The 68079-nt window shown below is 34.6% G+C and overlaps 4 protein-coding genes across 4 annotated transcripts; 3 read left to right on the top strand and 1 right to left on the bottom strand.

Annotated features, from left to right (window-relative positions):
* The first annotated feature begins 16049 nt into the window (after positions 1-16049).
* LOC110901505 lies at positions 16050-22095 on the top strand. Its single transcript, XM_022148329.2, has 9 exons — positions 16050-16116; positions 16207-16266; positions 16413-16451; positions 16568-16759; positions 16916-17068; positions 17156-17296; positions 17516-17954; positions 18055-20285; positions 20435-22095. The coding sequence occupies exons 1-9, from the start codon at positions 16050-16052 to the stop codon at positions 22093-22095; spliced, it is 4983 nt and encodes a 1660-aa protein (XP_022004021.2).
* Positions 22096-28529: 6434 nt separating this feature from the next.
* LOC110899004 (heat shock cognate protein 80) lies at positions 28530-31782 on the top strand. The gene is made up of 3 exons (XM_022145866.2): positions 28530-28817; positions 29570-29711; positions 29790-31782. Exons 1-3 carry the CDS (start codon positions 28695-28697, stop codon positions 31622-31624), a joined length of 2100 nt encoding a protein of 699 aa, XP_022001558.1. The 5' UTR covers positions 28530-28694; the 3' UTR covers positions 31625-31782.
* Positions 31783-31933: 151 nt separating this feature from the next.
* On the bottom strand, positions 31934-35647 carry LOC110899005 (calcineurin B-like protein 3). Its single transcript, XM_022145867.2, has 9 exons — positions 35491-35647; positions 33659-33712; positions 33216-33370; positions 32963-33108; positions 32761-32869; positions 32630-32682; positions 32450-32530; positions 32244-32356; positions 31934-32157 (listed from the first exon to the last, which is right to left on the bottom strand). The coding sequence occupies exons 3-9, from the start codon at positions 33337-33339 to the stop codon at positions 32100-32102; spliced, it is 684 nt and encodes a 227-aa protein (XP_022001559.1). The 5' UTR covers positions 33340-33370; positions 33659-33712; positions 35491-35647; the 3' UTR covers positions 31934-32099.
* Positions 35648-59176: 23529 nt separating this feature from the next.
* Positions 59177-65033, top strand: LOC110901506 (proline-rich extensin-like protein EPR1). The gene is made up of 3 exons (XM_022148330.1): positions 59177-59366; positions 63698-64491; positions 64629-65033. Exons 1-3 carry the CDS (start codon positions 59177-59179, stop codon positions 65031-65033), a joined length of 1389 nt encoding a protein of 462 aa, XP_022004022.1.
* The last annotated feature ends 3046 nt before the right edge of the window (positions 65034-68079 follow it).

Here is a 68079-nt window from a genome sequence, read left to right as displayed (position 1 = left end):
GGTGGCCCAGTATCGTGTGCGGTTCCTAAACCTAACACTTAACAAGATCCAACCATGCCAAGTTACAATCAAATAGATCCACATTCACCAAATTAATCATAGCAAGAAGTTATCAAGTTTAACATAACGAAAGCGTGGAAGGAGATAATTATGAACAGTTAAAATCATAAGAGCAATAGTACAAACTTGAAAGTTCGGGTTGTCACAATATATGTTCTACAAGTAGTATTTGGTTTAGGGTTTATATAATTAAGATAGGTAGCTTTTGATTGAAGATCTCAAGAATAGGGTTTTTATAATTAAGAGAGATCTGTGATTGAAACTTAAAAAAGGTAAAGACCGGTAAATAGGCGGATCAAGGTGATGGCAAAACGGGTAGCTAGGTACCGGTAAAAAAAGGTGAGTCAAGTCGGTTGACTCGACAACATTTTTTTAATTTGCTACTAAAATAAGTAGTTCATATGTTAAATATTAATAATTTTTTTTTTAATTTGGTGCTTTCATAAGTAGTTAATATGTTAATATGAATACACCGACTACTATAAAAAACTGTACTTTATTTATAGTTTCTCACAACTTTTTGTAGGTCTATGGAGATATTCATATCCATGTTTCAAATGTGGGGTTTGTCAAAGTCGCCGAAACCTACGGGGGTAGTGGTGACTGATTATTACTTTTGTAGTGGTGGTTTTATAAACTATAGTTCCATGTCGAATGAGGCATTTTTACTTGGTTAATTGAAAAGATTACTTTTTACGTAACGAATTGTTTCTTTCATTTCAAAGTTTATGTCAGTACTGTTAAATTACTAATATTAGACAAAGACAGCAAACTTATTAATAAAACAACAAATGTGGTGTATAAAGAAATTTTTAACGACTTGTGGTTTTTTTTCGTATTCATTTTTTTCAGTTCATGGTAATTTAATGTTTGCACAAGTAATAAAACGTTTCTTTCATTTCAAAGTTATGTCAACATTGTTAAATAACATAATTTACTTTTCATAACCCGTGTAACAGACGGGTACTTAAACTTAGAGGTGCCAATCACTTTCTAGGGTTGGTTTGTACCTGAAACAACCGGTTTTCACTCATGGTGAGTTGTATGTCGTGTTATCTAGAGTTAAAACAAGAGATAGTGTTAAACTGCTAATATTAGACAAAGATGAGAAGCCTATAGATAAAGCATGTCGTATGTGTGGTAACAGTTTTGGAACAATTATTACTATATATGTTTTGTTATCTTAATCTCAATTCAGACTCTTTTGTTTTTGTTTTTACTTTTTTCCTTAAAATTGCTTTCTACTAAATATTAATCATATCATGCATAGCATTAACGCATTTCGTTTACAACTTTTATCACACAATGTTCGTTAGTACCTTTACGTAGATGAATTACTTTGTATTATGTATTACTCTACCTTCATTTCTTAATGTATTTTGACAAAAGGCATGAAAACATTATAATGAAGGTTTCATATACAAAAAGTTAATGTGTAACGAACATCATGTAGATGTACTATTGGGACATGCTCAAATCTCTCAAAATATTAGGCTTAACAAATCACACTTTAACGCTTCTATGTTTAAATTATTTTATGTGTTTAGTTGGTGTTTAGCCACCCGCGAAGCTCGCGGGGTCTTAGGCTAGTCTAACTTATATATTAACTCATTTGTAACAGTTAGCAAGCGAAGGCAATTTTCCGAGTGAGCTGAGGGCATTGATAAACAGGAGGTTTGCGTTTAAGATAGCCATATGTTCGTTTAATATAAATAAGAAATTAGATGGCTACTCTGTTTCGAAGTTGACCGAAAATCCTTCTATCATCAAAGATCTTGATGCTCATTTTGATGTTTACCAGGTTCTATATGTACCCTACACGTTAACTTAAATTTTTTGTTATAGAAATCTTTTGTACCACTTATGAATAAGTATTTTTGTTTATGAATGCATACAGGCTGCTGATGATGAACCTTTAGGTCCTCATGCTTCTGATCCAACTCCAATTGTTAACGTTAACATCCAGGTTTGTTAAGCAACTTTTTTATTTCATTAAACCTGTATTATTTTTTTGTATTCAACATTTATGTCCATTTATATATTTTACCTTTTTAATTTTGTTGTACAGGATTCTGTTTCCCGTGTCGTTGATGAAGATACTCCAATGTCCAATTTGAACAACAGCATATTTACTACACCATCTGGAGCTCATATTAGTTGTTCTTCAAAGATGCTGGACAATGAGCTGAAGCGCAATTTGGAGGCGGTTTATGATGTGGATCTTTGTTCTTCTCAGTCTTCAACTCAAACCGCGTCAGGGTGATTGTGAGAACAATGAAGGTTTGAAGATGAAAGCAAAGCTGGAAGATTAGTAATAACATTTATCAGTCCATTTCAGTTTTTTTGAACAATTTGAGATGTTTTATTTTGGTTTGTTTATTTCGTAACATTTATTTCAGTACTTGATGTTTGGTTCTTATGGATATTTCGTTTATTATCGTGGTATTAAAAGATGATTTGATTGCTTTAATTTTTTTTTAACTTGCGTATTCTTTATTGCATCAATTCAAACATTTTTTATTTTGTTACATGTATATTGAATAGTTTCATGATTAAATTATTTTACATAACGAGAATAATTAATTTACTTTGTTACATAACATTTAATTTTACACAATTAGTTTTTTAAAACTATTTAATATAATTTACAAGAAACATTTTGAGATCAACGAATTTGACTAACATCATTTTTTTGTCTAAAATTCCGAAATCACATTTTATTGGTCTTAATATTCGATCATCTATTCCAACCGAGTGTAAAATAAAAGTCACCCGTTTCTATTTTATGTTACATGCATTGTATAAACTTATATTTATATACTTTTTTAAAGAGTTAATGAAATCATAAACTGCAAATGTTATTTGATGTTATTATTGACATATTTTTAATCTACATCTACATTGGATAGTTATGATATTAACTTTTCAATGTATTTGAACTGTAATATACTTTTACAAAAATTAAAAAAGATTATTTCCTTCCCTCCCTTTTTTTTTAATTTTTTTTTTTAAGAATAATCTTTTACAATTTATAATACACATATTGTAACAAATATTAAACTTTGTTTCTAAAAGAACATGTTACTTGAAATGTAATAGTGATGAAATAATATTTATCCCTTATTTGATTAATGTAATTGATTAAATAACAAAAAATATTTAAAAATATATGTTCTTTTAAATTTCGAAACACTAATTAATCATAAGTCTAGATGATCTAAATAAATCTTCCATAAGTTTTGCATTATTTGCTGAAATCATATATTAAAAATTAAGGTTTCCAAAATTGATATCCACTATATGATGAAAGTCCTATAAATACCCATATTTCGTGTACTTCTTGCTCATTCAGAAATTCGTATACATAACACCTCCACTCACACGGTTAGTTACTTTTAACTGTAATATAATTGTTTAATCTTCCATTATTAATTATCAATTTTTTATACAATAACTTTTTATACTGTCATTTTTTTTAGTTGTTCTTTCAGATTATTGGTTCTCATGGATCATATTGGGGATGACATGATATTTGAAGAGATCTTAACGAGACTACCCGCAAAGGCAGTTTGTCGTTTCAAATGTGTTTCTAAACACTGGTGTTATGAATTATCCACACCAAAGTTTGTTTTCATCCATACTCTGCGAGTTGGAAAGTCAACAAAAAATAAGCTGCTTTCCTTGAAAGAAAATTCCATAGTCGTTGACGACATAGTGTCTGGCGACTTAGGCGACGATACTATCAAAACCGTAAATTTCCCTTTGGAAGTTCATCCATCCTCTTAAGTATTATATGTTCGTTTAATGGTCTGATTTTAGTTTCCATTAAAAGGATTCACAATGAAAGTAATGACCTGGTCCTTTGGAATCCAACGACGCGACGTTTAAGTTAATATCGGACGACTACTTTATTCGTTATTTTGGTCGACATAACGATACGGGTGGAATGTACTTAGACGAGGACAACGACCTAAAAGTGCTTCATATTAATTGTTACTGGGACGTAGTTACTGCTCGTGTATATTCACCACGTCATGACTCATGGAGAAAATTAAACTTCTTGAACGGAACTCAATTTGCTTCAAACTTTTATTCATGGTCTTCTGGAGTGTATTCCGGGGAAAACAATATATTTCATTGTTTACAATTACTGGATTCCACCTGGTGAAAGGAACATAGTTGCTTTCGATGTTATCTCTGAATCTTTCAGTTTACTTCGTTTTCCGGAGCGTATTGAAGTCAATCCTTGCCAAGTACATTTTCTAACAATTTCGAACAAGCTCCATGTCATTGTCGTTCAATATGCTGGTGAACTAATTGCAGATTTGTTCAAATTTGAAGATGATGATTGGATCAAGGTATTTTCTTTCAATAAGGCTCGCATAGTTCAACATTTGGTCCCTCAGCAAAGGACAAATGTAATTCAAGACAACAAGTGGTTGATAACCAGTATTTGTGGAGATACTGTTGAGGTTCTACTTTGCAATGATTCTTTTAACTACATCCAAAATGTTGACAGCTACAACGGACCGAAAGGCGCATTATTTTTGGAGACAATTGTTTCCCCTTCCGATTAAAAATTAGGAATTTATTTGGTACTGTTTCATCTTTTGTTACTCCAACTATCTAATTTGTTTCAAGTATCCCAAATTTTATCATTTCGTTAATTTAATAATAAAAGAGTTTTATTATGTTTCACATTTTATTATATCCAATGAACGTGTACTTTAAATTACGTATTTTAACATTCATTGTCGTGACGGTATTCCTTATTAACAAATACCATCGTCGATTAAGATCCATCCTAATAAAATTACAAATCTTATAATAAAAAAAATTATATCTTTTTGAAGTTTATTAATATAGATAATAGATTGTAATAAAATGTTAAGCATAAACAATAAATATGGAAAATTTTTTTAAAACAATTCGTATAAAATTGATTATACAAATTAGATATATATTTCAATACAAAATATGCTTTGAATATGGAAATTATTATATTAATGTTTTGAATCTAATTATAGAAAAATGTAATTTTGTATATAAACATTCTAACGAATTTTTATTTAATTTTCGAAATAATAATTTAAAGTCCGTTTCTTTATTTAGTCACTGTTTCTACAATTATGTTGATGTTATATTCGAAAAATTATTTGCTTACTATATTTTCAGTTATTGTTCCAATAATCTTTTCAACTTCACTCCAATCATATTCCAATAAAACACTCGGTTTCCATATAACAATTCATTACTCCAATGGAGCTACATATATACATAGTTTTACATTCCTAACCGTGTTCATCTACATTTTCTTTTTTTTCAATGAGTTCTGGATTTCACATATCGATCTAAAAATCTGTAAGTTGCTAAGAGTTCTTAATTTTTTTGTCTTCATAATATGTTGTTGTTAAATTATATGTCGTATATGCAAATCCCTAAATCCGATAACCGTTCATATATTATTTTTTATTTTTATTTTCTTTTGTAATTTTTATTTATTGACTGTAATTTTTATGAAAATATTAATCCGTTTGTCATAAATATATTTATTAAGTTTTTTACAATTGATGTAATATAATTCTTAATTAAAATCGTATTGTCATTTAATTTTGATCAAACGGCATATGTATTTCATAACCGTATACCATTATTGTATATTTTAAAGAGTCGTAAAATTTGTTAACTGGTTTTGTAAATAAATTGGTTTGATTAATTTTTTTCGAAGTATTATAATGTTATATCATATGTTTCCTTTTTTTTTTTCAATTATGTTATAAACATGACGTATCATGAAGAACTATTACATATCTATTTTATATTATAAAGATGATGTTGACATATTATTTATGTTGTTAGTAATATCTTTTTAAACGACTCAATAAGATACGTTTTGTTTATGTACGTACTTTTGTAGGTATTTCTTATGGCTGAAGGGTCATCAAGGTATTTATTTGAATTTGTTACTTTATGTAACATGTAATTGTATTATCTTTGTATGTTTTTTCAAATTTGTTTATTTTTCTCACACTAACATTTACTTATTACTCTTTTTTAATGTTGTAATTTTAAAATCAGTTTCATAGGATACTGCTTCTGTAGGCTAATGATGTAGCTGACGAAGTTATTTTGGTATTTTGATAACTTACTTTATAATTTATATTTTATTTTGTTTTTATCATTATTAGATACACTTTAATATTATTGTATTGCTTATATATTCTTAATATACTAATAATTAATTTTGTATTTGTTTGTTTTTTTAGTCTATTCCGGACGACGCCGCGTGCAAACTATGGGGTGTAGACCAAGGCCCTACAAATGTCACGATACAAACTGAAGATGGCCGGTTATTTAATGTTTCTTTTAAGCGCTGCTAAAAGAAAGTTATTCTTTTTTCACGGTTGGTCCAAAGTTGTAGAACATCTACGCCTAACCAGAGGTTGTTTGGTAGTATTTAATCCTGTAGAACCTACTACCTTTAAATTAACATATTTCGTTGATGGGGTTAGTCGTGGCTGTTTCTGGACTTATATGCTTCCTCCATCATCTCATTTTTACGTAAGATAAAGTATTTTTTTTTTTGATATATATTGATGTATTACGTCACTATTATTAAATACAATTTTTTTTTCCTTTTTTATCATTCCCACAGGCTATTCCTGAATGTATCTTGCCAAAGTTTATGATTATTCTTCAAATGATGTAATATCTACGGTAATAGTAGACAACAAAACTTATGACGTTGCCATTGAAACGTCTGATGGTAAAGTCGGGTTTACAGTTGGCTTTGATGTAATTGTTAGTCAGTTACAGTTGACGGACGACTGTCTTTTGTTATTTTACGAAAGGGTTTGGTAATTTATTCTATTTAAAAATATTTGGGAAAAACTGTGTTGAGATGAAGTTTCCTGATGTAGATGTCGACGAAGTAAGTTACTTTTTATTACTTAATTGCATGCTTTATATATGTTAATGTAATACATTTTATAATATTTAATTTAAGGGTGATGTTGTACCTATCAATGCTGAAAATGAAGTCAATGAACAATACATGGGGTGGTTCGTCGTTTTATTCGTATGGCTGGTGATCGTTATTTTGTAAGTTCTAATATTATTTTGTTAAACTGCTAAATACATTTCTTACTGTTTGTGTTTATTAATAAACATTGTTGGTTTAGGTTCATATGTATTAATAATGTTATTTTTACGACAATACAGAGGATTCCTGATCCTGTTTCACGGATGGCTAGACTTGATGAAGGTTTAAAAGATATCACCGTTAGGCTTATGCATTTGGATCCGCCACATGAAATTACCAACGGTACCAGACGTGAAAGAAAATCCGACGGAGGTTGGCGATACGCATTTACCAGTTGGAAGAAGTTTATGAAAGCTGCTAGAATTAATGTCCGTGACAGGGTTCACTATTCTTTGATGAAACGAAGCAGGTGTCGAGTGTTGATCTGGTTGTACCCTTCGTTAGGCGTACTCACTAGATAATAAAAGCTGTTACAGTTTTTGACATAAACTTCAAGTTATATGCCTTTCATATGCTAGATATTAAATTTTTACATCCGGTATTGATTACACATTTGTTTGCTGTTTATTTACGTTATTAATTTCATCGAAAAGGCATTGTAAACACAATTTTTATCGCAATCGTTTAAACTTTTAACATGATTTAAAAAAAAGGTCTGTAATTATAATAGTTGTTATTTTAGTAGTTAATAACTAATAAACTTTTATTATATATAGTTTCATAAATTGTTAATTTTATTGTTTTTTAAATTAATTGTCCGAATTCATTAATTAGCACAACTTACCTTTCGTATATTCGTTTGTTTTATTATAATTGTTACGTTTCCATATTACTTAAAATATGTTGATAAAAAATAATGTTATATATCATTCCAGTTATAATTCTATTTCAAGTAATACACTATCTTAATATACTAACTACTATCACGATATTTTTGTTAAAATATAAAAGAGATATACAATTCTATGTTTATTTTTTTTTTAATTTACGGAAAGTTTCTTAAATTAAATCTATAAATTTATATCGAATACGCACAAACACATAGTATTAGTTACAATGATTTTTTCTGATTATGTAATAATAAAGTTACAATTAGCCATTTTAAAAATAAACATTTAATTATTGAAATATACACTGAAAGTATAGTTAGAGATAATATGGGTAAATGTATTAATTTATGATTATTGGTTACATTTACAAAAGTATTCGATTACAATAATATAAACCCAATCAGTTTTACCAAAAATTGATTTAAATTTACCTTAATAACATAACTTTCTATTTATAAATCATTCTATATGAATATAAATTACAACATACATATGTATTATATATGCAGTTTTAAGCTATTCATTTGTTTCTTCAACCAGGTATTATCCAAAATTTGTAATTTATACAAAATATTTTTCATGTGGAATATGCAAACTAATGTAATATATGTTTTATTATACGTTTTTTTTTTTTCTAGGTATTCCATATAATGGAACAAATTCCGTTTGATGTTGTCATGATGGAAATTTTTGTTAGGCTTTCCTATGAAATCAATATGTCGGTTTAGAAGCGTATGCAAAAAATGTATGAAGATCTTTCAAGTTTTGAGTTTTTACAGAGACACACCAATCGCGTTAGTAGTAGAGTGGTAAGATAATAAATTTGTTATATAATTTCAATGATTACAATATTAGTTATTCGTTAACATTGTTCATAATTATTGTTAAATTTATTTATCATATATGTTTTAGGATGAACTATTGGAACAAGGCATGTTTCCAGATCCTTTTGACATTTGAGAACCTGCCATGGGTGTACGTTGTCTTTATATGTTTTGAATATTTCTATTATTGATCATTTTTAAGGATTAATGAATAATTTATCAATCGTAATATTTGTTTCATATATTCAAGCACAATGTTTATTTTATTTTTTTTGTTTTGCAATCTTATTTATTCTTATTATATATATTTTGTATTAGTTGTATGTATTATTATCAATCAAACCCATTGACTTGCATACCGCAATTTTATTTTTAATCCATTCAAAATTAGAACTAATAATATTATTCAAACATAGGAAACACTTATTATAACAAACAAAAAAGCCAGAACGCTAATGTTCGAAAATACTAATTCTTTTTTCCCCAAGTCGTTTTATCTCTTCAATTGCCTCATATTCTTCTATTTTTCTTGCGTTCGATTCAGAAGTAAAAAAATCTTTATAATGTTCTCCATTTAACGATAGGCAATCCTCCCAAAACTTTCCTGTGTGTATAATTGGCAAATAAATTTCAATTAAAAATCCAACAATTTTTCATACATTTAATTTAAATTTTGAAAATTAGAAAAAAACAACTATAATATAATACCAGACATTCGTTAGCGTAGTTTGACGTGTAACCATTCAAACGCCATGATGTTAGCCCTTCATTCCACTGTTTGCACACACATTTGTTTTGACAAATGTATCTTACATTGAGCCTAATCAAGATTTCAAAGAGTATAATATCGAAAGGAATATAAACCATTGTTTATAAACTTCAAAACATATGACTGAATATGCAAGTATATCCTTTATATAATTGTTTATGTTTTGCATTATAAAAAAAAATTTCGATTTGTATTTAAAAAAGCAAGTTCGATCTCTGTAAATCACAAATTTGAATATGTTAATGTTTTTAATTATAATTCAAATTTATTTATACATCTATCTAAGTCAAGTTCATTATTTTTGGCGTATTTTTTATTTGTAATTAACAACCATATTTATTTAAGTAAACCTAAACATTAACTTTAGAAATGTAAATTAGATTTTATTTTTACTAATTCATTTGTTAGGGTAATGATGTTTTAGCCAATAAAACCATTAATATTTATATACATAGTTTGTAATTTATAACATACAAAGATAAAAACATGTTGTTGTAAGTTAAATAGAAATCCATTATTAATGTAATTTTAAAAAGTTTGTGGGTTGATTGTGTAAAATATTAAATGACGGTTGCTTGAAGAGAATAGTCCATCATTACATAGCAACCTATACCATCATAGCATGTCATAATTCTCATGACCAGTCACTTCACCGGCGACGGAAACTAGGGCTCCGATACTCTCCATTTTCACCGATCTTAAGCTTTCCGTCGGAGTTGTCTTAGATGGATTCCTCATCTAAAGGTAATAACATTCCACTTCACCGCGATTTTTCTTTTATTTTGTTACTTAATCGTTTGAATCGTTGATTGATGATATATAATTTTAGATATTTTATATCTAAACCGGTTGTAGTGTTGTTTTTTTAGGATTGAATCTTTAATTGTTTGGGATTTATTGTTCGTAGTTGTGATTTGTTATGATTTCTTCATTATATACATTCACTTATAATTTCATAGATACAGTTATTAGAACATTAGATTTCAAAATCATGATAGTTTTGTCTTTGTAAGATTCAGTCTTTATTTGTCCGAAATTAAGTGTTTGTAGTTATCTTTTGTTCAAATTTTGTTTACATACCAACCGTAATTTAGACATTATTTACATTGATTATTTGATTTGTATTCATTCAGTTAGAATCTCATAGAACCTTTATTAGGAACAATAGATTTCTGATTCTTACAAATTAGTTATCGGATTTAATGTAATAAGAAAGAAAATGTATGTTTTGTTAACCTGATACATTTTGTTTTTTTCATGAATTCAACTTTATATGTTAAGATGTAACAAAAAATATATATATCTTCAAAATTCAGGTGAATTCATGAATGTTTCGTTTGTCAAGATCCTAGAAGATCCAAACTCTTTAAAGCTGGTATGATTAATTACATTTTAATGAATAGTATGATGTTTTGTACCCAAATTCATATAATATTTATTGAAGTTCATTATATATACTTAATAGTATTATCTTTGTGATCAGGAGTTACCTCTCAGTTATGTTTATAAACATTGGGGTCGTCCATGGCCACGTATTCATCTCAAAATCGTTCATGAATCTGGTAAGTCTTGGACCGTAATTATGAAAACATTAGACTCTAGACCGGCTTTGGCTGATGGTTGGGCAGCAGTTGTTAAAGGCCTTCAATTGCAAAAGGATTCACTCTTGGTTTTCAAGTCGATCCTACATGATGTTTTTTGAACTGAAGTTTTTTATTGACGGTGTATGCGGTCAATCGTATTTCACATATCAGCGATACATACAATTGGGCTTCACTGTATGTATCTTTATTTACTTTTGCACATTATTAATCTAACTGTATACATGTTATTTAGTATATATTTATGTTACATTATATTATTAGTTATGTTTATTATAATGAATCAACATTCGCGGGAAGTTATTTATTTTAGTTTCATTTAATACAGGTAATTCCAGATGCTTTTATTAAAAAGTTTTTTCAAAAAGAAAATCTAAACGGCACTTATGAAATACTAGCTGCTGGTAATCGATGGTCTGTGGAATCTGCTAAAATACATAACCGCTATGTATTCACGGACGGATGGCCTACTCTTTGCGAAAGGCTTAAAATCGTTGATGAAGATTTATTGATTTTTAATAAGATTGATAATGTTTCCTTTCAATTATCAGTTTATCGTGATTGTATTCCTGTTGGTTTGGTTGACGAAGTTGATTCAGTTGATGATGATGAGGTTGTTGAAATAAGTCATGGTCAATTTGTTGATGAGTTAGACAAGGTATTTATTTAATTTTTTTTTGTTATATACACCTGACTTTATTAAATAATATTTCTGAAGTTACAACGATGTTTTTGTTATAGGCATATGGTACACATTCTGGCGACATCATCCGACATGAACTAAAAACAGATAACAAGGTAATGTTGTATTTGATATTAGTATTTATAATGTTTACACTTCATAATGAAATTAAGGATGTTATATAATAAAGTTATATATTTATAATAATTTTTTTTATTGTTTGATGATTGATATGTGTATCGACGAAGCTACCTGACATTCATAAAGGAAAAGGTATCATGATTAAGAAAGAACTTTTCAAACCAACGAAAACGAGAGAAGATGTTGTTCATTGCACTTTCAAGGTATGTATCCGTGTTAAGTACGACCGTGTATTTGAAAACGCTCATTTTGTGTATGATACTGTTTTAATTTTTTTACGATAATAACTATTTAGTATACTTTTTTTAACATCTATCAGGATAAAAAGATCAAACAAGTGAAGAAGTCTAGCCCGCCGAAGAAGGTACAAACAAGGAATGTTAACACGGACTCGGAATTTTTCGACTTTACTCGGAAAGGAGAATATAGGCTGGTATGATTTGTAGTATATTAAAATCTGATATACATTTTGGCAGTTAATAATTAATTTTAAATATTGTTTATTTTTAACGTATGTTGATAAGCAATGTCTGTTGTTAATGCAGCGTCTACCCGTCGAAGTTGCTAATCGAGCTGGGTTCAAGAAGAAGAGACATTCATTGAATGTTCAGAATTTGGAAGGTGAGGTTGTTGTTTACACTGCCAAGATTGAAAAAAACGGAACTGCGAAGCGTTATTCTGTTGAAAACTGGCAAAAATTCATGGATGACAACAACTTGATTGATGGTATGATGCTTGATTTCACCTTTGTTACTTCGAAAAACACCATAATACTGAAAACCGTCCGATCCGGTTAGTAAAACTTTTGATATTTGTATTTCCAAGTTAAGTGGAAGTTGACATGAACTAAACTTTTGTTGGTTTGTTAACTTTTGTGTATTTGAACCAGTACTTTAGCATTATCGTTTTTGTTTGTATGTTACTCTTTGATCTTTTAAATCTAATTGTCAAGAACTTGATTAAACCATTTTGTTTGTATGTAGCGTTATTGGGTTTTCTTATGCAAGTAATAATGTATAGTATTAACATGAATGTTACTTATCAACGTAAACATTAACTTGCAATAATCATAGGAATCCATGTTTGTTAAACTTATTAATTAATGTCAATCGATTTTTTAAATGAATTTAATATATCCAGTTCATATTATTTCTTTCTAAATGTTTCATTACTTATATAAAGACATTATAAGTATATGCATAAATATAAGCAATGTAAACATTTATGATTTTACATACAATATACCTAATAACTTTACAACATAGTTTACAACCATAGTTCTGAAACAAGTTATTCCGATACATTTTTTTATTTGATAGCTATAGAGACATTAATATTTCTTTACACAAACAAATATAATTTTCAATTTAATATCTTTATTAAAACAGACATATCGAATTTAAAAAAAAACAAAAAAGAATAACGTGTTTACTTTGTAAATTTAAACAAAATATTGTAATAATTATTTTAAATTGTTTGATTTCGTTTATCTTTAGCATTCGATATGCAATACATATTTTTAGTTTTTAAATTAGATGATAAATATCTTTACAAATTTAGATATTAATATGCTGTCAAAGTTTACACAATACGTTTAGCTTTTAAATTTAAACAACTAATTTTTCTTATTTCCATAAATTAACGTTTACATTATTTTTGGGAACTGCTAAATCAAAGAAATTATTTAACCTTGATTCGAGTATTTTAGTAAATTTTCGTTACCAAATTTTGAAATTTAAAATTGATTGATAAAATTTCAAAGCCACCCTCTATTATAAATACCTTTCTTTCATTGTGTTTCATTCACATCTAACATTAAGAGTTTTTGTCAATCCATTCTACACGATCAAAGGTAATGCTATTATCTATTTTATCATTCATCCATTGTCCGTTAATATCAACCTAAATTCTTTGACTTCTTTTCAACTGTTGTTTTATTTATTTATAAGAATGTTTTTTTTAGAGTAAACGTTACATGATCATGTACTCTTATTAGTATTAGTATTCAGTCTACCTCTTATTTCCAGAATACAATTTAAATTGTTATACGGAATTATTAAGTTTAATGCGTATGTGGAATAATATTTTTTATAATTCAGTAACTTATTGATTTTTTTTTATATTCTATGCAATTGGTTCCGGATATACTTAATTCCGATTATTTTTATACATAATAAGTTTAAGAGAAATAATAGTTACTGGATATTTTTGAATCTTTTAGCTTTATATTTTTATACCATGCAATTGTCTCCGTTTGTAGTTAATTTCGTTTAATGTAACACATACTAAGTGAATATTATAAAATTTTGTTGTATAAGCATATATAAATTTTAATGTGTATTACAATTACAATTTGTTTTTGTTGTTATTCTTCCATTGAACTAATAACATTAGTATAAATTTATTTATTGTTTAACTTAACAACTTAAATTTCCGTTATTATATATTTTCATACTATTTTATAGATTTTTAGTTAATGTTCTTCTATGTTGTAATACACAGGTACAAACATGCTTACGTGATTTTTGTATTATATTTAATTTTTTTTATTCTCATACATAATAGGTTTTTGAATTAAAAATTTATTGTGTAATTATAGCAAGAAATAACAGATAGTTTTTTTTTAATGTATACATAAAGTTTTTTTTTTTTATTTCTTATATCTTTTATTGTAGCAAAATTTTATCATAAAATGGAGAAGCTTGGTTCTGAATTGATTGTGGACGAGATTTTCATGAGGCTGCCTGCAAAAGCTATAGGCCGTTTCAAGTGTCTATCTAAATTTTTTCGTGATGAACTATCAAATAACAATTTTGAGATTACGCATTCTAGGCGAATTATAACTTCGCTACAAAAGAAGCTTCTTTCCTTAAAAGACAACACAATTATTGTTGACAACATAGTTGGGGGTAATTTGCAAGCCGATACAAGCAAAACTATAGTTTCTCCATCTAACGTCCATCCTTCATACTTACGTGTTTTAGCGTCCTTTAAAGGTCTGATCTTAATTTGCAATGAAAGGATGTTTTGTGAGCTCATTCTTTGGAATCCAACAACAAGGCGCTACAAAATTTTGGCCGATGACTACTTTGATCGTAATTTTGAGCGAGACGCTTCTACTGGTGGAATGTACTTTGACGACTCGAACGATCTCAAAGTTCTCCACATCAAACGTTACCGTAATGTTCTTTCTGCACGAGTTTACTCACGTCGCCGTGAGTCATGGAGAAAGATAAATTCATTTAACGTCACTAATTATGCTTCAACATATTATTCATGGTCTCCCGGAATTTATTCTGGTAGAAGCATTTATTTTATGGTTTCCAATTATTGGTTTCCACCAGGTGAGAGACACATGGTAGCTTTCGACGTTGTCTCCGAAACTTTCAGCACAATTCCTTTTCCCGAAGTTTTGGATTTGAATCCTTGGCAAGGACATTTTTTGAGCATAGAAATGAAGCTGCACGTCATTGTTGTTGGACGTTCTGAAAACCTATATGCTGATTTGTTCAAATTTGAAGATGATGCTTGGGTAAAGGTGTTGTCTTTCGATACGCCTCATGTTGTTCATTATCTTGAAAGGCGTCGAAGGAATAATATAATTCAAGACAACAAGTGGCTCATAACAAGCATCTGGGGTGATATTGTAGAAGTTGACCTTTCCAACGAATCTTTTGAGTACCTACAACATGTTGATGACTACATTGGTCCTAAAGGAGCTTTATTTATCGAGACCACTATGTCTCCTATAGTTTAAATATTTTTATATTATTGTTTCAACTGCTTAATCTTATATCCTATCTTAAACTGAATAACTAAAGACCTTATTATACTTTCTTTTTTCATTGGTTTAATACAACATTTGAAGTTATGTATTCACATCAATTGTGTTTTGTTTCTGTTTGTGAATTTTTTAATTTTTGTGATGCATTTATATTGTGGTTGTATAATGTTAATTTAGGATAATATAATTGACGTATCAATTACTATATAATACATAAGAATAAGAAAGTTTAGAATGTCATACTTAAATATATTTAAACTTTACTACAATTTTGGAATGTCGCATGCTTAAATCGTATCACATTATGATTTCAGGAATGTCTAAAAGAAAAAACGAGTTTTCATCCGAATCTTACAACAAAGGAAAAGAAAACATTTCTAACGGTAATGTCGTTAATTTAAATATCGATTTTTATTTCATATAGTTTTATTTTATTTACATATTTATACATAATTTAATCATGTTAATTACAGGTGTTCCAGCCATCTTAAATACGAATGCATCTACAAATATTACAACTGGTCATACAAATGGTAATTTAAGTTGTTATAAATATTCAAATCTTTTTGCTTTACCATATGAGTATATTAATTTTTATATTGTATTACGTTTATTTTTTATCATGTATATCTTAACAAACAATCTGTTTTGCTAAACTGTCTATATTTTTCCCTTACAGTTCGTAGAGGTAGAAGGCCATTATCGACAATTACTAATGGTACTAATTTACTAACTTTTTTACTTTCCTGTTTTTCTACATTCATGTTCATTGACGTCTAGCTATTTTTTCCATATTCTTTATAAAATTAATTTTTATGTATGTTGTTGTTTTAGTTGTTGTTCCCACTGTAACACAAGATCAGGCAAGACATAGTCGAAAAATTAGGAAAGTATTATTGGATAACAAAAGATCAAAATTAGATGGATGTCCATCAAACGTTGACCATACAATTGTCATAACAACTGATTCGATACCCTCTCCTTCTATTCCGACCGTTACCCAAAAATTATCTGCTTTATCTGCAGGTTAGTTTGTATTTTGTTTTTTTTTTATTTTTAATAGCCGTATTTAAAATACCTTATTTTATTAAACTTGCATTTCACAATATGTTTAATTCAACGTTATCATATATTTATTTAATGTTATTTTATATAATAATCTTTAATAATTTGTATATATAGATAACAGCCGCTTTAGGGAAGTAAATTTGGAGAATACAACATCTCCTCTGAGAAATAGTATATCATATTCCAATAGGAGTATACATCGCTCTCCTGATATAGAAGCAACTCCAAATGTCATTACTAATCGTACTGCATCATTCATGGGAACAAGTAAATACTTATTAACTTTTATACACTTCAATGTTTTTGTATATAAATTTATATCATGAAGATTATGTTTTTTTATATATATTATAGGCAATTTAAGTTGTGTTACGAACAACGGTACACCACCAGCACACGCTACTCCCGGTCATATTGCTAGCAACATTACGTCATTTAGTGGCACCTCCGGTATTCTTCAAAATTCTTCTTTTGAAAGGTTGTCATCCGGTAAACGTAAGTTAATTGGTAGGCCACGAATTACTTCTCCAATACCAATTATTGACTTTACCACAGAGTAAATTGTGGTTCAAGATCCCTTGAAAGGTGTTTCAAAAGGTGCATTTCAAATAATTTGTATTCTTATGCACAAAAAGTATAAAATTTGTCGATATAATGTTATCTTCTTTATTAAATAACATTGTTAACAATTTTTTTTGTTTATTTTCACAACAGATTATTTGGACCATGGTGACCAATGCGTTACTTGTGAAGTATGTAATGCAAAGTTGTGGAATGCAGAAAAAGGAAAAGGAAGAAAAAAGGATGGAAAAGTTTGTTATTTCATTTGTTGTTCTTATGGCATAGTAGAGCTTCCAGATTACAAAGATGCAAGAGGAAGTTATCGGATTCTGTTTACTAACAATGGTGATGAAAGCAAGCACTTTTTGAAAAATATTCGCCGTTACAATTCTATGTTTGCATTTACTTCAATGGGTGGTAAGGTTGATTCGACGGTTAACAGAGGCAATGGTCCTTTTTGCTTTAGAATTAGCGGCGAGAATTATCATACAATTGGAAGTCTTATGCCAATCAACGGAGCTCAACCAAAATTTTGCCAACTATACATATATGATACTGAAAACGAAATTTCAAACAGGCAATCGATATTTAGGTAAAGTCCATTTTATATGTTACCATAAATCCATTTTTTCAGATTAATAGTTCATATTTTGTTAGACTGTGAATAATCTTTGATAACAATTTTGTAACAGGGGTTCAGATGGTGCGTCTTCTTCTTCATCGGCAAATGTTGATATTAAATTGATCGAACATATAAAGGATGTACTAGACAATGACAACGAGTTGGTCAAAACTTATAGAAGAGTTAGGGATTCCTTCCAAGACAACCCTAATGTAAATGTGAAGCTTCGAATAATTGGAGCAAGAGAAAAAGATGGTCGCACGTATAACTTACCAACGGCTGGTGAGATCGCTGCTCTTATTGTTGGTGATATCGAAAATGTGGTTGACAATAGAGATATTATAGTTGAGAATCGAACAGGTGAACTAAAAAGAATTAGTGAGTTGCATCCATCATATCTTGCACTACAATATCCGATTCTGTTTCCGTACGGAGATGATGGCTACAGAATTGATATCCCTCATAGAGGTGTTGTTGATGTTGTTAATAAAACACGTCCAAAGTGTACTATGAGAGAGTTCTTTGCCTATCGTATCCAGGATCGTATAAATCAGTTTTCATTAATCCTTAATTCTAAGAGGCTTTTCCAGCAGTTCCTGGTTGACGCATATACTATGATAGAGAGCGAGAGACTTAGGTACATACGATATCAACAAAAAGATCTTAGGTCCGACACATATGAAAGTCTCCGTAAATTACGAAGTAAAGGTCAAGATGATATATCTAAAGCTGGAAAACGCATTTTTTTGCCGTCTTCTTTTACTGGTGGAGCACGATATATGATGCAAAACTATTTAGACGCTATGGCTCTGTGTAAGTGCTTTGGTTATCCAGATTATTTTATTACCATAACATGCAATCCAAAATGGCCAGAAGTTCAAGGGTTTCTCAAAGACACCAATCTTAGTCCAGAAGATAGGCCTGATATCCTGTCTAGACTCTTCAAAATAAAACTCGATTCTATCTGCAAAGATTTAAAAAAGAATCATCTATTAGGCAAAGCGTCAGCAGGTAATGTTAACAAAATAATTCAATTATTAGTCATCATCAAAGCTAACACTTTGTTTTATTTTTCTGTAGCTGTTTACACTATCGAGTTCCAAAAACGTGGTTTGCCTCATGCACATTTATGCTTATTCATGGAACCTGAATTCAAATTACCTACTGTGGACCATGTTGATTCATTTATATCTGCTGAAATTCCAAACAGAGAAGAAGATCCAGAATTATTCATCCTGGTGAAAGAGTATATGATACATGGTCCATGTGGTAATGCTAGGTTGAGCTCTCCATGTATGGTAGATATGAAGTGTTCAAAATGCTTTCCAAAAAAGTTTCAAGATCATACAACACTTGATTCAAATGGGTTTCCATTATACAGAAGGAGAAACAATGGTTCTTCTGTTGTGAAAAATAAAATTGAGCTTGATAACAGGAGTGTGGTTCCTTATAACAAAAAATTATTGAAAAGATATCAAGCTCATATCAACGTTGAATGGTGCAATCAAGCCGCGTCTATAAAATATCTTTTTAAATACATCAATAAAGGTCCTGATCGAGCCACTATAGCTGTTGCGCGTGGTGATAGTCAACCGGAAGAGCAACCACAAGACGAGATCAAAGAGTATTACGATTGCCGCTATATATCAGCTTGCGAAGCATCTTGGAGGATATTTGCTAATGAGGTACATTATAGAAGACCTTCTGTTATGAGGCTTCCATTCCATTTACCTGGCCAACAACCTGTTGTTTTCGGCCCTGACGAGGATATTAACTCCGTTCTAAACAAACCTTCAGTTAAATCTTCAATGTTTCTATCATGGATGGAACGTAATAAAGACCCAAATGACCTGTTGGCACGTACACTTACATACTTTCAGTTCCCTATTTTTTATGTATGGAAGCTTGACAAGCGAGTATGGGAACCAAGAAAAGGGAAAAAATCAATTGGCAGGATTCATTCCGTATCTCCAACTTTAGGTGAAGCGTATTTCTTGAGAATTCTTCTTAACAAGGTTAGAGGACCAACATCGTTTGACGACATTAAAACAGTTAATGGTAAAGTTTACGATACATGCAGAGATGCTTGCTACGCACTTGGCCTTTTAGATGATGATTCAGAATATGTAGAGGCAATAAAAGAAGCAAATTTAACTGGAAGCGCTTCATACATTCGCAATTTATTTTCTACGATGTTGTTATCCGGTAGTCTTTCTAGACCTGAGGTTGTTTGGGAAACTTCGTGGAGATACATGGCGGACGATTTTGTTTACAGATTAGCAAAATACCATCGAGTGACAGGTACGTTTTGTTTACACTGAAACTTAGTACTTATATTTTTTTAAAAAAATAATTTGATTTGTTCATCATTATTTAAGTTAATTTATCTTATTATGATGAAATGGTTTCCGTATTCATTAGATGAATTTGTTTTCTTTCTTATTTCGTAGCGTTATCAATTCCGGATCACCAACTGAAGAACTATGTGTTGGTCGAAATTGAAAAGTTTTTATTGCGAAATAATTCTTCTTTGCGAAGATTTGAATCAATGCCATATCCAGATATGTCGTCTTCAGGTATTTCCGATTGTCGTTTGATATACGAGGAGCAGGCATATGATACAACATACCTTGGAAATCTGTACGATAGTCATTTGACAATGTTAACTGATGAACAACGCACTGTTTTTGAAGAGATTATGGCAGCAGTAAACAGTGATAACGGTCAGATTTTTTTCCTTTATGGCTATGGCGGAACAGGTAAAACTTTTCTATGGAAAACATTGTCCGCTGCAATTAGATCAAGAGGTCAAATCGTGTTAAATGTGGCTTCCAGTGGAATTGCATCGTTGTTGTTAGATGGTGGCAGGACTGCACATTCCTGGTTTAGCATACCGTTGAATCTTACTGAAGATTCCGTATGCCAAATAAAACCAGAAAGTGATTTGGCTAAATTACTTCACGAGACTAAATTGATAATTTGGGATGAAGCACCTATGGTTCACAAACATGCATTTGAAGCGCTCGACAGAACAATGAATGACGTTTTCAACATTGACACATCTCTAAATTCTGAAATCCGCTTTGGAGGTAAAGTTATTGTTTTTGGAGGGGATTTTAGACAAATATTACCTGTTGTTCCAAATGGTGGCAAACAAGAGATTGTTAATGCCTCCTTATGTTCGTCTTATTTGTGGAGTAAATGTAAATTGCTAAGACTAACTAGAAACATGAGGTTAACGGTTGGAAGATCTACGGCTGATGTTGATGAAATAAATAGTTTTGGCAAATGGCTTTTGGATTTGGGTGAGGGAAACGTTGGTGGTCCAAATGATGGAGAAGCAACTATTGAAATACCACGAGATCTTTTGATTACTGATCCATTTGATCCAATTGGAAGTTTAATTGATTTTGTTTATCCATCAATCTTGGAAAACGTAGACGCCCATAACTATTTTAGTGACCGGGCCATACTTGCACCTAAAAATGAAGTTGTTCGTGAGATTAATGACAGGTTGCTAGCAATATTTCCTGGTGAAGAAAAAGAGTATCTTAGTTCTGACAGTCTTTGTCCGTCTGAAGATGTAAATTCTACACAACAAAGACTTTACTCTCCAGATGTGCTCAATGGTCTTAAAATATCTGGCCTACCTAATCATAGGTTAGTCCTTAAAGTTGGTGTTCCAGTCATGTTATTAAGAAATATTGATCAACGGAATGGATTGTGCAATGGTACAAGGCTACAAGTAAAGAAGCTGCACAACCGTGTAATAGAAGCAGAGATAATATCTGGTTCAAATATTGGTACTTGCACATATATCCCTCGATTAAACTTGATACCTTCTGATAAAAAGATTCGTTTCTCTTTTCAAAGAAGACAATTTCCACTGGCCGTATGTTTTGCAATGACCATCAACAAAAGTCAAGGTCAATCTCTTTCAAGAGTAGGTTTGTACCTCAAACAACCAGTCTTCTCTCATGGTCAGTTGTATGTTGCCTTATCAAGGGTGAAAACAAGAAATGGTGTGAAGATACTCATACTTGACAACAATGGAAAACCTACGGATAAAACAACTAATGTGGTGTATAAAGAGATATTCAACGATTTGTGATATATACGTTATAATTGTCAATAAAAAGTGATTACATGATCTGTTTAAATATGTGTATATAGTGATAACATTTAATGTAAACAACTATTATTAATCCATATTATCTTTTAACAACCCGTGTAATACACGGGTCCTTAGGCTAGTTCATCAATATACAAAAAAGTTACCTTTTTCTATATTTTGAGGTGTTTTACTTTTGTGTCACTTTAAAACACATACTTGGCGACTAAACATATGATAGGTTTATTTAGACAAACATTCTTACACAAGACATATGTCTAATCACATTCAAAGAGTCTCTCTCCTACCAAATGATATTACAAGACAAAATTGTCAATTTGACCTTTTCCAAGGCTTGTTTGTATATATATATCTATGAAAGAGTAAATATATATACAAGACAAAATTACGTATTGCTATCTGGTTTGGTCATTTTAATGGTTTTGCCTCAATCATTTAAAAACGGATATTTTGTTCCTTGATATTTCAGTTTTGTCGCCACTTTGCTTCACGGCCCTAACTCCATCCATTATGTTAACTGAAAGGGTATTTTGGTAATTTCAGTTATAAAATAAGGGTGCTTTGGTAATTTATAATTAAATGTAATATATATATACCACACACATAACAAATAAAGTATTTACTCTCTCTACAAGATCTCCCTCTCTCTTCCACACCACCACCCACCACCTCACACCGCCCGCCACCCATCGTCGGCCACCTACCACCCCAGCGCCGCCACCCGACATCACCACCACCATTCACCACCTCACCCAACATCATCACCATCATCCCCCTAGCCTCTGTTGCCTTCAATTTACAGTCTCTCTCTCTCTCTCTCTCTTCCTTCTCTCACTCTCTCTAACCCCAACTACTACCACCGGCCCCATCGCCACCACATGCCGTCTTTCTTTCTCTTTCTCTCTCTCTCACACACACACACAAGAGCACACCTATCTCAACTCCATCCAGCCACTGCATAGGGTTTTAAACAGATCTAAAACCAAATCCGTCAATATCTCCATACACACCACTACTAACCTGGTCAAATGTCAAATCCCCATTGTCATCGTTGTTCCTTGTCTTTAGGTATAACAACCGTCCTAAAAATTTGACACCCCTAATATAATTAGAATGTCCCAATACGTCCTAAAATACACCCTGTATGCAAAAACGGACCCCGAATACCTTTATTTTTATTAAAATTAATTAAAAACAAATTTTAGGGGTCTTTGACGGGCCACGTAAGACCACATCAAGGTCTACGCGGGGCGCGACAGCCCAAAGTCAGAGCGACACCCTTGCGTGCCACGTGTCAACATCGTGTCAGGGCTACAGTTGGCGAATCAGCAAGCCATGCCCTACATCCCCATGTCGCGGGCCGCGAAGGATCACCCTTCGGCTTACGCGGGCCGCGAGGGACTTGAATTCAAGCCCTGAATAAAGAGGGCATCAGTTGTTCAGTCGACTCGCTCACAATCTTTTCTTTCTCTCGAATTCTCACATAGTTGAAGTGATTTTCGGGTATAATACCCCCATAAATAACGAGGTTCTGCCCCGTTGTAAGTATCATAACCCCGATTACGTATTAGATACACTGCCCGATTGATCCAGGGTTCCGTAACGGCTGTCGAGGTTCTGCCCGACGTAGTCATTGGAATGCCGTCTCGATGAGGGTATTACTAATGTAAATATTGGGTTATTATACTAATACGTGTGCATTTGTGTAATTTAATAGATAATCACTAGGAAACCCTAGAGAAAAACCTAAGACAACAATGTGAGTAATCTGCTTTTTGTAAACTGTTTTTACAAAATCTTAATTATTTTAGAATGTGATTAAGCAGTGATTGAGTCTTTGTAATTCTTCAATTACTGCCGGTATGTTGGGGTTTTGTATACAAAATGTGGAACACGTTACCATTTGACAAAGAGTTAGCCAATGTGTAATATAACCCACCAGTCAGGATTGACAGTACGAAATGAGTAATTGTGTAGATGTAAACATTGTAATCACTCTCAATACTGTTAAATGATAAAACTCTTCTTGATTAAACTGGGATTCACTCACCAGTATTCCCCACTGACAAAATGTTTTTAAATGCGTTTCAGGTAACAAAATGTGAAAGCCAACTAGAAGCCATCTGGACAGCACTAAAGACTTGGAAACGTGGTTATAAAAGTTACCTAAATAAAGAAGATGTTTTATTTCAATAAAATGGGGTTTACCCCTACAAAACAGTTTGTAATGAAAACTTGGGTTTTATCCCAATATATTTATTTATATAAAATATGGTGTTTCACTCTGATAAAATATTTCCTAACTACGGTCCTGATGTAATTTCCGCTGCCAAATTGATAAACACCGATACCACCAATACTGATTCTCGCGGCCGCCCATTCCCGAGACAGATAGGGGGCGTGGGTTGCGACATTAGGGCTTCGTTTTAAAGCTCAGATAACCACCGTATGGGTGTGTAAGGCTTAGATTTAGGGTCGCCGTCGTTCCACAAAATCTAGGTTTGCGATTGTCGAAGATTAGGGCACAAATTACTGATTGTTAGGGTTTGCAGTTGAACTCATATGTGTGTAAAAATTTAGGGATAAACAGGTTGTTTGTTTGGAGGTTATGGTATGAGGGTTGGGGGTTATGGCCGGTGGTCGACAGGTGATGGTGGTGGTGGTGGTGGGTGTCGACAGGTGGTGGCCGATCAGGTTCTTGGTGGTGATGTCTGGTTATGTGGTTATGGAGACAGAGAGAGCAAAGAGAGAAACTAAAGAGAGAAGAGGGTGTATCTTTGTGTTATATATGTATAATATAATAATAATAATAATAATAATAATAATAATAATAATAATAATAATAATAAAACATCTTTTTAGGTTGGATGGGAAAGATTAAAATGCCCCTTATTTTATACTTGAAATTTACAAAATACCCTTTTAGTTAACATACAATATGGATGGAGTTAGGGTCGTGGAGCAAACTGGCGACAAAACTGAAACACCAGGGAGCAAAATGTCCGTTTTTAAATGACTGCGGCAAAACCATTAAAATGACCAAACCACATGGAGTAAAACAGAAGTTTACTCTTTATCAAATAACCATAAAGTAAGAGGGTGTTTAATTTCTTATTTTTCATTACGACTTCTAATATATAATATAACTAAGTTATAACTCTGTTTATTACACGGGTTAAATAAATGTAATGTTATATACATATTTATACAAACAAACTGGGAAGTCCATATTAAAAAATTAATAAATAAACAAGCCTACTACTAAAGTAGTTAAAAACAAACAAAATAACTAAATGAAAAAAGGAACATGAGGTCGAGTTTGGTAATGATTTCCACTTCCATTATCTCGTTTACCAACTATTGTATTCTTGGTTTTTATGTCAATTATGCAATTCATGAATTGATATATTAATGATACTACCATAATACTTTAAAAGATAAACCAGGTGAAACAAACCATGCAAACTGCGGGCCAACAACGATTACACCTTAACTTTAGGTTTCATTTATGATACTGATTTCCAGTTAATTTTATTCAGTCCTAGGTGATATGCTATATTTGTTCTTTCATCCAACCATTGTTACGCATTTCAAGTTAATTTATCATAACTCACATGTTTTGTTTTGTAAGATAAGAGTGACATGTTGGGTTTTGTAACTAACAAACTTTATGCTTAAAAGTCAACATTTATAATACACTAGTGATAATACCCGCGAATATCGCGGTGTTGAACAATGATATGTTTCTTACTTTTTCAAAACAAAATACGTTGTTATCATATCAATTTGAATTTAAAATATTAAAAAAAACAAATTCATCGTACTACAAATGTAAAAAAAGGGATCGATGATGTGTATGTAAGAAATATGATTTTCGGATGTTCAATATAAACTGAAAATCTGTTACTCTAACATTTATGCTTGCTAGAGTTTCGTAACAAATAACTTCGAATTCGTTTTAAACCAATTGAAAAAACAATCAGTTGTACATTACTATACTTGTAAATAAATTTACAATTAGTTGTAAAAATATTAAACATCTAATAACAAAATTATATCCTAAAATACAAAAACAATAGCTATTGAATTTGTTTGAGTAAAATATATAAAAGTAAATATTGGTTAAAAAAACTTACCGTCTAATTTACTGTTTTTTAATAAATACTTACGCAAAATATCTATGAGAATAACATTTAAATAAAAAATCATCATTACAAATATATCATATCAAGTTCTGCAAAAATCAGTTCTCCTTCATCACAAGGCTCAAGAAACATCAACGGCGGTTCAAAGAATTAGTAAAGGTAACTTCTGACTTCATCTCCGATCAGTTATAAGAAGATTGTTACTTTGATTTACCAACTAAATTTATCTTCCGTAGTACAAACAACTCATGAATTGTGTTTATTTCCGACGATTAATGAAGAATTAGACGTGAAATCAGAGTTAGGTTTTTATTAAATTGAAAGTTGTGTATGTTATATGTATTTAAGAAGGATTATATGTATTGCATGTGTTTGAGTGAATATAATTTCGGTTAATACTTTGATTTGGTTGATATATTTTGATGATATTGTTATGAAAAAAAATTATTAGTTAATAGTGTGATTTGGATGATTGAATAGATATGATTATCAGTTAAAATTTATGATTCAGAATTTTTTTTGTTGACTTGTATTCAAAATAAGATTATATTTAACTCATATTGAACACTATAAAAGGATAATTTTTGGTAAAAAAATAATTGACACATTTAATTATTTGTAATATTCTATATAAATATAATGATCAGATAAAACTTGCTTTAGTCTTGTTTATATGTATACTGTATATAGTAATTGTATCAGCAAAATGTGTGCAAAATGTGTGTGAAAATCTGTTTAAGAGGTAATTTTCTTATTGATATGAACACATATGTATCGATTCAAGTTCAACAGTAAATGTTTATAATATATATTGGTATAATGCAGGTTTAAAAAATGAGTCCCTCATGCATTGCAATCTTAGAAGAGCCATACTCGTTAAAACTTGTATGTATAAAGCTTATAAAATAATATATATAACTTGTATTACAAATTATGTAAAACCTAAATTTAACCGCAGGTGCTGCCAATTGATTTTGTTAAGAATGTATATGGAGAATATTGGCAAAGGAAAAAAGTAATGATAAATCATAGAAGTCGTAGAAGTTGGCCAGTTTCTTTAAGAAGTGTAAGTGGGGAATCCATTATCACCAACGGATGGAGTAATGTAGTAAGGGATCTTGAATTGACAAAAAGGACGTTATTGCGATTAAGGATAATGGAGGACAAAAGTATGGAAATCAGTTGCTTCGTTTAAAACATATGTGGTGAATCTTTTGTCACAGTCAATCGTTACAACATTTTAAAGATAATAATAAGTATACTGTTATTTCTTAATGAATATTTATTTTGTCATACTTGAAATATAAATGATTTACATAAATATATATCAATAAAATGTTACATTACTTCTCAGGTGCTTCTAGAAACTTATGTCACAAAATGTTACTCGTACGTACCAGTGAACGACTGTTATAACATAAATGCAGTAGGTCATACTTGGAAAGTTGAGACGGACAAAATCAATGATAATTATGTTTTTACAAAAGGTTGTCCGAAGTTATTTCATGATCTTGGAATAGAAGAAGATGATTTACTGTTGTTGACGAAAACTGACAACGCCACATTTGCGATAAAGATATATCGTTGAGGAGTTGAGTTAGTTCTGAACATCAAAGAAGAAAGTGATGATGAATCTGTGCTGGAAATACCTAAAGACACATACTACAAAAACGTTGACTTTGTAAGTATTTTATACTAAATTATAAGAGTTTAGTAAAAATTCAGACTTACTTACGTATGTTATTGTATGACAGGCTTTCTGTGGAGATGATGATTCAATAGATCAGTTTATGTGTGAGGTAATAAGCTTCCATTTATGTAGATTAAAATACATTAGAATAAGCTTTTGGGATTTTACTAAGTATCAATGTATCATAAACAGATGAATGAAAGTCGTAACAAAGAGGAGGTGAATAAGAACGTTGGTGGAGAAGAAATGTCGAACGTGGAAACAAAGAGTGTGATGAGAGAAGAGATAAACCAACAACCAAAAGAAGATGTAATAATTTGAATCACACTCTTTGTAACTAACAAACTTTATGCTTAAAAGTCAATATTTATAATACATATCATAAATGAATATAATATCAGTCGGGATACCCGCCGCAACATACGGACTTCCCACTAGTACACAACAAAATTTTCTATTTCGTCAATTTTCTTTTCTCTCAAAAAAGCTATAAGTAGCAGTACCTTTAAAGTCCAAAATTGCAAGTGAAAAAAAAACTCTTTTATCCCATTATCATACAAACACATAAACTCCAAGGACTCGTTATGCAAATACAAAAGTCATTGGTCATCCCAATAGAAGGATCTAGAACACAAACCCTAACTCCCAAACCCTAGTATATAACCTCCTTCCGCCTCCTTCTCCGATCTACTCCACACCTTCAATCCTCTCTGTAAATCACTATCTTTTCAGATCATTCATCAATGGCGGACACAGAGACGTTTGCTTTTCAAGCGGAGATCAACCAGCTGCTCAGTCTCATCATCAACACGTTCTACAGCAACAAGGAGATCTTTCTCCGTGAGCTTATCAGTAACTCCTCTGATGTAAGTCTGATTTATGTTTATTTTGTTGTTGTGAAAGTTTGATGTTGATGATACTACTCTGTGTTGCTTTTTTGTTGATGTGTGTTACTGTTTGTAGCATAAGGATGATCTAGGTTATGTGATTTGTACTCGATGATCTGATTTTTTGTTTATGTATGTTACTGTTTGTACTTGATTAAAGCGTAAGGATGATCTAGGTTATGCTGTTTCTCATAGTTTGTATATGGATTGTACTCTTCAGTATGCACAGAGTTAGTTAGTTTGTGTATATCTAATTGATTGACCATTATTTTGTTGTTTACTTTTAAACGTTTACGTTGTAGGTTTTGAAATTTATTTTTGTTTTGGTAATAAACAGAGCAAGGCTTTGAGTTGGAGTTATTTTTATTTCAAAATATGTAGAAACTGTTAACTGATAAGTATTTGTTATACTGCTGAGTTATTGAAGTGCTTATTACATTATGAATAGTTAGCTTATTTGAGTTATTGAAGATGTTTATTACAGTGTGTCACGTCAGTATACAAAAGAAAGGATCTATGTGCTTGTATCTTTATTCCAACAATAGTCTGTTACATATGTTTTTTGTATACTCTAAAGAAGTAACAATTTGAAATTTAAATTGGCAGTAACCATTGTATGTTATTAAATTTCTTTATGTAAAGTATATTTTTTAAATTTTTTATGTAGAGTTTCAGTATTAGTATGTGTATTTTTTGGTTATTGATTTCACTTTACATGAAATTTCTTTCAGGCTTTGGACAAGATTCGTTTTGAGAGCTTGACAGACAAGAGTAAGCTTGATGGTCAGCCAGAGCTTTTCATTCATATTATTCCCGACAAAGCGAGCAACACTTTGACCATCATTGATAGTGGAGTGGGAATGACCAAGGCTGGTGAGTAGCATAATTACTGTTAATTGTACTGTTAGATCATGTTTAGACAGTGTTTCTGATGTTATATTTTTGTTACAGATTTGGTGAACAATTTGGGTACCATTGCTAGATCTGGTACCAAGGAGTTCATGGAAGCTATTACCGCTGGTGCTGATGTCAGCATGATCGGACAGTTTGGTGTTGGTTTCTACTCTGCTTACTTGGTTGCTGATAAGGTTGTGGTGACAACCAAACACAATGATGACGAACAGTACGTCTGGGAGTCTCAAGCCGGTGGATCTTTCACCGTCACCAGAGATACATCCGGTGAATCTCTTGGCAGAGGAACCAAAATGACACTCTACTTGAAAGAAGATCAGCTAGAATACCTTGAGGAACGCAGGTTGAAAGATCTGGTCAAGAAGCATTCAGAGTTCATCAGCTACCCGATCTCTCTATGGGTCGAGAAAACCACCGAAAAGGAGATTTCAGATGATGAAGATGAGGAAGAGAAAGAGAAGAAGGAAGAGGAAGGAGACGTGGAGGAAGTCGATGAAGAGAAAGAAAAGGAAGAGAAGAAAAAGAAGAAGATCAAGGAAGTGTCGCACGAATGGGACTTGGTGAACAAACAGAAGCCGATCTGGATGAGAAAACCCGAAGAAATCACCAAGGAAGAATATGCTGCGTTTTACAAGAGTTTAACTAATGACTGGGAAGAACACTTGGCTGTGAAGCATTTCTCAGTTGAGGGTCAGCTCGAATTCAAAGCCATTCTGTTTGTACCCAAACGGGCTCCGTTCGATCTTTTCGACACCAAGAAGAAGCCAAACAACATCAAGCTTTACGTCCGTCGTGTCTTCATCATGGACAACTGTGAGGAGTTGATCCCTGAGTACTTGAGTTTTGTTAAGGGTATTGTCGACTCTGAAGATCTTCCTCTCAACATCTCTAGAGAGATGTTGCAGCAAAACAAGATCTTGAAGGTTATCCGCAAGAACTTGGTGAAGAAGTGCATCGAGTTGTTCCAAGAGATTGCCGAGAACAAGGAAGATTACAACAAGTTTTACGAAGCTTTCTCGAAGAATCTTAAGTTGGGTATCCACGAAGATTCCCAAAACAAAACCAAACTCGCCGAACTTCTTCGTTACCATTCCACGAAAAGCGGAGATGAGATGACCAGTTTGAAAGACTACGTGACCCGAATGAAGGAGGGTCAAAGCGACATCTTTTACATTACCGGTGAAAGCAAGAAGGCGGTTGAGAACTCTCCGTTCCTTGAGAAGCTAAAAAAGAAGGGGTACGAGGTGTTGTATATGGTTGACGCGATTGATGAGTATTCAGTTGGTCAGTTGAAGGAATTCGAAGGTAAGAAGTTGGTTTCCGCTACCAAGGAAGGTTTGAAGCTTGACGAAACCGAAGACGAGAAGGCGAAGCAGGAAGAGTTGAAAGCCAAGTTTGAGGGTTTATGCAAGGTGATGAAGGATGTCTTGGGTGACAGGGTGGAAAAGGTGGTGGTTTCTGACCGCGTAGTGGATTCCCCATGCTGTTTGGTTACTGGTGAGTACGGGTGGACCGCTAACATGGAGAGAATCATGAAGGCGCAAGCGTTGAGGGATTCGAGCATGGCGGGTTACATGTCCAGCAAGAAGACCATGGAGATTAACCCGGAAAATGCTATTATGGAGGAGCTCAGGAAGAGAGCCGATGCTGACAAAAACGACAAGTCGGTTAAAGATTTGGTGCTGTTGCTCTTTGAGACCGCTCTACTAACCTCCGGTTTTAGCCTTGATGAACCCAGCACTTTCGGCAACAGGATCCATAGGATGCTGAAACTTGGTCTCAGCATTGATGACGATGCTGCGGAGGATGAAGATGTTCCTGCTCTTGAGGAAGCTGAAGGTGATGCTGAGAGCAAGATGGAGGAGGTCGACTAATTTACTCGCAGTTGATTTTATTCTATCTTTGTCGTTTAATCGTTATGAACCTTTTTAGTTTTCTAAGTGTCTTATTTTTGTTATTTTTATGAAATGTTTCTGTCAAGACACTTCTCATTTACAGTCGTTATATAGGCAGCATTTTGTGTTTTTGTTTACGTCGTTAGCGCTTTTAACACTTTCCATTTACAGTCGTTATATAGGTAGCATTTGTGTTTTGGTTTACGTCGAATGTTTTCGTCAACACTTTTCATTTACATGGTTGTTATCGGAAACATCATGTATTTTTTGGTATTTGGAAACAATATATAAGCCACAAGAGCACAAAAACAAATTTCTTATTTCATGTCTAAAGGTCTACAAATTTCTATGAAGCAACAAACAATATGTGATGTTTATGCACTTGGAAACAAGAATGAAGCCATAACTCGACAAACTAGTAGCTTGCAAAAAGTAAACAAATAAACCGTGCCTTTTACATATCCTCGACCCTCGAGTGAAAAACAAAGCTTGGGAATGTCGTCGTGATGTCCCTGTAGCAAAACCGAAACCATAAACCAACATCGACGTGAAACAAACGTTTTATAAAACGACCAAAATGCTGTGAAATCGAACTTACTTTAGGTATTGCAATGTCATGTTCTTCAAAAGAGAAGGGTGTCTCAGGACAAGGTTTCTCCACTCTTCTTGATCGATTTTCCCGTCGTGTTTCGTGTCGGCTTCTTCAAAAGTCTAAAAAACAAAGTACCAAATTATCATTCGGGTTTCCAACAACTCGCATTTGATTTGTTTCCAGAACAAAAAAAGCAGTAACAGTTTAACTACCTTGTCGATGATGCTCTCTATAACCTCGTCTGACAGGTTCATCCCTGATTCGGCAAGCGTAGCCACCACCATCTGTTTCACCTGCATATTCATTGTTTCACATTTGGCTTCAGTGACCCGTTGTTTCTGACCCGTTACCCGCTCGATTTGGTACCTGTATATTATATGCATACAACTTACCTCTTGTCTCTCTATGTAACCTTGCTGCTTAAGATCATAAAGCTGAAAGGAAACTGCAATTCAACACGGGACGTATAAGTATATTTACATATGAAAATCAAACATAACTCGTTAAAACAGTTTCAGCTTACAGTTGATCTTATCATCAATAGGGGCATTCGGATGAAACACCGAGAGTGCACGAGCAAACTCTTCAAATCCCAAAATTCCATTATGCTTTGTGTCAAACAAGTCAAACACCTATATTTGGGTAACCCGAAAAACCTCTAAACTCTTGTTAGACATCACATTTTACTTGATAAAAAATTCTTAAAAGTTAAAAATCGACTGTACCCGATCAGCAAACAAGCTCTCCTTTTTATTGGTCTTAAACAATGCCAACTGAAACTTTTCCTTATTGATTAACCCGTCATCGTTGACTGCACTACTACTTATCTTCTTAAACAGCTCGTAAAGCGCTTCGATTTCACTTACACTAACTGCACCACACAAGGAAAAAAAAAAAAAATACTTCATGATGATGTTTGAGATCACTTGCAAACGTATACAGATGAACGTAAGTTGGTATTTTAGATTAATTGCGTACAAACTGTCTGGCTAGCAAGAACTGCGGGATCATCAAGCCCCTGCGACTGTTTACTCAATTCAAAATCGCAGCAGTAAAGCAGGGAAGCACATAAATGCTTGATCCCTTCTAAGCACTGAGACATGGCACTCGTCGTACATCAAAACCTTCCATACCTAAAACAACGTGTATGGAATATAGTTAAGGTCGGACAATCTACTTATAAACATCAAAACCGGATAGAGATAAATCTACTAATCTAGGGGCGGAAAGAGTGTCCGCTGACAGGTCACCAGAACTTGTTGATTTTTTATATATAAAATTTGAAATATTTTTTAATAAAATAACATGAGTCAGACCCCTTTGTTCTAAAAAAAAACCTTATGGTAACCCCCGAATAAAAGGTTCTGGTTCCGCCACTAGTTCATAAATTAATAATTAATAATATAGAATATACAGATAACCTTTTGGCCATTTCCTGTTGCTGCTGAAATAAAAAGGCTCTGATCAAACTATTTCTGTTGGAAGTACAAAACAAAATTAGAATCCTAATAATCCCAAAATTGTTGGCACAAATTCGATTTAGGGTCACTAACTAAACAAATGTACACAGTAAAATCCCACTCATGGTCGGGTCTGGAGAGGGTCAGATGAGGGCAAACCTTTCCTCTATCTAGGGGATCAGGAGGATGCTCTCACTGAGACCCCCGGCTCCAAAAAAACATTTTTTAACTTTTGTTTTTAGGTCTTCAGCTTACTAATCCAGATAACATAACATTACACGTGGCTAAGGGAAATCAAAGCAACAAACATACTAATATTACTAATCATGTCACTAACTACAACAACCATATACAGTAAATCCCACATATAGTTTTACACTTTTACTATTGGTGGTCTGGGGAGGGTGGGATGCTATGCAGTTAATATCGCCGATATATCGGTTATTGGTCCCAAGGTAAAATATCGGTACCAAATATCGGTCAGAATATCGGTACCGATATTATTGGCGATATTAGGGATAGTGTACATTAATTCAGAAGTGTGAGAAGTATGAGAAGTGTATTATAACACTATATGACACCATATAAGCACCATATAACACTATGTAACACCATATAACACTATACATCTATCATAGACATGCTATCAGACAAAATATAGTGTTATATTTGTTATATAATGTTATATAGTGTTATATGGTGTTACATAGTGTTATACGGTGTTTATATGGTGTTATATAGTGTTATGTATAGTGTTATAATACACTTCTCACACTTTTCACACTTCTGGATTAATGTACAGGATCCTCTACCTATTAACCGATATATCACCTATCTTCCTGATATTAGTGTTTTAAGTCTTAATTATTAGTGTTTTAAATCTTAATTAGTTCCTACTTGCTACAGTTGTTGGTGTTTTCCAAGTTGCAAAAGGTTAATTTGGTAATGGCAGGAGAGTATACTGAATTGTTAGTGTTAAATTGCTATATATATACATTCTGCATGATATATTAAAATTACCAATATCCCACCAAGATAACCAATATCTCAAACATCGGTCCTTGACCGATATTCGATATTTTACTGCATTAACTGCATAGGTGGGATGTAGGCAAACCTAACCTCTATCCTTAGGGATAGAGAGACTACTTCCAAAGAGACCCTCGACTCCAAAACAAACAGCACGAAAGTATATAATTCAAAATCTATCAATAACTGAAGAAGTAGTGAAGGACAAACATGGTAAAAATAGGCAGATATACCAAAGAGAAAACAACATATAGGCACAAGAAAGACAATTCCATATTCCCATGTAAAGTCCAACTAATAATGTCACTAACAAACTACCATAAACTAAATCAAACACTAGAGGTGTTTTGTCTTGCTTACTAAACCTGTTTTGAGGATGTTTCAAATCCCTCATCTTTCAAAACCAATCCCCAAACACACCCAATCAATTTCAACCCACCACCACCACCACCAATCAATCAAATCAAGACATCCAAAACCAAAGATTCACATCCAACACAAATCACAACCCAAAGATTAATCCCACCAAACACAAACCCATCTCACAAAAATCAAAATTCAAACACCAAATCACCCAGAAATCCCAGATCTCCAAATGCAAGAAACTGCAGCACAGATCAACCATAACTCCAAAACAAGTAATCAACTTTACAATTCAATCATAACCCATGTACCCAAATCAATCTTTTTCAAAATTACATAAAAAAGATCGAAACTTTTTGAAATTGAAAGAAGAAGAAAACAAGAAAGAAAGACTGACTGACCTGTTGAAAGGAAAGATTGGTAGATGGGTATGGTATGGGTGGTATTGGATGTATAGATTTGGAGTGAAAACACAATCAAAATTCCAGATTTAAAAAAGGGAAAAGAAATGAAGGAAGATGGTAATGATTAGTGTTGGGCACGATAATGATGTGGGGAATAACATGGGTATGGGCCATGTAGAGGAGAACACGTGACTGCCAAATAGATTGCACTCATAACCGACCCAAACAAACCAATCGGGTTGGTTTTGGGATGGTCAACAAGCTTCTAAACCGGGTCGGGTTGAAGAGAAAGTGGTCCGTATTTTTTGTTTCGGTTTGGGTATTTTTGGGTTTTGACTAGTATGGGTTGGGTAAATTGGAACCGGTTCTAGATCACAGGATATGAAAGTGATGTATGCATGGCGGGTAGGGATAGGTAAGAAATCAGGTGTTTGGTTTCAGGTTTTTTGTCGGGTCGGGTTTGTACCGAGTTTTGTTTGGTATCTCTATCGGAATACAAAACAATTATTGGATATGATGTGATTAACTAATTGTTATTATGACCCTTTTTTAATTATTATTAAGGGTTTCAAATTATGGTGAAAGAAATGATGACTAATTAATTTTATTTTATATTTTTATCATGTATTTGTTGCTATAGCCTAAAGAGATGTCTATAAATTATTATTTGCACCTAAAGAATTGGATACGAAAGGTATTGAGCTAATTATTAAAAGAGGTAACATGAAAATATAAAATTTATCATTTATAATTTCACTTTGAATTAGAAGAGTTGCGTTATAAGACTGGACGGTGTCCCTCCCCCATTTCCTAGGCGTTATGGTGGGTGGCATCCTACTCCTCGCCATGCACATAACGGGCATCAAGCGTGTTTTTCGAGAGGGAAGATCAATATGATCATTTCCAAATGGTTGAATTAAAAAAAAACTTTAATTTTTTTTATTATATATACATATATTAAACACAAACTCATTCACTAAAACCTACACCATAACCTTCGAGCTAATTTGACCGAGCACCTATGCTTTGATCGTGGACAGGGAGACGATGACGAATGAAGATTTAGTTTTAAGTTTAAAATTTAAGTATTTTTTAAGGTTTGTATTGTTTTTAAGTAACTTTGTATTTTTTAAGTGACATTGTACTTTTTTTGTATTAAAATTATGTTTGTATATTTTATTTATGTTATTTAAATTTTAATTAAAAAATTTAAATTAATAATGTTTAAATTTAATTAAAAAATAATTAGGTAATAACGATGAGGCTTTAAACCATTGCAAAGATGTTAAATGGGCGTGCTTTAAAACCCGCAATATGACGTGGCGGCGATGTGGCATTATAAAGCCCATAGGGGCTTTATACCACACCACCCAACCTAATATTTAAGAGAACCGATCACCGGTTTAAGAGCGTATCCGACGCTTGTTTTTGGGCTCATGTTGAGAAGAGAGTGAGAGGAGACAATGACTAATTGATAAAAAATCTAAGGTGTTAACGTACCCGATTTTTTAAAGTTTGGTTTCAGGTTTTTTGTCGGGTCGGGTTCGTAGCTAGTTTTTTTTATCCTATCACAACACAAAACAATTGTTGGATGTGAAGTGATTAACTAATTGTTATCGATCTTTATGATGACCCATTATACATATCAAAATAAAGTGATGATGAATAGTAAAAAAATTATATATTAAAGTATTTAATTCTTAATGGTAATTTATAATTTATAATTTGATCTTTTAATAATAATTTTAAATCTTTACTTAGTTTTATTTGTTTTTTTTTTATCATTTTAAGTTGTTTGCTCACGTATTGTGATGGTGCGTTACCGTGAATATTGTTTATTATTATTAATTTGAAATTTTAGTAATTTTAAAATAAATACTAAATCCGCAATTATGTTTATCTATCTTTTTACCATTCCAAGTTATTTGCTCGCGCATTGTGACGGTACGTTACCACGGGCATTGGATCGATATTGAGCCGGTTTGTTACAGTACCAGTACGATATTTGCATTCGTTATTGATCGTTGAGTAATTTTAAATCTGCACCTATTTTTATTTTTACCATTTTAAGTTGTTTGCTCACACGTTGTGACGGCACGTTACCGTGGATATTGTTTATTATTATTATTATTTAATTTGAACTTATAGTAATTTAAAAAAAAAATACTAAATCCGCAACTATGTTTATCTATCATTTTACCATTCCAAATTATTTGCTCGCGCGTTGTGACGGTATGTTACCGCAAGCACTGGATTGATATTGATGCGGTTCGTTTTACCGGTATGATATATGCATTCGTTATATAAATTACCATGTTTTTTACATCGGACGAAAATTATACCGACACCAATGTTGTTTGAACGCCGGTTCAGATTGTAACGCTACTGCTATCGATATTCATTTATGGTCGAATATATAGTTGTATAAATGAACATTTATGAAACCAGAAACCATAAAAATGAATCTAGGTACCGGTACCGATGTTCCGTATGGTAGCGATACAACGTCAGCTTTTCGAAATAGAAAACAACAAAATAAATATTAGTACCAAATCGTTGTTGTACGTCCGGTTCACTATGTTAGCGGCGCCGTATCCATTATCAAACAGGAAACCATAACAATGAATCCATACCAATATTGATGTTGTCCAGTTCATTTTGGTACGGTATGGTAGTGATACGGTGTGAGGTTATCCAAAGCAAAAACAATAAAAATAAATACCGGTATCGATGCAAATGTTGTTCAATCGATTTCGGTTCGATTTGGTATGATAGCAGCATGGTGTTCATTTCCAATAAAATCTATATCGCATTGTTGAAAAAGATAAGCAAGAACGCGAATGAATCAAACCAATATAAAGTGAACAACATCAGTATTGGTATCGATATATGTTTTTATTGTTTTCAATCGATGTAAGATTTTCTCTTTGGATTACAATAACGAGTGTCTGTACTATAACGAACCGAACTAATTGTCACACCCCAACCAATGGCGGAAACATCGGGATGAGACGAAGTGTGAAGATTGCTAGAGACATCATAACGCTATTTGTGACAATATTTAGAAATTCCAAATTTCATTTCATTTCCTAACTTCAAATAGTCAACATTACAAGAAATTCAAATACAACAAGTTTAACATAACAACATGATAACATAACAAAATTTGATACAACATATTAAACCCTAACGTCTATATGTGTATCTAGGCATCAACGCTACTTCTTTTCTTAGCATCGTCCTCATCAACCTGTAACATGTTTAAAATAAAGTTCAATGCAAAAGCAAAGGCGAGTATACAAGTTTGATACGTACATAGCAAAAGATAAGTTTGAACAATTCCTCATAGCAAGCATGTGATTCAAGATAAACATTTAAACATGGCATGTGTCTAACATATCAAACCAAGAAAACGCAATATGCTCAAGACATAACCTCAAGTTTACGGGCGGGTCGTTAATCCTATAGCGCTACATATGTCAAGGTTTGGCTCGTACGAAGTTAATGATAAGTTCAACACATAAGAATAACCCAAGTTTAAAGTATCAAGCCATCATGTATACAAGCATGTTGTGGGAACGTTCATGTGTTTAACAAAGTGTTCATGTGTAAGTTTTCAATAGGTAAACATGTTACACCCCAAAAGTGGTAAAAGTAAAAAGGGGAAAAATACGAGTATACTCACAAAGTTTGCATATGTTTTCCGATTATCCAATTGTTGACGAGTAGAGATTTAGAGTCCGAATGTATAAGGGTTAAGGTTCAAGTATGTTTAGAGTCGAGATTCGGTGTTTAAAACAACATAAAAATAAGATATGAGAATAACATGGAAAATAATCATTTAGTACATATGATGCTTGTTCTTGACACTAGGAAACTCGAAGGAGTTTAGATGTTTTCATGGAACAAGGTTCCATTAGAATCGTGACAAGTTATCATAGTCTAGGATGATGTAATCTAGTACCCCGACATATGAACACTAGTTCATCATCAAAGATTCGATTATTCGAATAATATATTTAGGTTATATAATATATGTCCAATAGTTCAAGCATGAGGTAGAAGATTAAAATCTTCATTTTGGTACCTCTAAATGTCATAGAAGTCATGTAGGAGGTAGGAAGATCAAGTCTTCCATTTAGGCACCTCTATGTGTTCACCACTACACTTGATGTAAAAAAAACAACCAAGGAGGGTCATGAACATACAATAAAGAATAAGAAATATACACACTAACTAAGAGAAATCATCAAATCATGTGAGGATTGTATGTTTGGACAACCCAAGTTGTTCCATAATCACTCATGTATCAAAGACAAAGTTTGACATGACTTGTGGGTTAAAAACCCTAAACAAAACACCAAGTTTATGAGGTTTAATCCTCTGATTTTAAATGTCTCAACCTTGTTTTTAAGCTTAACCAACCATGGGATAAGTTGTAAGCATTAGGACATAGGTATGAGATGTGTTGGACACAAGTTGCATAGGTTTAAACAAGTTTTTGATGAACATAAAAACAAACAGAAAGTTTATGGACTATTTCGGGGCATTTCCAGGTCTGATTTCTCCAAGGAGAAGTCTAGGAATCGAACCCCATGATTATACAAGCAAGTAGGAAAAAGAATCGAGTGAATCGGATAAGAATTGAGTGAGTTATGCCCATTTTCGTGAAGGGGTGTCAATCTACTCGAACCCTTGCTTTCAGCTACGGTTTGGAGGATGTTTTGAGAGTTTTTAGTGTTGCAAAAGTGGTAGGGAGGCTGGTTATAAGTGGTATTTATAGGGGGAAGGATTAGGGTTTCAATGGGTTGGGCTTTGGAAGTGTTTAGAAGGGGTTACACCTTGAAACTAGCCCACAAAACCCAACTATATGGGGCTGAATTTGGCTGAATTTGGGCTGCCATATTTCTTTATTTTTTTATTTTTTTAAAACATTATAATGAGTAATTTTGTTAGTTAAGTTGTGTAATAATATGCAACAATGTTTCCCCTAACTTGTAACAAGGTGAAATATGAAATAAAACATGATTTAACTAGGTAAAAAGTGTAATGTACAAGTTTTATTTACGAAGCAAGTTCCGTATTTTACAACGATTACGATGAAAGAATGGTTATAAGAACACAAGATTTCCAAAGATAGAATTTCACGTAAGGTTTCTAAATGTAGGATGTTTGAAAACGCAGGGCGTTACAGTCTCCCCTCCTTTAGGAAATTTCGTCCCGAAATTTATTCAAGAGGAAGGCTTGAAAGAGTTTTTGGCATAAAGGTGATGATTAAGAATTGAAACTTGGGAAGTTTGAAAGTTTTGAAAAGTACCAAATTTTGGAGAACATCAAGGTAGATTTGCAAGGGGAAGTTTTTAAGGATAGTATAAAAAAATCATACTTTCGTAAAACCTGTTTATTGAGAGGGACGAAAAGGTTTGTTACTTTAAATAAAGCAATAGAGAGATACTAAGTATAGTTACACAAGAATCAAGAATAGGGAGGCTATTTTATAGGTAACGAGGTAAGTTAGGACTCAAATGTTTAAACAAGCTGGATTGCGAACGAGTTTTGTATAAAATAATACGAGTATAGAATGAACGAATGACTCTTAAAGAGTACAAGTATGTGAATAGCATAAGTGTTGGATAGATGAACGTAGTGTGTTAAGGATGAAGTCTCGTCATGAATGATCGGATATAATGCGTTTGTGAGTTGCGTGAAGTTGTATTAGGTCCAAAAGGTCTGCAACACACTGAATTTCTCATGACACGTTTTACGAAAGTTTGGTAACATGGTGAAAACACTTATATATAGGAAGTACCAGCGGCGTATCCACCATGTTTTAACCACATTACGTCCGTTTCGTTACTTGGGGTCATGTTACGTTCCGTGTCTTACCATACACAGTAGTACACTCTATGGTTCTCATACGCCTATCACTATAATCCCGTGTGCACCCGCGATTATACTGATTGTCGCATGATCCACATAGCTTGTACTAGTTATGTATGAATCAAGGTATACATGAATTTGAAAATAAGAATGTGCACGTAGAAGAATGTCGTATGTAAGCATGTTTATGTTTAAGCATGTATGGGACCCACGTAAGCGAATCCCTCGGATTACGCTCGCGTATAGGTACGAATGTACGAATCATGAGTAAGGATGAAAGTATGAGCATAAGTTTAAGTATGAATACGCATGTATGTATGAGCATAAACATAAAACGTGTAAGTAGTATGTGTATAAGCAGAAGCGTAAAACGTATAAGTAGTATGTGTATGAGTACAAGCATAAAACGTATGAACATAGGTGTAGGTATGAAAAATAAATATTGCGTATATGGTGTACGTTGAGACATTGTAGAGAAAAAAAAAGGTTAAGTATGTAGATACGAACGATATAAATGATGTTATCGCGAGATATCGACTAAAATGTGTATGATGATGTGCATGTATAGTTGTTTAAACAAAACGTTGAGTTTGTCGAATCAAAATTAGATTGAGCTTGGTTTGAAAGGTAGAATATAGTTTGTATATGCAAAGGAACATAAAGTACTCATTGGTCATGCTTAACGTATTTTGTAATGATTGAAATGCTACTTTTGTTTAAAAAAAGGAGTTCACGTATGTTGAAAATTGTCGGTCCCCATGAAGTCTTCTAGCCCACGTGTTTTGAAATTTGGATGACGAGTTAAGCGTTGTAGAGAAGGTTTTTTTTTTTTTTTTTTTTAAATAACGGGTTTGTTTCATTTGCATCAAAACATGAAAATTTTGGACTTTGAAAGTTCTTGTGAAAACGTCGACCCTTAGAAAAGAAAAGAAATTTAGTAAAAGAACTTAGTGATTGTTTAAAAATAATTTTAACAAAGGATTTATTGATGTTGGAAAGAGTATTTGGTAAACGGTCATATAACATCTATGAGGTCTTATAAGTAATTGAGAAAGGTTAGTTTGATTTCAATTAAGAGTGGAAGTCTCTAGTATGATGATATAATGTGAACGTGTTTCAGTTAATAAATCAGATGTGAAGTTCATGGGCAAGAGATTCATTAGACCGATTAAATTGATAGGTAGCATTTCGTAAGGTTTGGAAATTCGTGTAGTAAAACGGTAAATACATGATTAAGAATCTCGTGTATATGATTTGAGTGAAAATGGATGGTAGAATAAGAAGTACGTTTGATAAACAATGTATTTTGAAATCGGTATAAGTAGGTATTTTGAATAATGATAAATGATTTAGGTATAAAACATGATCGGGTTTGCATAATAAAATATTTTGAAAGAGAAGTTTTGGGTAACGGTCACCTAAGTAAGGGAATCACCCCTAACTCGTTGGTGAAGTCGTTTTAAGGGAAGAGGGGTGGAGTCAATCGTCAAGGTAAGGAAGTCACTCCAATCTCGATGATACATCTCCACTAGTTGTTACAAGGAATATGAATTTAAATTATATGAAAATCATGCGTATATAAGTGTATCGAAAAGGTTCGATATGTTGTGCGTGTGAAAAGAGAAATCAAAGGTAAACTCGAGGTTGAAAGATTGCATCGTATAAAATGAACAATAGAAACACATGTTTGACCAAAGTTTGGAGTGTTCCAAAACGGAACTTTGACTAACCAAAGTGGTCGAAAAGTCTTTTGAATTTGAGGAGCATGTTTTGGCCTAATAGGTAAAATACTCTCGCCGACAAGTCGGTTAACGGTATTTACCCTTCCGGTTACTACATGTCCCAAATCAATCGAAATTTCGAGACTTGGCGGGATTTATGAAAAAATGCCAAGGAGTGGAACTAGTCGACAAGGTGCGGGTTTCACCCCTAACTTGACGATTTCGTATCCTAAGTGTGGTTGGTACTCGTCGGGTCAAAATTTAATTTCGACGTGTTGACGAGGGTCCACTAGAACTTGAAATTTGAGATTTACCATTAAGATGTGGATTTCACTCCTAGCTTAATCGTGATATCTCATGTAAAAAAAAGAATAGGTAGATTGAGAGTCGTTCACCAAATTGTGGGTTTCACGCCTATTTTGGTGAATTCGCCTCATTTGTACAATATGGGTGTTGTCGGATTTAGAATAATCGAGTAAAATGCATGAGGGAAGTGTATGTCGAAGGAGATACACAAACAAGTATAAACACATAAGAAAGCATATCAAGGATGATACTTAAATAATGAAATAAAACAAGTATTAACACATAGAGAAATATGTCAAGAATAACACATAAAGAATCGAACAACGAAACAAGTGTTAACACATAATAAAACAAGCATTAATGCGTAAGAATAACATGTCGAATATTACACATGAGTAACATACATGTTTAAAAGAGCATAAATAAGTAACAAATAAAGTATCATGTAGTAGTCCAAGCAAAGCATACGAATAAGGTTCTAAAACTATAGACTAGGCTAAAGCATTCCTACTTTTCCTAATTCCCTATAGTTATGGCTCTGATACCAATCTGTCACACCCCAACCAATGGCGGAAACATCGGGATGAGACGAAGTGTGAAGATTGCTAGAGACATCATAACGCTATTTGTGACAATATTTAGAAATTCCAAATTTCATTTCATTTCCTAACTTCAAATAGTCAACATTACAAGAAATTCAAATACAACAAGTTTAACATAACAACATGATAACATAACAAAATTTGATACAACATATTAAACCCTAACGTCTATATGTGTATCTAGGCATCAACGCTACTTCTTTTCTTAGCATCGTCCTCATCAACCTGTAACATGTTTAAAATAAAGTTCAATGCAAAAGCAAAGGCGAGTATACAAGTTTGATACGTACATAGCAAAAGATAAGTTTGAACAATTCCTCATAGCAAGCATGTGATTCAAGATAAACATTTAAACATGGCATGTGTCTAACATATCAAACCAAGAAAACGCAATATGCTCAAGACATAACCTCAAGTTTACGGGCGGGTCGTTAATCCTATAGCGCTACATATGTCAAGGTTTGGCTCGTACGAAGTTAATGATAAGTTCAACACATAAGAATAACCCAAGTTTAAAGTATCAAGCCATCATGTATACAAGCATGTTGTGGGAACGTTCATGTGTTTAACAAAGTGTTCATGTGTAAGTTTTCAATAGGTAAACATGTTACACCCCAAAAGTGGTAAAAGTAAAAAGGGGAAAAATACGAGTATACTCACAAAGTTTGCATATGTTTTCCGATTATCCAATTGTTGACGAGTAGAGATTTAGAGTCCGAATGTATAAGGGTTAAGGTTCAAGTATGTTTAGAGTCGAGATTCGGTGTTTAAAACAACATAAAAATAAGATATGAGAATAACATGGAAAATAATCATTTAGTACATATGATGCTTGTTCTTGACACTAGGAAACTCGAAGGAGTTTAGATGTTTTCATGGAACAAGGTTCCATTAGAATCGTGACAAGTTATCATAGTCTAGGATGATGTAATCTAGTACCCCGACATATGAACACTAGTTCATCATCAAAGATTCGATTATTCGAATAATATATTTAGGTTATATAATATATGTCCAATAGTTCAAGCATGAGGTAGAAGATTAAAATCTTCATTTTGGTACCTCTAAATGTCATAGAAGTCATGTAGGAGGTAGGAAGATCAAGTCTTCCATTTAGGCACCTCTATGTGTTCACCACTACACTTGATGTAAAAAAAACAACCAAGGAGGGTCATGAACATACAATAAAGAATAAGAAATATACACACTAACTAAGAGAAATCATCAAATCATGTGAGGATTGTATGTTTGGACAACCCAAGTTGTTCCATAATCACTCATGTATCAAAGACAAAGTTTGACATGACTTGTGGGTTAAAAACCCTAAACAAAACACCAAGTTTATGAGGTTTAATCCTCTGATTTTAAATGTCTCAACCTTGTTTTTAAGCTTAACCAACCATGGGATAAGTTGTAAGCATTAGGACATAGGTATGAGATGTGTTGGACACAAGTTGCATAGGTTTAAACAAGTTTTTGATGAACATAAAAACAAACAGAAAGTTTATGGACTATTTCGGGGCATTTCCAGGTCTGATTTCTCCAAGGAGAAGTCTAGGAATCGAACCCCATGATTATACAAGCAAGTAGGAAAAAGAATCGAGTGAATCGGATAAGAATTGAGTGAGTTATGCCCATTTTCGTGAAGGGGTGTCAATCTACTCGAACCCTTGCTTTCAGCTACGGTTTGGAGGATGTTTTGAGAGTTTTTAGTGTTGCAAAAGTGGTAGGGAGGCTGGTTATAAGTGGTATTTATAGGGGGAAGGATTAGGGTTTCAATGGGTTGGGCTTTGGAAGTGTTTAGAAGGGGTTACACCTTGAAACTAGCCCACAAAACCCAACTATATGGGGCTGAATTTGGCTGAATTTGGGCTGCCATATTTCTTTATTTTTTTATTTTTTTAAAACATTATAATGAGTAATTTTGTTAGTTAAGTTGTGTAATAATATGCAACAATGTTTCCCCTAACTTGTAACAAGGTGAAATATGAAATAAAACATGATTTAACTAGGTAAAAAGTGTAATGTACAAGTTTTATTTACGAAGCAAGTTCCGTATTTTACAACGATTACGATGAAAGAATGGTTATAAGAACACAAGATTTCCAAAGATAGAATTTCACGTAAGGTTTCTAAATGTAGGATGTTTGAAAACGCAGGGCGTTACACTAATACCAACCGACTTTCCGCCGCGAAGCGCGGAAGATTATAATTTTTTATTATTATTAAGTGTTTCAAATTATGGTGAAAGAAATGATAACTAAGTTATTTTATTTTATATTTTAATTAAGTATTTGTTGTATAGCCTAAAGAGATGTCTACAAATTATTATTTGCACCTAAAGAATTGGACATGAAAGGTATTGAGCAAATTATTAAAAAAGGTAACATGAAAATATAAAATTTATCATTTATTATTTCACTTTTAATTGGAAGAGTTGTGTTGTAATATTTAAGAGAACCGCTCACCGGTTTAAGAGCGTATCCCATGCATGTTTTTGAGTTCACGACTTCACATTGAGAAGAGTGAGAGGAGACAACGACTAATTGGTAAAAATCTAAGGTGTTAACGTACCTGTTTTTTTTTAAGTTTGATTTCAGGTTTTTTGTCGGGTTGGGTTCATACCTAGTTTTTATTTTTTATCTCTATGACAACACTATGATGTGATTAACTAATTGTTATCGCTATTTACATGACTCGTTGTTATTATTATTATTATTATTATTATTATTATTATTATTATTATTATTATTATTATTATTATTATTATTTTTGTTTCAAATTATGTTGAAAGAAATCCTGACCAAGTAATTTTATTTTATATTTTAATCATGTATTTGTTGCTATAACCTAAAGAGATGTAATGGCCTAACATTTTTTAATCTTATATTTTAATCATGTATTTGTTGCTATAGCCTAAAGAGATGTAACGGCCTAACATTTTTTAATCGGAAATGATGCAGTAGAAATCCAAATCATAAAAATTCTTTCCTTATAAACATTCCAACACATTTGAAAATCATTTACCATGACTCCTTCACAAGAACTACATCTTTCTTTCTTATTTAAAAGGATAAAATATAACCTAAGTTTACAACTACATGACCTCACTTCCATACAATCCTTGTCTTAACTCGATCTTCAACCGCTTGCAATCTCCTGTTAACAATGACGATCCATGTAACCTGCAATCACCGTAAACATCCACATCATTAGTAATCAGTGACATTCTACATAATTTAAAACATATATAGTTTAAACAACATATCGCATTCTCTCAACGGGTGATAATCCATTCTAATATCCTCCCAAATCCATTCATTGCATTCCGGCGTCGAAGCTTCAACGACCAGCAATAGCATACCTACACTTTCGTCCCATTCTCAAGAGAATATAGTTAGCATCATTAAAACGTACGTATTACAATCCATGTATTCATGTGTACAAGTCTTATACGCTCTTATGCAATAGAAACTCATTTCGCGTATATGCCTATTTGGTTACATTTATAAAATCTTCATCCTACACGTTCCAACGTACGAATCCTAACCACATGCATCCATGCATACAAATCCTGTACATACAAACCCACGTACACGTTCACTCCTAATCATGCCCTTCTATAGTTTCCATCTATTAGCTTACTGTAACGCTTCGCTTTTTGGTACTTTCCTTATTTAGAAAGTCTGTTTGTATTTCTATTTTTGGAAACTTGTAATTCATTTGTATTCGTATTTTCTTTCCAAAAATTGTAATCCGAGGCTTTGATCATAATAAAACTTGATCATTTTACGTATATACTTGATACATACACGTTACATACTTATGATACGTGCAAACATACGCAAATTCATACTTGAAATACATGCAACATCAGTTTATACATGCACTTTAAGAGTGAATTTCAATTTTTGTCCTTTATCTTTATAATGAATTTCAGGCGGTGTCCTTTATCTTTTAAATTGACGAGTCTTGTATTTAGTGTTTTAACATCTTGCACGTTATATCCTTTAGCCCTAACCCAGTTATATTTTTCTGTTAAATCTGGTAGTGTGACTTGCACATGAGGGTATTTTTGTCATTTCATGTTTCCCAAGACTATTGTATAAAAACTCCCTACCTCTCCCCTTCTCTCTCTCTCTCTCGACTTCAACTTCAACCATCAGTGATTTCATTTCTTGTTTACAATACATACGGTAGTGGAGAAATCTAGCTCCCCTGTTTTCAATAAATATATTATGGTACATTGTTAATATGTTATTAAGGAATTATCAAAAAGGGATTTAGAGTGTTATTTAAGAAAAACACATATAGGAATGGTGATGAATGAAAATCATACGCAGGCAAGTGTCTTAATTGTTAATCCACCGGCCATTAATGGTAAAAGGTCCACTTTTTATTTTGTTAAAAAATCCCCAAAATCTTCAATAATCAGTTCACATACCCAAATCTCTATTTCCACGATTCAAAACAAAAACACTGATGAAACACTGGTTAACACTAGGTTAACCAGCAGGGTTGTCTCGTGTATTATGGGTTCAGTCTCTTCCTCCACCCGCTAATCGCTGGATTCCTGCAAAACAGAACACCGGTGACTCGCCACAAGGAGGGGAATTGGGGGGGGGGGTTCTCCTTGTGACCACCCTCCGGCGTGAGAATAAGTACTGTTCTGAGGAGAATAGTGTGTGTTGTAGGTGAAATAGAGAGAGAGAGTAGAATGTTAAACCTGAAGGAGGGGTCCTCTATTTCTTAACTCGGTAATCTTCATGAATGGGGAGGAAGTGAGCGGATTTGGTTAAACGGTCGACGGTCACTCAAACACTATCATGACCGGAAGAGGTTCGAGGGAGTTTGGTAATTAAGTCCATCGCTATACTCTCCCGTTTCCATACCGGAATTTCCAGTTGTTTAAGTAAGCCCGAAGGACGTTGATGTTTAGCTTTCACCTTGGAGCACGTGAGACATTTGGGCAGGAAGGTGGCGATGTCTTCCCTCATACCAGGCCACCAATAGGTTTGGCGGAGATCTTGGTACATTTCGTCAACACCGGGGTGAATGGAGTATCGAGATTTGTGTGCCTCTTTCATTAAGAGGTCACAAATGTTATCACGGTTTGGAACCTGGATGCGATCGAGATAGTAGAGGATTCTGTTGGATTTAGACACGAGTTGGCTTTCTACACCACACTTTGATGTGTGCAAAATGCAACATATAAATTACATCAATTATGATATAAAACTAACCCTTTTTTAGTACTAATGTTGGAAAAGTGTGCTTTTGTCTTCCTTTTGTATTTTCAGGAATAAATGAGCTCAAATGAATAAAAGAAGCAAAAAGGCAGCTAAATCTAACATAAATACAAGAATAGGAATAAACGTGGCATGCCCGACCCCTCGACAACATCCTCCCAAGCAAAAACAAGAAAACAGAAGGCTGAACACGCCCCGTGCTCAATGAGCACGGGGGCGTGCCCAAGTGTCTGCAGAAAAGACAAAGCTGTAGAAGCTTCTATCACCCACCATGGGGGCGTGCCCAGCGGACACATGGCCGTGGTCAACTCTAAGATTCGCAGAATCTAAGGAAATCTTGATAGTACAGATACGCTTCTGCACACGGGGTCGTGCCCAGCGGACACGGGGGCGTGGACAACTAATGCAGACAAACTACATTTAATGAAGAAAGAGAAGAGGGTGGACACGGGGCCGTGCCCAATGGACACGGGGCCGTGTCCGGGCTTCTGTGCAGGGTATAAATAGGGGTGCTTGGCTCACTTGCAAATCATCCCTTGGCAAACCACCTCTTTCACACTTCACCCACACTCCACCACCACCACAACACCATCATCCACCACCATCATCCATCATAGAGTGTGTGTAGTAGTCTCGGGATCCAAGATTAATCGTAAGAGTTCTTGACAATCAAAGTCCATGTTTGCCTAAGTCTCTTACATCACTTAGTGAAGACAAGCATTTAGTGTAATACTTTTTATTTTTAATCTTTTCGCACTTTTTATTTGGTTATGTATTAATGACTTTAATAACTAGTTTCTTATGTTGAAGGTGAGTCTTCCTTATCATTTGTCCGTGGTGTCTTGGCGTTATTTTACTGTCTATATAAAATAAAAGATTTACACCATTCATATCTCCACGGTCTATATGGAGATATGTTGGCTACCTGGTCGGGGGTTAAGGGAATGGTTTGGTAGGAGTATTGCCTTGTTCAGTGTATAGATCCTGCAAGGACCTGGGTCAAGCTTAGTAGGATCTCCTTCAATACCCACCGGTATTGGATGGCGGGGGTCCGAATTTCTTGATCCCCTCATATGTAAACTACTATTAATATATTAACCCGACTACTTAGGACTGTATCCCTGCTGACTCAGACTACTTAGCCGAGGGTAACATCACATTCAAAAGAGGGGCCTACCACATTACGCATTAATAACTTAATTAATTATCTTTCAATAATCCGACCCTTTAGGATTGTATCCTTGCTGACTCAAACTACTGGGTTGAGGGTAACGTCACCTTCAAAAGAGGGGCCTACTACAATAACTAAGATAATTTTCTTAAAAAGTGCAAAAGTGCGGAAATAATCAAAGGTTACACTAAAGGCAAGTCGGATCCAAGTGATTCATCTTGTCTATCTGTTTTTATTTTATTTTTATTTTCAACATTTTAGTTTTTATTTTCTAGTTTAAAACCTTTTTCTAAATTTTTGATTTGATTAGACGTTGAGGATAAACCGATATTCCTTGGACGACCTCGATATCTTACCAACACTATACTACGCTCACGATGGGTGCACTTACCCATATGTGTGTTTGGTGTTGGTAAATATCGTGTTTTATAAATTTAAAACTTAAATAAAGTGGTTAAAAAGGGCTAAAAATATATATAAAAATATAGAACACCTAACTGCACATCAAGTTTTTGGCGCCGTTGCCGGGGATACAAGGATTTTAAGAAAGCTTAAAATCAACGGCCTAATCTTTTTTCTTATTTTTCTATTTTTTAGGATTTTTCTTAATTTTTCAGCTTCTGCAGAACTCAGCACGGGCCGTGCCCGCTGAACACGCCCCGTGCCCAATCTTTGGTACTGACAATCCTGTTTTAAGTCAGACAGTAGCTGAACACGGGGCCGTGCCCACTCAACACGCCCCGTGCCCAAGCGTCAGTTACTGAAAACAGAACCGTAAGATCCCGACGGTTAGTAATTTCTGACACACAAATGAGCGATACTGATCTTTTTTACTATCGGCCCTCTTATGGTACGTGGTGTCAAATATGTGGTGGCACTTGTTGGTGCATATGTCTGTCGACTTCGTCTTATATCGAGTCTTGTATTAGATGTGATAGATCAGGGCGCGTTGTATGAGAAATCTGGAAAAATATAGGTTGAGGCCATTTCGCACGTATGAAATGATCATTTCGCATGAGCTGTTCCGTGCGATATTAACTGCCTATATATAGTAGCCTTGACCATTTCATTGGTAACGATCTGATTCCGGTGCCGAAGTGCTGCCGAAGTGTCTACTCGCTGTAAAACGTTGTTATATCAATCAAAAAGACAATTAGAGTGTATATCAAGCTGTTTCGAAGCCGATACGTTAGTTTCCGCCTCTCGTATTGACTAGAACTCTTCTGAACGACTCGTTTTGGTCGTGCAAACGATCCTACAAGTGGTATCAGAGCTCAGGAGGAAGAGTTCTTACCGAATTCAGCTTGATTTCATCAAAATTCTGACTTCTACACCTTCTTTTCAAAATTAAACAAGATTTCACGGTTAAAATGGCATGATTTTCGCACATTATAAGCGAAACACTGTTTTAACAAAGCCTTGAAAGAATTAGACCTAAAATCAACCTAAAACCTGATCAATTTGACAAAAATCTGACCGAAAGTATGACATCAGCATCATTTCGCACGGAATAAATCTACCTTTTCGCACGAAATAACCTTTGTGATCCGTTTTGCTTGAAACTGTACATCAGATTCTTCATTTCGCACGAAATGGATTTCCATTTCGTTTGAAAGAATCATTTCGCTTGAAAGTGTGCCATTTCGTTCGAAATTCGTTCATTTCGCACGAAATCAGTCATTTCGCTTGAAACATCATTTCATTTCGCACGAAGTAGGTACAAGGGGTCATTTCATTTGAAAGTTGAGCATTCCGTACGAAATCATCCATTTCGTGCCAGTTTGTCATTTCGTTTGAGATTGTTATTTCGTTTGAAAGGCTGATTTTGTAAAACATTTTACCGAAACATGGAAGAAGAGTTTTACAATGCTTTTGCTACTGCCCCGAGTACTCCTGTTACCATTGCTCAAAGTGTGAACATGGAAAATGAAATAGAAACTTTGCAAAAACCCCCGAAGCTAATGGGCATTGAAGAATACTATGGTTGGAAAGACCAGTTTGAAAATCGGGTTCAAGCAAATCATTTGAGGTCTTGGGAGTGTATTGAGAAAAAGTATGTTAAACCTCGTACAGATGTGGGAGTTAACAAAACGATTTCTAAATTGTCGGATAAAGAACGAGACATGTACAAAGCAGAAAAAATGATGATTAGTTTACTTCAGCAAGCTGTAAAAGAAGACATCTTCATATTGCTTCAAAACGATAATACTTCACGTTCGATTTGGGAAGCACTTCGAATTAAGTTTGAGGGAAGTACAGATATGATCAGAAGTAAGAAATCATTGTTAAAGAAAGAATTTGACTTGTTTACGAGTTTGGCAGGTGAAACTACAAAGAAGCTGATTAAGAGATATTGTCACTTAGTGCGATCAATGTCTCTTTCGGATATAACCAAAGATCGAGAAGAATGGTTTGACAAATTAGCTAATGCTTTACCTCAGAAAGAATGGGGTACATATCTGATGATCTTAAAGAACACTGGAGAATATGATAAATTGACAATTTCTCAGTTTATTAAAAAGCTTGAAGGACAAGATCTTGAACAACAAAAGATTGCTAGAATGAACAATCCAAGTGGTCAACAAGACATCAAGATGTATTACAAAGGGAATGTTCAGAATGTTGAAGCAAGTCCGAAGGTCCAAACTGCTTTTAGTGCAGAAAACTCATCCGGATCAGTCAATCATAGTCCAATTAGCAATAGTGGATTTTCTTCATACTCGAGTGTTAGTTTGAATTTTTCAACCTCAAGTCATCAGTTCCATAGCTCAAACAATAGTAATGGTCATGTGTTACAATGCAACATCGCGTTGCATCTTCAGAACGGTCAAAATTTATCTGAAGAGGTCGCTAAAGGTCATATGGCATTACTAGCTACAGTGTTAGAATCATATGAGGGTTTGGTTGTAGGTAGGATCGGAAATCCTATGTTGACAAAAGAGGATTACGATCTGTTGGTGCATATGTCTGTCGACTTCGTCTTGTATCGAGTCATGTGTGTAGTATGACAGAAACGAGAAGCGAAGCTGAACAAGCCAGTTCATATGAAGTGGCAAATGCTCCAGTTCATATGGAGTGGCAATGTCCAGTTCATGTGGACTGGCCTGCCTATAAATAGTAAGCTCATGTCATTCATTTGGAACTTTTGCATTTTCCGGTAGCGAAGCTCTGCCGAGGTGTCTCCAGGTCTGTAACAGTGTCAAATCAATATACAAGACATTTAAACTACTTTCTAGTGCAAATCAAGCTGATTCAACACCGAAACGTCTGTTTCCGCCTCTCGTTTTGGTCTAGAACTCTTCTGATAGACTCGTTCAGGTCGTTTCTCGATCCTACAAGTGGTATCAGAGCTCAGGAGGAAGAGTTCTACCGATTTAGCTTGTTTTTCACGGATAATTTCTGTTTCTACTCCATTCTTCAAGTATTTTTCAAAATTAAACAAGATTTTCTGGATAAAATGGATTGATTTTGAAGTATAACGTGTGAAACTGTGTTTTAAATAATCCGTGAAAGTATTAGACCTTAAAACAGATTAAATCTTGATCAATTTTACGAGAATTTGGCCAGTTCGTTTGAAAGTTTGTCCAACTCGCATGAACTGAATCTTCAATCCTAGATCTAGAACGATTCAGTGGATAATATTGAACGAAAAACATCTCAGTGAGATCGGAATTTGTTATAGAATAATTCTAGTCTGTCAATTTCATCTAAGAAAATCAAAATATTGATAAAATGGTCCAGTTCCTCTGAAGTTTGTTCCAGATCGTGTCCAGTTCAACATCAGTTCGTTTGTGTAATATAACCAGCTCGTACGGAGTGACATCATCAGGTCGTATGGAGTGTCAGTTTGCTTGAAATATAATCAGTTCGTTTGAAATATATCTCAGTTCGCACGAGGTGATCATTCACTTCGTATCAAACTTGATCCCACATCGCACGTAGTGACCTCACTTTGCATCAGATTCCAGATCGTTTGAGTATATTTCAGTCCGTACGAAGTGGAAGTGAATAATTGTTCTCGGCCAAATGAATACTAAAATTGATTAAAGTTGAGCGGCCCAATAGAATTAAGTCTCAATTGAAGTTGTCGGCTTAGTGGTTTTGTTGGTCCAATCAAGTTTGTGATATCTTTTAGAAAGTGGTCGGCCAATTGCTTGTGATAGTATCATATTGCATGTGATCATATTTAAAGTGTGGTCCAATCAAATTGTTCAGTTCATGTGAATAAGTTGTTAAACTCAAAGTTTATCGGCCCAAGTTAATCTCATTCAGCCCACGTGATTCATATCAATCGGACCAATCACAGTTTATATATCATAATCATGTGTCGGCTCATTAAGGAGTACATGTGTTAGCCAAAGATACAAACAATTTGGTCAAATCAAAGTTGTCGGCCCAATCACAATATATGATCAACAGTTGTCGGCCATGTACATTTGAGGTCCAATCAATATGAATTAAATTGTAATGGTTGTCAGCCCAATAAAGTGTTAAAAGATTCTTTAAAAACTATCGGCCCAAATTGAGAGTTAGAACATAGAGTTAAGATCATTTGAAGCCCATATTTCGTGGTCCATTTGATCTATGTGACACCTGTGTCACTTCAACCATCAAACAAATGCCAAACCAATGAAATATTTTATTTCATACTTGGGATTTGTAAAAATATGTGTATCGTTTGCACATATCAACTCTTGTTCGATTTCAAGCTTTAAATCGCTTTCTGGAAGGTTATACGTGCTCTGAGGCGTAAATATAAACAGTTTAATGCAACAAACACTCCGGAATAGTGAAATAGGCCTAACATACCTTAAATAACCTCCACATAACTTAGAAATAAGTTTCGGATGGTTTGGTGTGTTGAAATCAAGTTTGTTCGATCGCAGGGACTAATTGTGTCAAATTGCGAAACTATACCGATTTGTATAGTAACGAACCTTTCGGAACTTGATCATAAGTTTAATATGCCATAAATATCCTTTACATAGCTTAGAAATAGGCTTTGAGGTGTTTGGTGCGCAAAAATAAACTTTGGTCATTCAGGGACTAAAAGCGTCAAAAAGTGCATAAGTTTGCATTTTCACGCATATCTTACGTTCTGAATACATCCGGACATCCAAAAATTTATGTAAGCACAAAAATATTTTATTTTAGTGTTTGGCATGAGAAAAATCCATTCGTCGCGCAATTTGGATCGTTTTTCGCGCTTATGCGCATTCCGTCGTAATTAAGCGATTAACGCAATCGTACGACCAAACGAACCGACATCCAAGATATTTTTGAGCATGTTTCATGTACCCTATACTTTAACTTCATTTTAGAGGCTTGAAATGAGGTTAACGGGGCTTAAACGTGTCAAAATTGGGCCGAAATGCATGTTTCTCAAGTTCAGGGGCCAATTCTGACAATTTTGGAAACTAAGCCCAGGCAGGCCGCGTGAGTGTGTGTGTGTGTCCCTTACGCGGGCCGCGTGAGAGGCCCAGGTCTGCAAAAAATCTGTTCCAGCTGTTAACAGCTGTTCCACACACTTGTAAATGGTTTTTGATCATTCAAGGGGCCAAATTTGATGGTTTTTAAGAGCCCATGGTATCCAAATACCATGTGCCCACTTGGACGGTCTAGATCGAAGCTCGTTTCCCGATAAACGATCCTAACGGTTCTAGAAATCCTATAAATACCCACCTTGTCTTGCTCATTCTCCTCACATTTGATCCGATTCTTGCTCTCTAAGTGGAAGTATATGCTTCCTACCTGAGAGTGAATCGGGTCAAAGCTTGCGGGGACCTTCTGTAAGTATTCTTTCGCGTTTTCATTCGTTTTTATCGTGAAAAGTCAAACTGCGTTTGACTTTCTGCATTGACCAGTTTATGGTCAATACGAAGTTCGTTTGAACTTCATAACGTGAGCGTAATCACGATGGTCATAGTCCCTAGTGACTATACCTACTGATTACCACGTTATCTAGGCTCGGTGACGAGTCATAGTTTCGGCCAAAATGCGTTTTCTCGCGTATTTTGTAACCAAACTACTCTTGCATATCAAAACCGTTTGTTTTGATATCAAAACCTATTTTCTAACTTAACTAAACATGTTTTAGCATGTTTAGCTCGTCACTTTTAGTTTAGTGCTTGTGTAGAGTCGTAAGTCAAGCGGACTAAACACCCGCTTAGACTTTTGAACACGACCCGTTTGGTCGATCATTAGGATCCGACCAAACATGTTTAGTGACCATAGTTGCATAGGGAATAACCTTCTGAGGTTATACCTTATGGTCAGCTAGTTTAAGTAGTTGTATGATAGGTAGTTTATATGCCTTAGGAAAATTACCAAAATGGCCTTTTTATGCATAATTAATATTTAAGCATATGTAACCCAAACTTTTGTCATTTAACTGATTATGCAACATAATTAAACATGTTTTGGCATATAATACTTGTCATAGGGCTAGTTAGACGTCTCGAACGCGCATTGCGCGCACGACGCGTTAAAGTAGCGTAAGCTACCTTAATGGATCATAATGGGTTGAAAGCACTTAGGATAGGTTCCATTTTAGTATGTAGGCCTTGTTAGACCATATCATATGAGTTCCCACGCTCATTTGGTTCACGAGACCTCATACTATCCGATCTCCCGATTTAGGTCCGGTTTACTTATGTAGTTATCAATATTAGGTGCCGTTTGATTCCGTGCTCCCTCTAGCTTGCTTGGTAGTTGTTCAAGACTTCTAAGCACTCTCAAGTGAGTACATAGTCCCCTCTTTTACTGTTTTCAAATGTTTTGGGGTGAAGCATGTGTACCTATTTGTTATGTTCTTGTTTTCAAAAGTATAATTGATTATACATATTAGTACTTATCTTTTTACAAACTGAATGATTATTTATGGTATAAACTCTAGTTTTTCTTAAAGATTATAAAATTAATGTTTAGAATAGTACTTATTTTGTTCACCAGACCGGTTGGTAGTATGATATAGCGCTATAGGATTTGACACCCCATTCCTGTTGTCATGGAATGTCTGAAACCAATTTGTTGCTCCATCCAAATAGGGATTGCCTTTGTGGTATTTCTATAGTCTCAAAGGTGTATTTTGATGCACTAGGTCTGAATGAATTCTTAAATCACATTATTTTTGTATATTAAGTTATACTCCCAAAAGTATAGTTTGATGTGCTCTCATATGTGATATTGTACAAAACCAACATATATTTTGTTAATCATCAAAACATAGTTTGATATGTTATTCTCAAAATCCAAATCATAGTTTTAATATGTTATTTTCTAACCAAACCATAGTTTAATATGTTATTTATAAATCCAAAGTATACTTTTGATATACTACTGAAAACTTATTTATTTTACCAACTAAAGTATGGTTGATAAACTATTTACTTAATGACTGGTTTTTGGTTAGTGTTTAGATAACGGGACGGGTGTAATGTGATGAAAACATGGTAGATACGCCGCTGGTACTTCTTATATATAAGTGTTTTCGTCACTTTACATACCGTGGCGTTATTTAGTACACTTGGGTTAACGATTTTGAAACTGAAATATATTTTAATATATTACTTATTCGACTTTCTTAAAACAAAAGTATACTTTTATATATACTATGAATCTTTTTATCAAAATATTGATTTTCAAACAATATATTTTTATACAAACTTATTCTATTTACTTGTTCAATTTTCTATGTATTACTATTTTATATCATCTGATTTCTTACAAATGATTTATAAAAGAAAACCTTTTTCAATGATCATGACTACTTTTCTTAAAACATTTTCTTTAAACTTATAAGTCATGAATCCTAAAAATCAATACAACCTATGTATCTCACAGGCATTCTTATGCTGACGTACCTATTTTTACACATGTTTCAGGTGCTGCTTTATGATGATTGTTGATACATGCTACACTTAGGATGGACTCGTGCCTTAGCGACTCTAAAACTTGAAAGATAATAGTTGTACTTATCTGATTGTATTAAAACAATGAGTTCATGTATTCAATAAAACAAAATTATTTATTCCATGGTTGTGAAACAATGATTCTGTTACAACACTCCCCGACGTTTCCGCCACGTTTTGTTGTTTTACGTGGTTGGGGTGTGACAATCTAGTCCATTCAAACAGCAATTCCATCCGAACAACATTATCATTGTACCAAAAATCCAGAACAAAGTTCGCGAACCTTCGACACGAGTCTTGGATCGATTCAACCGTCACACACATTCACATATTCGGCTCTTTTAAACTGATCATTTGTTTTGGTGTCTCCAGGTGTTTCACGAGGTGAACCAGTTTGTTTGAAAGCTTGTTTGAGAAATCTTTCGATACCGTATCATGGAAGAGGAATTCTATAACGCATTTGCTACATCTTCGACTACTCCGGCTGCCATTGCTCAAAGTATGAACATGGACAATGAGACTGGAACTTTGCAAAAACCCCCCGAAGCTAATGGGCATTGAAGAATACCATGTTTAGAAAGAAAGGTTTGAGAACTGGGTTCAAGCAAATCATCTAAGATCTTGGGAAAGTATTGAAACAAAATATGTTAGACCACAAACCGCTTTGAATGTTGATAAAATTGAGTTTTCAGACAAAGAGAGAGATAGTTATAAAGGAGAAAAAATGATGATTAGTTTATCACAACAAGCTGTTAAAGAGGATATTTTCGTGTTGCTTCAGCATGATGGTAGTGCTTATTCGATTTGGGAAGCACTCAAGAAGAAGTTTGAAGGAAGTGCAGAAATGATCAAGAGTAAAAAATCGTTGTTAAAGAAAGAGTTTGAGTTGTTTACGAGTGTGCCTGGAGAAACTACAAAGACTCTCATTGAAAGATATTGTCATCTTGTGCGTTCGATGTCTCAGTTGAAAATTACTAAATCTCCAGATGAATGGGTTGAGAAGCTAGCTAATGCGTTACTGCAGAAAGAATGGGGTACTTATCTCATGATTTTGAAGAATTCTGGAGAGAGTTTAGTAGATTGTCAATTGGACAGTTTATTGAAAAGCTTGAGGGACAGGATCTTGAACAGCAAAAGATTGCCAGAATGAACAGCTCAAGCAATCAACAAGACATCAAATTGTACTATAAAGGAAACGTTCAATGTGACAACCCTCACAATTACAGGTATCCGTACACTTAATTAATATTTAATTTGTGCTTAATGACTGTGCTTAATTACAACTGTGATTAAACTGCTTTCTGATTTCTGTTACATACATACATATGCATCACATTTCATACTGTCACTTCATTTATTTCACACAAACTTTAGTGACAAACTTAATGCACAAAGCACAATTAGCACACTGAGCGAATAACCCAGAAAATATGCTGACAATGCCAGCACCTAGACAGACAATGTTTTTGAGGCCAGTATGAGCCAGAGACAGGGTACTACACTAGTAAGGAGTGTAGGGAAGTGATGACCATAAAACTGCGTCACTGGGTGACAGTTATAGTGCCGGGAAGTGCCTAAAACACACTCTAAATGCAGAATTATGCACTTAATAACACAATTCAGCATTTAATTATGCTAGTAATGTGCAAAAACTTGACAAAATAGTCCCGTATACTTTCCAAAGTGCCGGGAATTAGTTGTGACACAAAAAGTATTATAAAAGACACATTACGGATTAATTAAGCACTTTAACGGAACAACACCCAACCGAACAACCGGACTTTACCTGGGACACAAAAATATTGTTAAGCACATTGTTTTTATTTTTCTAAGCTAGTTAGGGTCCCCGAACACCCTAGCACACTATATATTACTTAACACCATAAACCACTAATTATTTCATTTATCTCCTAACTAGATTAGTAACTAACCATTGCAACCCAACCAAGCACCCCCCCCCCCTCAAAACCGGTTACAAGGGTGGAGACCCACCCTTGATTATTTTGATTAGTTTATTATGTATGCATTGTACTAAGGGAACACTTTAACTAATGGACCATGGTTTGTTGGAAGATTTCTATTTAAACCACTAGATAACCATCATTCTTAACTTCACACATCAACAACACCATCCATCTTCTTCCTCTCCTTGCTAGTTCGGCCGAACCCACACACAACCACCATCACCATCATTCAAGCTCAATCATTCGATCTATAGTGATCCAAGGGTGTTAGAGATCATACTACCAAGCTCGGTGTGTTCGGAAGCTCAAGGACCTCTCTTATCTTCTTTTAACCACCACTTTTCATCACTTGAACTACCCTAGCCTTGAGCTAGTGGTAAGTCTCTTGAATCTTCATCCACTTCATGTTTTTGATGGTTAATAGTTAAAGTATGATGAAATCTCAAGAAACACTAAAAACCATAAACAAAGTCTTGAACATAAACTAACTTGGTGATGAAGTAGTGTTGAAATGAATAAGAAATCATGATATTCATGTGTTGTGATGCTTGTTGGTTATTGTTTACTCATGTAGTTGATATGGATCATCTTATGGTCTTGCTAGATCATGAATAAAAACATGATCTAGCAAGATGAGAAAGTAAAAATGTTGTAGGATGATGGAATCATCCACACATAAACTATGAACTTGAATGAATGAATGTTTTCTTGAAAAATAAAGATCAAAGTAGGCTATAATCTTGTAGATCTAAAGATCCATGAGTGGTTTTTCGAAAGAACCAAGTGAAAAGTATGAGTTTCGTTAAAACTTGGATCTTACATAAACTAACCTCATTTTTGGTGGATAAACAAGTGTAGAAACACTTGTGTAATAAGAAAATTTCACAAAGAAATATTTTTAGAAAATATGATTGGAAGTTGTGAACATTCAAACTCTTAGAAAATGAAGTTTTTAAGGAACTAATCACATTTTTAAAGGTAACAAGACTTACTAAGTATGCTAGTAAGTTACTACATACTTTTATAAATTTTCAAGTTCATGAGTTTATAGTTTATGCTTGTTTTTGACAAGTTTGGTAAATAGAGATTGTATGTTGTTGATTGAGAATTGTTTGAATGAATTTTTGAAAAGAAAATGATATGCTAGTAAGCATGGACACCTCCATTTACAAAGGAAACTCTGGCGAAATTTTTCTAAAATTTCAACACTTAGAAAATATTTTTCTGGCAAGTGTTACAGTTATATTTTTAACCTTGTTTTCAAAATAAACTTCGCCATGATTTTTATTACAAAAATACTAAGTGCCGGATGTTGATTTTCGTAAATAAAATTTGATAAATATATATTTAGAATATATATTTTATACTAAAACTCTTGTGTGCTTATTTGTTTATTTTGTGAACTAGTTATATTATTTTTAGGGTAAAATAATATAACTTATGCATACCATGAAATTACGACTCCAAAATAATACCAAAACTCTCACGAAATTAATATTTAAGTTACGCATTTGTTATTGCAATACGAAACGCTAAAACGTAACTTATGTGATATTTCAGAAAATACACTTAGACATACATTTTTGGTGAAATATTATTTTGGAAATTAATAAAGTAAAATATATTATTTTTGGGAAAAATACATATATTTTGGGAATATGTTATTTTTAGACAAATAATTTAAATATATTTTTCTAAGTGGGACTTTAAATATATTTTTCGGAATTACAAATGTACATGTATAAATACCCCCATCCTTGGGAAGGAAATACACATATAAAATACTTGAGAAGTGTGGATACGAAATAGTTGCCTAACTATTTTTCCTAAAAACAAAAGTTAAGTTAAAATAATTATTATTATTTTAACAAGAAGTCACAAACTTGATATAATATCAAGGTAACGCAACTCAAAACATTAAACTCTAAGCCAAGGCACGGCCCGTTCGTCTAATAGACATTAGTACGTTGTAGGTCGCCGGGTAGCTGATCAAGTTTGAGATTGACGTTACGTTACAGGAGACGCACTTCAGTGAGTTCATGTCCCCCTTTTCTCTTTACTGTTTTCAGTTTTATACATCAGGGGTGAAATACATGCCACAATTATTACAGACATTTATTTACATGGTGTGGCTAGCTTAGGGAGGGTTTTTACTACTAGATCATGTGAAGGGTGGGTACAACACTTAAGGCCATCAATCCTCGTTGTTAGGACCGAGGGACATGAGTGATAGATCTATTTGGGTGTAGCGAGCCCACACCCATGAGGCTGGGGCAGCCCATAGAGGTGACTGTGTCTTACAGCCGAAGCCCGGTAACAAATTTGCTAGGTTTGAGTCTTCCTGCACCTTTTCATACATACCAGTGGCTTTGCAACTCATTGGTGATCTCTTTTTCCTTATTGCTACATACGAGGGACTTTTATTCATACTTTGAAGGTTTATACATACTCACTTTTACATGAACTCGCTCAACTTTTGTTGATTTTCAAACTACATGTATTTCAGGAAATTAATGGATCTGGCGAAGTGTGCAATTGTGTCAAGCTGCGTAGTGAATAATGATGTCATCCAAGTTTAGGAGGTGTAACCCTTACCTGGACGGGTTACATGTCTTTAAACCACGTTTTTATGTAAGTCTTTTGTTGTGTCATGTGAACACGCTTTAATCTTGTCATGGTTGTAACTCGTTTTATGTGTCGACATTTTAGACAATGATGTTGTGGTAACTTTAAACTTAATGAATGGATGATCATCATGTGTTTTATTTTCATATAGCATTGTTATGATTGTTGCTATGGTATTAAGAAGTCACACCAAAATAATCCACGCTTCTGCAAAAGCCAGCATGTGACAGCTTGGTATCAGAGCCTCGATCATAGCGAACTAGGATTCCTTCTCGAGTCTAGACTATGATCACTAGGGCTCTCAGAAAAACATTTTTACATTGCATACACTAAACGTCCAGATCCAGGGTACAAAACATTTTTACAAACAAAAAGGCACAAATACACTTTTCAAAAATTATATTTCAGTCTGAGACTGAGGGATTTTAGCCTTAGAGGCTAGGGAGGCTCAGTCTTAGAGACTGAGGGAGGTTCAGTCTTTGAGACTGAGGGAGTTTAGCCTTAGAGGCTGGGGAGGCTCAGTCTTAGAGACTGAGGGAGGTTCAGTCTTAGAGACTGAGGGGTTCAATCTTAGAGATTGGGGAGGTTTAGTCTTAGAGACTGGGAGGTTGGTCTTAGAGACCAGGGAGTTAGTCTGAGAGGCTAGGGAGTTCAGTCTGAGAGGCTGGGAGGGGTAGTCTGGGGAGACTAGGAGGATTACTTGCTTGCATTATTGTGACTTACATGTTTATTTGATTTCATGTTGATATATGTGCATATGTGTGGTTGTGTTACAGACACCATGCCATCATCTTCAGATACTGGAGTATCGGATACTTTGGATCCTATAACGATCGTGTCGGACGATGAGATTCTGTCAGAGAGTGAGGTTTACACATCAGACACTACTAGCACAGATGAGGATGACTTCCAGCCGTTTGCTCTTCCTGATTTTGGGGACGATATTCCTATTGCTGATGGCCTTTTCGGCGGAGACCTACCTCTTCTTCAGGTCCCTGCTCCTCTACCGCTCGCCGCAGTTCCTCTCGAGGATCTGCCTCATGATGAGTTCACTGATGATGACATCGATTTGTTCCTAGAGGGTCCCCCGGAGGGTGACCAGGATGGTGTGGCCCTCATGGATGCCGATGTCCCTTTTGCTGATGATCCTGTTGTCGACCCTGTTGTTCCCTTGGCTGAGATTCCTGCTGATGTGCCCATTGCTGATCCCGTAGTTCCAGTCGAGGCTCCTATTAAGGAGGCTCCTTTTGATCTATTCGGTCCTTACTCATTCGAGTCTGTAGCGTCCGCTTCACTGCACGCCCAGGGCATACAGCACTATTCCTCTGACTCCGACTCAGACATGGCGATGTCTGTTGCGCCCCTCGTTCCCCACGACGTTGACCCAGATCCGGAGGTTGAGTTTTTGCCTGTTGAGCCAGCTCCAGTTGGTCCGGAGCCGGTCGTTGCTCATGACCCCATTGTTGCCCCACCTGTTGCACATTTGCCAGACCCTTTACCTGAGCCTGCTCATGTCGATATGCCAGAAATAGCACCACATGTCATTGTTGCGCCCGTCGATTTACCACCGGTTCTGATGTCCCTGTTATTGATGCACCCATTATTGCCCCGGTAATACCTGTTTCGGCCCCTGTGCATGCTGACCATGCACCGTTTGCCGCTCACATTGATCCTCGTTATGCTGACACTCGTAACGGGTGGATTGAGGATGATGATGACTACCTACCGTTTGTGCTACCCATCACTCCTCCTGTAGCACCTGTTTCCGCACCTATTGAGATTCCATTGTTTCACCCACACACCTCTGACGTCTATCGCACTGATCTTCCCATCACATACCTCCAGGACATTCCGCCACCTCGTCCTGGGGAGGGTTCATCGAGGCAGCCGCCTGTTTTTGTTCCACCTGTATCGTCATCAGTTCTGTTCATGTCTCAGTTCCCTCACACTGCACCACCTATTGTACCTTCCGGGGAGCCGTTTCTGTGGGCTTCGCCCAATGTTATGCCGTTGTCAGACCCGTACCACCCTTTTCATGTGGGGTACACGACAGAGGACATACTCATCTCTCTACAGCTACAGCAGGACGCACTTAGTCGTCGCATTCAGTAGTTAGAGAGAGCTCCACGTCCTCCGTGCCACTGTCAGACTCCTTTTGCCGCACCGCACACTCTCCTACCGTTTCCCCTGATTCGGATGTTCGTTTCCTTACATCTGAGCAGCAGATTGCCTATTTGCTGCGCGCCATTCATGCCTTAGAGGAGGATTGGGTGCACATGCGCCGATTGCTTTTCTCTCATCTTCCTCCTCCTCCGCCATCAGCATAGATATTTTTGGTTTGGTGCAGGTAGATCATTTTGGTGAGAAAGTCGCGATTGGGCCAGCTTGCAAAGACTTTTTGGAAGACCACACTTTTGTACATGATTTGTGTAGACAGATTTGTATTTTTGGGGGTGATGTAAACCCATGATCTTATTTTGATATGTGATGTACTGTAAATCGTGTAAAAAAACAATATGATGGTCATGATTAATGAAAGCCCAATGGCAACGTTCTCACTACATGCTATGTGGTTGATGGATGTTACTATATATGCATATTTATTATTTGTTTTATATTATAACATGGGATGTTATGTGGTTGATGGATGTTACTATATATGCATATTTATTATACCTACTATGACCTGACCAATATGCTCATCTTTTAGAAGATGCCTCCATGACGCAACGCACGCATGCCTACTACTGAGGAGGAACTCCGGGGGATAATTGCCGCGGCTATAGCACAGTATGCGGCCTCCCAAGCAGAAACAAACGGGAATATCTCGAACAACAACGGCAATAACAATCCACCCAATGGTAATGATAAGTCGCTTGAGACATATTACGATACATTTGGATATTTCTAGCACGTCCGCTAATACCATCTGTAAATTCTAACGTATGTGCAGGGTGCACCTACAAACAATTCCTTTACTGTAAGCCCGTAAATTTCGACGGCACTGGAGGTGCTGTTGCATTCGTCAGGTGGGCAGAAAAGACAGATTCTGTCCTGAGGATGAGCAAGTGTACTCCTGAGCAGCAAGTTACATACATCTCAGGGCTGGTTCTTGATGGTGCCCTATTGTGGTGGAATCTGCAAGTGCAAACATTGGGAGAAGCAGCGGCATATGCACTAACCTGGGCTGAGCTGAAAGAGCTCATGAGGAAGAAGTACTGTTCGCGAGCTAAAATACAGAAGCTAGAAACTGAGTTCTGGCACCTAAAAATGGAGGGTCCTAAGATTGTAGAATATGTTCATAGGTTTCATGATTTGTCCCATGTGGTGCCGTACATGGTCACGCCCGAATTTAAACGCGTTGAGCGCTTCATCTAGGATTGGCACCCCATATCATGAGCATGGTAACCACATCCAAGCCTACAACGATCACTGAAGCCATTAATCTCAGCGTAGCACTTACTGAGGAAGCCATTAGATTGAACAAGTTTTCAATTTCTGAACCAAAGAAGGAGACTCATGTGGAGTCGTCTGGTGACAACAAACGGAAATTTTCCAACTTCAAGCAAGGTACCAGCAATGTGAGCAAGAAGGGTGAGTCAAGCGCACCGGCTAGGGCCACAACCGGTGTCGAAAACAAAGGGAAGGGTTACATGGGCACTCTGCCCAAGTGTGATACGTGCCAGCGCCATCATTATGGCCAGTGCAGATTGAGGAAATGCGAGTCATGTGGGAAGAACGGCCACTCGAAGGATACATGTTGTGCTGGAACTGGTGCTGCGCGTGGTGGTAATCGAGGCTATGGGAATGGTAATGGAAACCGCCAACAGGGAGGAAATGGCGGAAATGGAAACCGTGGAAATTTTGCGAACCAAGATGGGAGTGGAAATCGCAACCAAAACAACACTCAAGGTGGAAATGGAAATGGTAATGGTCGGGGACCGGGATGTTTCAATTGTGGAGATGTTGGGCACTTTAAGAGGGAATGCCCAAAACTGAATCAAGCTCGTGGGAGGGTATTCAACATTGGAGAAAGGGAAGCGCGCCAGGATCCAAACGTTGTCACTGGTACGTTCCCTATAAACCAACGCTTTGCATCTGTTCTATTTGATACTGGTGCCGACTATAGCTTTGTATCGTTAGAATTTAAGAATATGCTTGGGTTAACTGCTAGCAAGTTAGACATTCCATACTCAATTGAACTGGCTAATGGAAAGCTAGTTGAAGCCAATGAAGTCATCAAAGGATGTGTGATTGAACTAGGAGGACACGAGTTTACACTAGATCTACTGCCAGTCAAGTCGGGAAGCTTCGACGTGGTGGTAGGGATGGATTGGTTATCGAGCAACAAAGCCGAGATTGTTTGCCACGAGAAGACCATCCGATCCCAATGGCAGATGGAGAGACGATCATAGTTAATGGAGAAAAGTGCGATATGCCTCTGAGAATCATTAGTTGTCTCAAAGCTCGAAAGTGTTTAAGGAAGGGATGTGTTGCCTTCTTGGCACATATCGTAGATAAAGAAGCCGCTGAGCCAGAGATCGAAGACATTCCAGTCGTAAAAGAATATCCTGAAGTCTTTCCAGAACCAGGATTACCGCCGCAAAGACAAGTCGAGTTCCACATTGACTTAGTTCCAGGCGCCGCGCCTGTGGCTAAGGCACCCTACCGACTTGCGCCTTCGGAGATGCAGGAGTTGTCAACGCAACTCCAGGAGCTGTTAGACAAAGGATTCATCAGACCAAGCTTCTCACCTTGGGGAGCTCCAGTTTTGTTTGTTAACAAGAAAGATGGTAGTTTTCGCATGTGTATCGACTACCGGGAACTGAACAAGTTGACAATCAAGAATAGATATCCTCTGCCGAGAATTGATGACCTATTTGATCAGTTGCAAGGTTCAAGTTTCTATTCAAAGATCGATTTGCGATCAGGTTATCATCAGTTGAGAATTCAAGAGGAAAGTATTCCCAAAACTGCTTTTAGAACTCGATATGGACATTACGAGTTTCTGGTGATGCCATTTGGGTTGACAAACGCGCCAGCTGTTTTTATGGATTTAATGAACAGAGTTTGTAAGCCGTACCACGACAAGTTCGTGATTGTGTTCATTGATGACATCTTGATCTACTCATAGACGAAGGATGAGCACGAACAACAT

Source organism: Helianthus annuus, chromosome 13, assembly GCF_002127325.2.
Source record: "Helianthus annuus cultivar XRQ/B chromosome 13, HanXRQr2.0-SUNRISE, whole genome shotgun sequence".
Lineage (NCBI taxonomy): Eukaryota > Viridiplantae > Streptophyta > Magnoliopsida > Asterales > Asteraceae > Helianthus > Helianthus annuus.
This window is presented reverse-complemented; position numbering and strand designations above follow the sequence as displayed.

Bases quoted from the DNA above. Each gene is read 5' to 3' on its own strand.
- LOC110901505 (XM_022148329.2), top strand. From the start codon at position 16,050: ATGTCTAAAAGAAAAAACGAGTTTTCATCCGAATCTTACAACAAAGGA. The intron at 16,267-16,412 runs GTAATTTAAGTT...TTTCCCTTACAG, and splicing joins TACAACTGGTCATACAAATG to TTCGTAGAGGTAGAAGGCCA. The intron at 17,297-17,515 runs GTAAGTTAATTG...TTTTCACAACAG, and splicing joins AAGGTTGTCATCCGGTAAAC to ATTATTTGGACCATGGTGAC.
- LOC110899004 (XM_022145866.2), top strand. From the start codon at position 28,695: ATGGCGGACACAGAGACGTTTGCTTTTCAAGCGGAGATCAACCAGCTG. The intron at 28,818-29,569 runs GTAAGTCTGATT...AATTTCTTTCAG, and splicing joins TTATCAGTAACTCCTCTGAT to GCTTTGGACAAGATTCGTTT. The intron at 29,712-29,789 runs GTGAGTAGCATA...TTTTTGTTACAG, and splicing joins AGTGGGAATGACCAAGGCTG to ATTTGGTGAACAATTTGGGT.
- LOC110899005 (XM_022145867.2), bottom strand. From the start codon at position 33,339: ATGTCTCAGTGCTTAGAAGGGATCAAGCATTTATGTGCTTCCCTGCTT. The intron at 32,531-32,629 runs GTAAGTTGTATG...ATGAATATGCAG, and splicing joins GTTACATAGAGAGACAAGAG to GTGAAACAGATGGTGGTGGC. The intron at 32,158-32,243 runs GTAAGTTCGATT...GTTTTGCTACAG, and splicing joins ATGACATTGCAATACCTAAA to GGACATCACGACGACATTCC.
- LOC110901506 (XM_022148330.1), top strand. From the start codon at position 59,177: ATGATCAAGAGTAAAAAATCGTTGTTAAAGAAAGAGTTTGAGTTGTTT. The intron at 59,367-63,697 runs GTACTTATCTCA...GTTGTGTTACAG, and splicing joins GTTACTGCAGAAAGAATGGG to ACACCATGCCATCATCTTCA. The intron at 64,492-64,628 runs GTTCTGATGTCC...GGGTGGATTGAG, and splicing joins CGCCCGTCGATTTACCACCG to GATGATGATGACTACCTACC.